The sequence below is a fragment of the Nelusetta ayraudi genome, unplaced genomic scaffold (assembly GCF_046127955.1).
Source record: "Nelusetta ayraudi isolate G7.1 ecotype Tasmania unplaced genomic scaffold, CSIRO-AGI_Nayr_v1 ptg000042l, whole genome shotgun sequence".
In the NCBI taxonomy this organism is placed as follows: domain Eukaryota; kingdom Metazoa; phylum Chordata; class Actinopteri; order Tetraodontiformes; family Monacanthidae; genus Nelusetta; species Nelusetta ayraudi.
Window position 1 is genome coordinate 3910216 of NW_027466092.1, and position 72089 is coordinate 3982304.

Here is a 72089-nt window from a genome sequence, read left to right on the forward strand (position 1 = left end):
GGCAGCTATTAATGTCGCTGATGTTTTAGGGGGATTTTTTTTTTTTTTTCTCAATGTTGCAATTTTGTTTCGTAATTACATATGTGACAGTGGCGGTCCTGTCACTACTGTGGCTCCTTGGCCAAAGGGATATCCTGCTGCGCTGCACCTACACAACAACACTCCATGCGCAGTGGTGTACTGATGTAGCAAGCGCAGAACCTCCTCTGAACAAACCAAGAGTATGACATGGCTCTCATTGGTGTGTGTAGAATTTCATATTGAAAACACTGCATGTCTATAATGTTTTGTTGATTCTAAGCTACAATTTAGGCTACAGTTTTAGCAGGCTGTTATCCTAAACATGCAGCAATATCCATTTGCTGCAAATCACTGTGCACAAGGTGTCTAGAGTGGTTTTGGTATGTAATCGTGAGACAAAGCCACCCGGTGAGCAGAAGACACTCAGAGGGCGCTGTGGTGTCTCTTTCTACTCCAGATGTTGAGACCCCGCAAGTGGTGTGTATTCATTCCAATTACCTCAAGTGTGATAAGCTGAATATCACATATTGCACAAACATTAGAATCATCATATCAAGGTTGTTTCTTATATCTGACATGCTCGCTATACCAGTGTGTGAAGAAAAAAAAAATATTTTCATGTAGATTTGGATTCAGCTACTACCTCAGCCGTCCTGTTTGTTTTTGTCTATCAAACAGCTGCCAGAACTTGAAATACCGGACCTCGGTCTGAAGTAGGACTGTCGGTGACTGATTCTGTCCATCTGTTCAGCATGATCGGTCATATTTTAGCACGAAGTCATGTTTTAATCTGCAGCTGTTTATACGTTCCAGTTTCCTAGCATCTTGGCCTCCTGCTGCTCATCGATTGGCGGCGTCAGGACAACTTGCTCCATTTCATCAGTGCATACTGCCACCCCGTGGCAGTTATTCGTTACTACAGTTTAACAGAATCTGAAACATAAACTAGCCGAATACATTCTGCGCTAAATCTTCATGCACTTAAGTCTACGCACTGTAACCATTGACAAATTTATTTTTAATTTCAGTTTTAAGCATATATATGCTAGATAGCCCTGTATTTTTAAGTTAAGTTTTTTGGTGCATTGGAAATAGAATGTCCTTATGTCCTGTATTAAACATCCTTGCAGCTCTGACAACTTTAGTTTCCTCCTGGTAATTAATAATATTATTTCTACCCCCATGTATCGACATCTGGTCATGTACCTACTTCAAATGGAACTGTACTGTCATTGCTACGTACATTATAAATATAAATTGCAAATCCAGACTAAAAATAATTATGGAAAAAGCAGAATGTCAACTAAATTGAAATGTGATATATTTATCCTGCTAATTATGGTTGGCTGAGTGATGTCTGTTAGCAATTCTGAGAAAAACATCAATTTGTTATTTTTTGTCCTTTTTTATTGCAGGCAACAGTCTCTTTAAAAGCACGTTTAAAACTGCAGTTTAACCCTCCGGTCCAGTGCAACGCAACTGGTTAGGAAATAGACATCTGAGAACTATTACTTTTCTGCATGTGTTCCAAACACCTCATTCATTCTTGATTTAGACATGAGAAGATGTATGATTTCTGAGCTGGATTTGACGCTGCAGCGCAGAAATACCCATTAATTCTGCAATTTCATTGTACACAATGTATTGCGTCTTATACATTGTACACAATGTACAACGGCAATTGAGCTGCTTTTTAGAATATTATGATAAAATATAAATAACAAAAGTAGCAATGCAGCAGCACTTGTTTTTTTTTATTTCCATTGTAGTGTCCTTCCATGTTAACGATACTGCTTTGTTAACTGCAATCAAATCTTTTCACCTTCAGGGAATACGGCTACAAAAAGAAACACTACCTGCCTTCATACATCGTTGCCAGTTTAGGCCATCAGAGTCAATACAAAGGTCAAGTTAAGGGCACTTAAAAACATCACTTCCCATTCCGTCTACTGTCCTCGATATATAACAATGTTCTTGTCCGTCTCATGAATCTTAATCTCATAGAGCAGGTTGGGCGGCAGAACCTTCGCCATGTTGTCCCAGATGTAAACAGCCACGTTTTCAGTCGTGCTAACATCAAGAGGAGAAGACGCAGTCAGATCAAAAGGTGAATGTGCAGACAATCAGTAAAGAGTGTGCAAGGAAAAGCTGACAGGGACCCCTCACCTGACAACATTTGCAAAGTGGGGGACATCCTTATCCAAGTGTTTGTGGTCCAGTGGGGTCATTATGACATCCTGCATGGGAGAATCATTCAACCAAATGATAAATTAAATTGCACTGCAGCAGGCGCAGTTGGAGGATCGCAGTAGGAACACGTTGGTTTATTGATACACGGATGAAAATGTTGTATTGTAATTTTCCATCCACATTAGAAAATGCCACACAACACACAGCACATTGGCGTGCTCCAAAAGGTCATGATTTAGTTCAGTTACGTCATTAACAGCAAAGGTTTGTTGAAAGTAGACGAAATTAAGCAAAAAAGCAATTAAAAACCTTCAAGGCAGTTCAAAGAAAATTCCCTGAATCCACTTGAATCAAAACCCACCACATGACACAAATTAAATACCAGCAGCGTGTACAATAACCTATCATGAACACCGCAAGTTACTTGCAGCCCTGAAAGGACCCTTTCAATAGGAATTCAGAAGGACTTATATCAAAAGAACAACGTTTTCAGTCAAATAACATCACAGCAATTCATTTGTCAGGGAAAGTCACACTGTGCATTCTTTATTCAAGGGAAGAGAAACCTGACTTGACTTATTTCCTCTCAGGCAGGAAGGCCGAAAGATGCCTGTGATGCTAGAAGCACTAAATAACCTTAGCTGCTTAGTCCTGCTGTTACAATATGTGGTGTGATGACGCAAGACCCCCGTCAGTGACCCAGACTAATCTGTTGAGCAATACTGTCACTCATCCAGCAGAGTTAGCTTAATACACACGTTGCGTAACCCGTGACAAGTGCATTGATCTAATGAGCACTACCTGAAAAGTCCAACATGTAGCACTGAAAGGCATCTTTGGTTTTTACGAACTTACTCCAAATGAACATTTGTATTCATGTACTAGAAAAGTACTCATACATAAACAAAGAGCAGGACCGCTTGTAACGGCCTCATTGACAAGGAACACAAAACTACTCTGGTTTCGGGATTTTACTCTGAAATCGCAGTTGGTACAAAAACGAATGAGTGAAAACTGTGATTAACATAAACATTGTTTCCAATGTGCTCTCTTACCATGACATGCTATTAAATCTTAGACACTGGGCCTTCATACAATTGGATTAAGACCTAAGTAGTAATACCAGAGTCTAATAAATGAATATGCAGATATTCATTAACTTAAATGTAACTAATGTGTACCATCACTGGAATGTAATAGAAATGGCCTGCTCATAATGCAGGATAATATTTTTAACATAAATGCGAGACACTTTTCGGTACTTTTGATACATATTACTGCTAGATGTCTCAACTAAATCTTGGCATGTTGTACTGCAGGTGTAATCTTACTTCGATACACCTCTTCAGGTCTGTCAGGTTCATCACCATGCCGGTATGACGGTCAATCTACAAGCAAACACATACTTCAGCAAAGTCAGGAAACGGTGAGTGAGTGTGAACACGTCCATAGATCTCTGCATGCTCCAATCAAAGAGGCTGAAATACTCCAGACAAGAACCACTGAAGAGTTCAATACTGACAATGTTTCAGTCTCATCAGGTTTCACTCTATGCAAACAGAGCATTCAGCCTCCCTCGTCTGATGAGATATATAATACATATGGGCGAGCCTACCTTCCCGCGCACAGTCACCTCCACTGTGAACAGACAGAAGAGTGTGGATGAAGGATTATCAGACCAATAGGTGAGGAGCAACATAGATGCCATGGACACAAGAGCCAAACTGACCTTTGTAGTTGTGTCCGTGGCCATTGGGGTTGTTGCATTTCCCATAAACACTCCGGTTCTCTTCATCGCTCAAGTGAAGGCTGAAAAGAAATTCATTAGAATGCTGGTTCACAGATCGGCCCTCTGGCTTTTTCATATTAAGGGATTGTCTAAATCATACTATATAGTACAATAAGGATGCTTGTAAAAACAGAACAACAAATTATAGTTTTATTCATATTTTGCTATGAAAGAAATTTAAAGTTTGAGGTTTTTATTTTCTAGGGACTGACACCAAGACAGTAAGAGAGCGCCCCCTTGAGGCTGCACTTGGAACCTGGAACCTGGGCTGAGGATCAACTCCAGAGAGCCCCCAGTCCCAAGGTGAGCCCCATACCACCACATAGTTACATTTATATTTAGCTCTTCACTACCTCCTTTTCTTTCACACTCCAACAGCAAATTTTGATTGTTTGTTTATTGAACACACACACTCACGCACACACACACACACACACACACACACACACACACACACACACACACACACACACACACACACACACACACACACACACACACACACACACACAGAAAGAGATTTTGAACAGATTTGAATGCCTCAATCAACAACTTCAGTGTAAAAGACAAGAGAATCAGCTGAAGAAAACATTTCATTTGGATCCATCCATCCATCCATCCATCCATCCTCAATACCTGCTTTTTCCTGAATCATTTAAAGCCGATTAAGTAAACAGAACATTGGAGATCAGTCAGACACCACCACGAACCTAAGGTTTATTGCATTTGTCGATTGTACCCTTAAATTGTTTTTCAGAGGTTTCAAGCTCCTTCAATGGTACAACTTTCGATCAACTTACACGTTGGCATGCTACACGAGGATGTGTTTCCTTTTCAAACCGAGCGAAAAGACACGCGATTTCTCGCGAAGAAGTAAGGGGGACGGGGGGGAATTAAACAAAAAAAGAGTCCGGTCCAAACATTTTACAAACGTCAGATTGTAAACTGCGAAATTAAACTGTTTCAACACCATATGGCTGAATGCCTGGCTGAGCTTTACCCACACGGGCGGAGGGACACAGCCGCCCCGCGTCCATCGCTGGCATTTCAAGTCACAACGCGGAAGTAGTGTCGTCCTACCTGTGGAGTCGGTGGCACGCGCTGAAGCTCTGGACCCGGGTGATGTAGCCGACGCGCTCAGCATCGCTGCCTCTCGCACAGGACTCGGCCATGGCTGCGAACAGGTTGTACGACGACCTGCTAGCAGTAGAAGAGCCCAAGTGTCCGGAAATAGGCATTAGCGCCAGCCCCGCCCCCCGTCCCTAATGCTAGGCGCCCATTGGCTGAGGTCGTGTGGACGCAAGTCACATTTTGGACGTCCTCAGGACCGCCAGTGAAGTGAAGGGAAGGGAGCAAACAGAACAGAAAATGCAGTTTGTTTGACGATGCTTTATATCCCGTTATCCACGCAAAAATTTTATTGCCTAGATTAGAACAACTAATATATTTTTTACTACTAAAATTTCCGATTATGTGGGCTCAGCAGACATGGAATGCCGTTATGAACAGGCTACACTATGTATGGGAGGGGGTCGTTGAATTTTAAAATTGTTAGCCATATCTGCAGCATGTCTGGAGAAAAATGTCTTTATCAGGGTACTCTTTATAAAACCTAAACGACTGAGGCAGACAGTTAAAAGCTGTGCAGGGGTGTGCAAAGATTGAGAATCTAATGCCACCTATGACACTTTTGGTAAAAGCTCCGAGCAGCTTGGGCATTTTTCATCAGGGAATCATATTTTACAAAGTGAAACAACTCTGTGCTCCATTTTTTATCCTGCCATAATTAAAACCACATCAGTCATCTGCAGAATGCGTGCCTCCTCTGACTGCTGCTTTCATCATTGCTGAGTCACATGATGGCACGGCAGCAGTGCAGAGTGGGGGAAGGGAATCCTACCATCAGTTCAGTTAAAATAAATAAATAATACTAATGATAATAATAATAATGATAATCATCATCATCATCATCATCATCATGAAAATGTTATTGTCACTTTCCAGATCAATTATTCTCGTTATCAGCTGCCATGAAGATGAAACAAGAAAACAAGACGCTAACACAATTAACTGTGACTCTTTAATTTCCGCATATACACAAATGAAACTAAGTACAAATCATGGTGCAGTTTTACTTAAGACTTAAGATACGATTACATAAAACATGGAAAGCCTGTATAATTTCACAGACAAAAAAAGCTTTCTTATCATACACATTCAGACAATAAATACATTGTATTCATATGCACATTTCAATCCAGATTAAGTGTTATGTGGATTGTTATAACTGGTCTGACATGGAAAGGTTTATTTTACATAGTAAATAAAATACAGGATGCCTCACAGTGGTATGGTATTGGTACGGAATGACACTCACTGAAAGATTTACTGTACAATTTGTACAAAGTGACGGAGAGTTGTAAGGCTACAGTTCATATTTGTTGCATTCAAACATCATAAATAGAGTAACATGTGCTGTTAAGTACAAATCCTTCAATTTAAAGTTTGATATTAACTGGAAAAAACAACATACTTTTTTTTGGGGGGGGGTACTTGACCTTAACAGTTAGTCTGGTAACAGTCTCAACAGACCTAATACAGCTCTTATGTACATAAATGTGCATACAATATATTCAATATATGCACATATTGACCAAATCAAACTGTAGGGCAGACAGGGCCACAACTTGTCACAGTGTTAACATTTTCTCCTCCATAGGTATGGAGTAAGATAACTGTTACTCCATACATAGGGCACTACATCAAAGTAGAATAGAATAGGCCGACTGCTCAATATGTCCCTGGCAATGGAGTACAATACGGAATAGAATAAGCAGAGGTTTCCGTTAGCACAGCACGAGAAAACCCCAGAGTGAAACTTTGAAAGACAATGTAGACTATAAATCTACACTCTTCTTCTTCCCTTTCTGAAGAAGTCGAGTTACATTAAAATGTAATTCTGCAACAATAAACAGCAGTGTACCTGTAACTGTGATTGCTGAAGTTTGGACACTTGTCCTTTTTAATTGAAAAGGTGTGAAGAGCAAAGCAATGAAGGGTTGCCAGTCAGAATCAAAGGCTACTACCAAGTTGTGTAGCGCTTTGTATCGTGAACATTAAAACAACAACAACACTGGTTTATATATTAGACCCACCATTACTGCCATTAACATGTACATAGCTTCAGATGTTTATTATTCAGCCGGGACACTTTGCATGATTTGTTATGGGAGAAATGTTTTAGTCCACAGCAAAAATGTTTAATATTAGCTTCCTGCTTATACTGATGCTTAATTTCCCTTCCAAATGTTTGGAACCGGGACAAATACAGTGACGAAGCAGCAGAACAAACACCTGCCTGATGATGCTGGCATTAACCTAGAAGAGGTAGCACTGTACATTTAAGCCCACATTTTCTTAAAAGTGGAGCAAAGTAATAGAAGTTAACTGGAGATCAGTTACAGGCTTGCAACATGTTTTATTTTTAGAGAACATTAGCAGGGGATATGTGGATAGTATTCTAACTGTACAAGACTTCAAGCCATAAAACCTTGAACAAGCAAGGCAGTTTAATAAAGGATTTCCAGGTATATGTGGACATATAGTATGTGGATTGATGATCTGTCTTTGCTCTGGGTTTACAGCAGCACACTCTTAGCACAGTAACACATAAATAACAACGTATTTATGTGTTACAATAGCAACAACAATAGCCTGTGAAAATGTAATTCAGGAACTTTGGACAGGTCTACAAGAGCCAAAGTTCTCTTAAAATTTAGAAAGTGGGGACTGATTTAGTGTTCATAGCATACCTGTGCTTTAGCAAACAGCACTTTGGTGGGTCTTTCTCAGTTTTTCTATGCAGCCTTATTCCCACATCATGTAAGATATGCAAAGTACCATCGAGCTCAAAGTGATCAGAACTCACTCTCCTCTAGGATCTCCTCCATGGTCTCCCCGAGGGTTATCTCTCCGTCGCTGCTCGACAGGCTCTTCCTGGTCAAAAAGTCCAGTCCTGTTGCGTCGCGACCCCTCGGCCCTTGACCCTTTGCTTTGGCCACTTTAAGTCCTTCTCCTCCTGCACACACAGCCACCTGAAACAGATGTGGGTGCATTGCAGAGGCGCCGGCCTCGTCGTAGGTGTCGCTTTGCCGAGAGCGCTGCGGATGTTGTCCTCGAGTGTGTTTCCACAGGTGTTTGAGGGGAGCGCCTTGAAAGCAGCTCCTGACCTGCAGGTGGTGGGTGAACAGGAAAAGCTGCCAGCGCTTCTTCAGTTCAGCCTGCACCTGAAGCCCAGTAACAGAAGATGGCACTAGTTAGTGGTCTGATGTTTAACATAAAAAAAAAAGAAAAAGAGCACAAGTTTGCACCTATTTGGGGTTTATTTTGATTCATTTGATTTCATTAAAGTTCTTTCACCAGAGTATGAAGTTACTATGCTTTTTGGAGTTTACTTTTTTCTTGTTACTTAAATCCATGCATATAAACTCCTCTGAGGTGAGAGTAAAGGTGATGATGGCTGAGTATGAGCAGCAACACTTAACGTCCCTGTGATGGTTGACAGCCAACATGGTGACAAATTTACATTTTATCAAAACATTTATGGTCGCTATATGTTGTGACACATTACAAACCAAACACTGTATTTCTTTGCTTAACTCTCTTCTAAACTTTTTATTGTAATTTTAGAGCTTGTAGCCAGTAATTACAAGGCGCACAATGATGGCTGAGAGGTTGCAACTTACCTCGCCATTGGCGAAACAGTACAGCACAGCCACCAGGAGGCCCTAGCATTTGATACAACAGAGTTCATTTGTGTGAAGAGAAAGATGACAACTAACAGCTGCGTGCGTTACCCTCGAGGTGTCACCTGGAATGAGCTGAGGGTGAGGTTGATAAAGTTCCTGGCGTAGCGACTGCTGCCCTGCACGCATTCATCGATCAACACAGTGAAGACGACTTCATGGATCCCCAGCAAAGGAATCAGGACCAGAGTGGCTCTGACCAAGCTGAGGGACACAATCAGAGCAACCAAGCGCTTTAAGAGACAAAACTCTGACTCCATTTCGGCCACACAGAGGAAAACACATGAGATCGTAATATGTAATGTGATACGCTGACATTTCTTATTAACTGTAGTACAGAGGTTACATTTTAAGTTGTTCTTGAAATTTTGGTAATGAACATTTAGACACTGAACTTACTGCGCTGTTCAAAGACATTATTTTGGATGTGGCCCTGAAGGCGGAAGTGTTTTTTGACGTTTATGGCAGTAGATGTAAATACAGGCAGGAAATTCAGAAAGAATAACTTACCAATGTATTTTGGGATTAATATCTTAAAAGGCAATAGATGTCTATGTGCAATACAAGAACAATATTTTAAACAAAAAATATTTATGTGTGTTAAAATATATGCTTGGTTGTTTGGGCATTCAGATGAAACAAAAACAAGTTTGTATGTGCTTTGAAAAACTGTTCAGTACAGCAAATAAACCATACAGAATATTGGTGGATTTATTCATTTTGACAGGGTTCCACCTGCAGCGATGTGAGCCAAAATAGTAAAGGATACCTGTATCTGTAGTCCGTAAATTTCACCTGATCTGCTTTCAATTTGGAAAGAAGCAGCATCAGTATTTTGATAAAAATGAAGAAAATCACCTGAAACACATCAAGACAAAGGTGTCATTTTCAAAGCACACTCAAAACCCACCTGTTCTAGATCTCCTATTGATTGCTTCAATTGGAACTACCTTTCACACAGTCCTATTCATGGTATTTACTTGTACAGTATGTTGAATTAATCTATTGTTGTTTTATTGTTTGCTAAGACTAACTGATTTTATTTTATTTTATTTCTACTATTATCTATTTTTAATCGTTTTTAATTTTTAATTCTCTCGCATTGTTTTATTATTTTACCTGTAAAGCGACTCTGAGCTCCTGTAAGAGCGCTTTATAAATAAAAAATATTATTATTATTATTATTATCATTATTATTATTATTATTATTATTATTATTATTACTTGTCCTTAAAGGGCTTAACATGTGCTTGTCAATAAAATGCATGCAATAAAATTATTATTATTATTATTATTATTATTATTATTATTATTATTATTACTTTTTTTTTCAATGGTTACATCAAATAGCATTTCACAGGGGTTCATCCGAGGACCAATTTTATTTCCAGGTTTCACAAATTATTTATATTGCAATACTATTGACATAAAGTTTCTTTTTATGCACTGATGATTAATTCTGCCACATCATTAACAAGTGCAATAGACGTTTCACATGTTTATCACTACAGTGTCTGAATAAAAAGTTAAGGGTTCAGTTGGGCTTCAGAAGCAAGTCCTGCAATGCAGGAGAAAAAAATTAAGACCAAAGCGTGGGAAATGCGGCGATGCGACCTTTGAGGAAAAGCGTGAACATAAGCATCAGAAACACTCACACAAAGACCTACAAATGAACACGTGCACTTCCCTCCTGCTGTGAAATTAGTTATCTGTCACGTCTCTGTCTACTACGCCTCCACATCACATGCAGTCACAAGACGGGAGACGCTGATGGCGACATGAAGTGTTGCTTGAGGTCTGATACTGGACTGGATAGACCGGATTCACTGAAGTGACATGATTGAACCCTCTAATGTAAATCTAATTTACGTTGCTTGTTGCAGTGCTAGAGTTTTGTTCAAACAAAGGAGCTTACCAGCACCGACAAAGTGATAGGCCCCCGTATTATCCACCAGAACCATCTGTTCACAATGGCCCAGCATCTTGGAATGAGGAGAAGACACGTCCAAGTCACATCAGTGTGGAAGCAGCAGAATTACAGGGTCAAAAGAAGAAAAGCTTACCCTGTATTTTCATATAGCACCTTTACCACAGCCCACGGAGTAACAAACAAAACGGGCGTACCTGAAGAGTAAATATGTCACTGTTAGATAGATCATCAGTTATTGGTCTGGACATTTGCATCATGTCATCATCCATGTGCCACTTTCAATCAGTTTGTTTCTCTTTATCTTGTTTGGACAAAAACTTTGGTTGACACTGGTGTTATCTCTGATGAGGAAATTAAAGGGGGAATAATGGGGTCAAACATAGCGAGGAAGATTGTTTTTAATTCTCCAAATTTTAAATATCTACACATAAATATTATACAGCGGGACCTTAAACAGTTTAACTCTTATGTGTTTTGCTAAATAGGATATAAATCTGCCTAATTTTATATACGTGTGTGTGTGTGTGTGTGTGTGTGTGTGTGTGTGTGTGTGTGTGTGTGTGTGTGTGTACGTTATTTTCCTACTCACTGAGTGAATAAAGATGGTTTGTCACACACACACACACACACACACACACACACACACACACACACACACACACACACACACACACGCACACACACACACACACGCAGACAGCATGACTTCACACTTTACCCCATCCCAGCAGCATGTATTTCTTCAGCAGTCGTCTCTTGGTCAGCACAGCCGTGAAAAGCAGTGTGTGGAGGAAAATGGCCTCCACCAACAACCAGAAATAGTTGCAGGCCACTAAGTATTCCATGCACACTTTGGAGCACTTGCACAAAAACATAAGCTGTGGAGACATATTTCCAAGTGAGGCAAAGTTGCGTTTGAAGTCTTATCGTAAGCCAAACTTGTCACCTGAATGTTGTCGTACCACAGAGCTGGAGTAGGAGTTCCATCCAGGGTCATCCTTGGGCAGGTCAGAATACATTACGTATAATATGATTTCCTTAAAGATGACAGCCGTGGCTCTCAGGATGAACGACACAAAGAGGTTCATGTGGATGTAGTTCCTGGTACAGTGGAGCTTCCTGGTAAACAGATACAGGGGTCAATTTGCGGGAACAATTGATTCTGTCAACTGAACATTCATTACTGGGAATATATGACATGAATAGAGAGCGAGTGAGATACCGTCTTTCCACTACATGGAAGTGCTTGCAGCTTTTGTAATGTCATTTGCGATGACTGAATGCCGCCCTCCTTTAAAATGAGTCTGTGTACATAGTGAGCCAAGATGAAGCTGCAACATCTTTTGGCTCACTGACGGCCAATATAAGTCATTTACAGAGGCCATGTCATGGCAGGTAGAGGATAAAGTGAAGGCCAAGAAGCGCTAGCAGTGTGGACTTGATGTAGTACTATCAGACATCATTTAACTTGTACACAAGATATAAGAGAAGGAAGCAAATGCTTTGATTGACATGATAACACTTTAAATTACACAGTAGGGAATCTTTTTTTTTTGTTTTATACACAGGGGGTTTAGCTTTTACTGTGGGCTTTATGTTGCATTTCTGGCAAGACATTTATTTTCATCATCCATGCTACCTGATAAGCAGGTTAAGTCTCCCATTTTACAGGTCCCATATCTTACACATTTCCACGACCTTTTTTTTTCCATCTAGTGGAGCAGCTTTATATGATCATTAGAATTCCAAAAGTACTCATAATGGTTTCCGGAAAACAGCACAATTAGCCCCTTGTTTGTAGCCTCCTGCCAGAATTGCTTTTAAAAAAAAAAAAAATAATAATTCTGGTGCATTGTGGAACCTGACACTGACAGGAGGACAGAAACGAGGTGCTCTCAAAACTGGAGAGAACAACAAGCTTGGTTCATCGCCACCATCCTTGCAGGAGGTTTCACTGGCATTTGTGACATCACAAAGGGCAGATTTCTGTACTTGCGTGTTTTTGAAATGACTTCCTGAAATGTGGAGCAAGCAGAGGATGTAACTGTTGGACTTTGATTTCTTCTGTTGAATTCATTAACGGACATCGACACATCTGGGTCCTTTGAAAACCTCTGAAAGCCACTGCAATTGCTCATCTCCTGCAGGGTTAAGGTTACTGCCAAAGAAATCTCGCTTTTTATTACTTTTTGTCTACACTTTCACGGAATTGTCAACTAGCTCTCATAAGCAAGAGATTGCTGAATGACTCAAAGTGTAGTATATCACACATGATATAGACAGGGTTTTTTTGTCCTCTAGACCACTAGAAAACCTCCCAACTTCAACAAACTGACCTCAAGACGGCCATCAACAGCGTGGCCATTGTGAGCGAGAACAGGGAGAGGGAGTAGCCAATGACAGAGATGAGTCTCAGGGCATTCTGCCGATGCATTTCATCCTCCTGCACACATACAACAAAACTGAGGGTAACGGTACAGCAACATCTGACTTGTGTGAACAAGAACCAGCCTGGTGGTTGGTTTAGAGAGAGAAGCAGATATAACTAGTGAGTGTGTAACTACTGTTTTTTTCACCACTCTGAAGGAACTGAAATGGTTTGGAATTCGCCTCTCACTCCTCTCACCTCCTCTTTGAAGTAATGGTCCTCCTTACATTCCGTGACATCCCTCCAGGGATCTGAAGAATTATCCATCGTTCGCCATTGTCCATTTTCTAAACATTCTCTGTGTGCTCTTCTGGGGCCATCTACAGGTAATTGAAATATACAAGGAAAAAATACACTGAAAAAGTCTGCTTGAAGTTTGTTTTTGGATTGAAACAGCCACTTAATGAGTTTACACTTCAGACATCCAACCAATTTTACCTTTGAGATACTTTGAGATATTTAACTCTTATTTAACTCTCAATTAAACTAAGTTCAGTTGATTAATTGAAGGTCAGTCTGGGCAGAGCAGTGTAGCGACATGAGTTGTATTCAGTTCCTCTTGATGCAGTTGATGTGCTAATGGTTTCACATTTAAAGCACGACAATGTGGTTAAATATTTTAAATGTGATGTGAAACCTCCAGGTCCTGTGATGGACCTTGTGACTCACTGTGATCGATTGACTTGAAACATTGACTGAGTCGTATACGGTATACTGCAAGGAGGCCAAGAGCAAGATCAAGTCAACGGAAGAATAAGCTCAGAGAAGGAATTGCATAGGTACCTGGGCAAACATTTGAACTACTACTTCATTCAAATATAGACCCATCAGATTTATAACTGCTACTTTAACTAACACACGCTCAATCAGGATGTTCTATTAATGATGCACCGGAGACAATAACTAACTGACTAGCTTAATAAACTGGACAAATGTTTTCCAGGTTTGTTAGAATTGGGTGCTGTGTTTACAGTGTTGCCTCTCACCAAGAGGGTTGTTGGTTCAATTCCCACCTGGGCTCTTTGAGTGTTTAGTTTGCTTGCTCTCACTTCAGGTGCTTCTGCTGCCTCACAGAGCCCAAACACATCCACATTAGGCCTCTACTGGCAACTGTGAATTTGAGTGTGGATGGATGTTTATCTCTGTGTCTGCCTGCAGTGAACTGGCGACTTGTACTGGGTGTAACGGCCCGAGAAAGCTGGGATAATCTCCAGCACCACTGCGGCCCCGAGTGCAGGAGGTGTGATAGAAAAATAGAAAACAGATAGTTCATAAATCTCCTTAGAAGTACTTTCTGCTTCTTCTGGAGTTTTAACGGAAATTTCTGCCGCCGTTGCTTTTAGTCACAACTTGCAGGCAGCTGTCATATCCCAGGCGATTGTGATACAGTGAGTGTTTCTCTTCCGAGGAAGACTGACTTTCAATTGTAATACTAATGACAGGAATGATGATTAGATGCGAAGAAGGACAACGGTTTCGAACACGGCGTTTCAAATTTTACGATTTTGCTGTTTCGTTCGGGGTTTTTTTTCTATGGTTTGGCACGATGACAATAATTATGTTACCCTCATTGATCCAGGGTAGGTAGAATGGGCAGGGCACTGACACATTCCCAGGAGATGAATGTGGCCAACAAAGAAACATATCGAATCTTCCTTTACAGTAGATTCCTGTCGGGAAAAAAGTCCATGTCAGAAATTTTTTTAACGACGGGCGAGGCAATGGACTTCTTAGTAGGCGGCTCACCAGTTTCCGGAAGTTTGCTCAGAGTTTTGTTGCAGTCCTCCAAGTAATTGGTCCGTTTAGCGACCAGCGTTTCCAGAACTGAATCAGTTTCCTATGAATAAAGGAGAACAACAACAAAAAAAAAACAGCTTAAAGTATTATGCACAGTAGGGAAACTGTTTCAGTAGCGTAAATATGGAGCACTGCGGCGAACTGCACCGTTGTGGCAACACATGGCATGTCCCACTCTGAGAGTCACCCATCAGTCCTCTCAATTTGACGCTGTGTCTAAAGCAACCCAATCTTCCTCTGCTCGTCAATACTCTGCTGGCCCGCATCGGTACTGCACTTGTTGTCCCAGCCTCACCTCCAGCCCAGTATTCACCTGCGGGCTCCGGGTCGCCGTGTGTTTTTTCCTCCTTACTCCTCGCTATCTCTATGTTAATTCGCATCGGCGGGAAGCGACGAAGTCAGAACCTGGAGGGGAAAAGGTGCAACAAGAATTTTCTGCCTCAACAAACATTCCTAAACGTGAGTCGTCTGATTGAAACGTTATTACCGAGTTCGTCACGTGGTGGCTTCGGCGCGCGCACGTGTGTTAATATTACAGAGATAGGGAGCATGGCGCGCGCGTGTATAAAGTAAAACATTATTGCATATTTTATTTTATTTTATTTTATTTTTTTTAAAAGAGCTATAATACAAAGGGACATTCTATTCTATTCTTCATCTATTCAATGAATGAACCGACATACTAACCAGTTTCAGCTAGTCTTACCAACCATGCTTAAGCTCGTCGTAGCTCCTTCAACACTTATTAATGCAGTCGGTGAGTAGAGGAAGACCCACCATCAGCACCACTCGAAAACTACAAAGGATATCGACGCGGATTGAGGGTTGCAGTTTTTGCATTTTCCCACTTGGTGGGAGTATTTAGTAAGGACCGCGCGCACGTCCAGCCGGACACACGTCCACCTGCAGGTAATTTGCAGCTGATAGAGACGATCAATCAGCCGGGCCCTCTGCTGCGTTGCAGACACACACACACACACACACACACACACACACTTTAACCTGGATGTCTACTTGGTGAGAACAGTCTGTGGGCGTGTCCCCGTCTGAGCTCCTTCTATTGTACAACTATAATATTAATCAGCACTCCGTCAGGACTCATAATTTACCCTTAATTCACTGTCATCACTTAGACAAATTAGCATTTCATCCGGTTCAAAAAAGAAAAAAGGAAAAAGGAAAAAGGAGGTAACTGCAGCCCGCCGAAGCCCTCGTCCATCACGCAGCGCTTCAGGACGGCACTTTCTCTATCTCTGCCCGACAGACACACTCTTCACGCCCCGGTGGGAACGCATCTGAACTCTGCAACCTCCTTGTGTCCATTCTGGCCTCCATGCGGCACCTGTGCCGCAGAGATTTCTATGGCAGAGAGGACCTTTCGATCCACCGTGGCCCAGCTTGTCAAAACCCCGTCCAGATGGACGTCACCGCTCAGACGAAGACAAGAGCCGCTGCCTCCTCTGTTGTCTCCCACGAGACTAAACCTGTTTGGAGCCCGGCGGTGGGTACTGCTCCCTCGATAGCCCACTGCATTCTAATCCCACTGGCGAATGGGCGCAAAACTGAAAGGCCAATATGGAAGATTTAGCAATGGCCTATTGGAAAGAAAGCATTTTTGCAATGCAAATTATGTTCAGTGAGCTGCGATGTCCTGGTAAAAAATATCCAGGATGAAGCTTATAGTGAGTAAGAACACAAAATAAGTTATTATTATCTATATCATCCAGCTAATAACATATATTGTATATTTATCACTCAAACAGTGTTACACAGCGGGCCTTTAAAAGTCTTTCTCTGTAATATCATCCTCTGAGAACACTTCTCTCCCTCGCTTGATTTGTTTTTAATGCAGGTAATTTAACTATTTTGAAGTCAAGTTATTTCAGAGGCCGTAATGGTGAACAGGAACTCATTTACTCCTCATGGGCTTCTGAGCTACTTGGTATTATTATCATTACTTTACATTTTCTTCACAAACCCGCTGGCTGTGTCTTTGTGTTTTGTGAGAAATACGACGTTCCCTGAAGCAATGAACCAACAGGAGACCTAAGACTTTTTAAGAAATGTGAACTCAGATCTCTTGATTTCGTATTTCATGTGATTTCAAGCTATTGCAGCGGAAGCAAGATCCTAAGTCTTGTCTGTTGATTTACATGCTGCAACTTCTTGTCTCTATTCAAAAACCAGCAGCAGACACATCTTTCTAGGCAGTGCTGGCTTGCTTTCTTTAAAAAAAAAAAAAAAAAACCTTTCTTGCTGATTTACTCGTGTCCGTTCGTGTTTTCTTATGCGACGCTGCCGTCAAGGAACATCACACAGACAGCCGCATGTGGACAACACATGTTTACCTGTGCGTGGACCACAAAGGAGAGCAGGATCAGTGGAGCAGGTCCTGCTGTCATCCAGGTTCGGGTCCTGTGCCAGTTTGGCAGCATGGCTGGCCCCCTGATGCTGTGCCTTTACACCCAAAGCAGATTTTGGCTTCTTGTTTGGCAGCTGCTTTTCAACCCTATTCCACTTGCCAAGGCCCCTAACGCATCCTTGGTTTATCTCCCCCCTGCTACCCCTCCTGGCTCGAGCACGCAGTCGATCCACAAAAAATGATGTGGAAAAAGAGTTGCCCTTGTCCTTCAGTTTAGAAAGTTGTTATCCCATTTTGACTTGGTGCAAAATGTCCCTGGCTTCCTCTCCTTAGTCCTGAAAAGAGTCCAACCCGGTCTGAAATGAAAAGATCTTTAAAGGCCAGAAGTTGACTTTCGAGGAGTTTTCCTGCAGCCGGGTGCCGATCTGCTCCGGAGAACTCCGAGGCTGTGAGAGATCCTCCCCACAGGCTCCACTGAGAGTGCCTGTGGATCCTCACCGGCAGAGCGCTTCTCCCACCCCGTCCTCCAATAACCAATCAAGATAAGGCCTGGGGGAGCCACCAGCTTTAACTGGACTAACTTTGTTGTCCAGGAAAAACGGATCACACACACCAGTGAGCCAATAACAGCTATGGATGTGCCCCGCACAAGCACACACAAACACACACACACACACAAACACACACACACACACACACACACACTGACCCCGCCTTCTCAGAGATTAGCGCAACATCAACCAGGATTGACACTAATGGCGAGCTAAGTGTAAACCTGCAGCACCCAAACCAAACACAGCCGAGGGAAGCAGCGAGGCAGGGCTGCCACCACAGCTGCTGTCTTCAACGGTGGCCACCTGAACACTCGAATATATCAGCGCTCGCAAGGACCCTTGTTGTACACAAGTCACTAAGCCTGCATTAGAAGACTTTCTATAGTTGTTTTTTTCTTTTCTTTTTTTCACTCCTTATTATTAATCACGTTAAGCTGCTCCACTGGAGTCCAGGTGGCAAAACAAAGATATCAAAGTGTGTGTAAAGGGGAGTTTCAACTTTTGATTTGGAAATGGAAGTGCACAATTTTTTCAACACAACCAGATAATATTTTCTTGTCTGATTAAAAATAGTCAATCATTACTCTATTGTATTTCTCTTCACCTCACAAAAAAAAAAAAAATCCACTTCATAAGGTGAAATCTGTCAATAAGCAGGCACCAAAACGTTTACATCAAAATGAGGACTACTGGCGAATATGGTTTGTAGATTATACCTAATTCCAGTGGAAAGTTTTAATTTACGAAAATTGCAATTACCAATTCTTGTACCGATGAAATGCCAGTGTCTTGTGAGTGAACTCCTGAAAGTCACAAGCCCGCATTGTGTGTTATAATGAATCGGCATCGTGCTGGTCTATTAGTTAAAAGTCTAAAGTCTAAAGTGCTCCCACACAGGACCGCATCGGGCTCACTTCATGCTTGTGGGATGTATGCTTCATGCTTTACGGATGCATCATGAATAAACAAATAATGATGATAAAAACAATAAATCATAATAAATAAAAATAACCAGATCCTAATGAAAAAATAAATAGATTTTTGTTTTTTTTAGTTCGAAATGCCCGGTGAGCAAGGGCTTGGTCATCTCTTAGATGTCGAGTTCACATTCAGGACATATAGATCATAGGCGGCAGCGCCCTTGTGTGGGCTGGGGAGATTGAGACGATTAACCTCCCATTGGCACAGCACAGAGGACAGGCCGTATTTTAAATCTTTACTTGTTTATTTTAATTGGTTAAATTATTAGCAACAGTTAATTGACAATCTATTAATTGCCAACATCCCTAGAATGGCAATGTATGGGGAGGGGAGAGGTTAAACAGTTTAAAGGCAGATGAAAGAGCCACACTTGATTCTTGCAGACAGTGAGGGAAACCTTGGTGACGCACGATGGAGCTTCTAAACGTTCCCATTGGAATGAAGTGACAGAATCCATCGCAGGGAAAAATAAAAAAGGAGCATCATTACATTTCAGGATCCTCATTGGGCGCCACCCGTGCTGTCAGCAGTGACTGTGATGCATGAAATAATGGGTGAAATTTAATTTTCCCTCCTCTCTTTTTGCTTGGTGAGTGTGAATGTGCAGCGGTGGCGGGGCAATATAACCACACAGTGTCTTTACCCAGCGCAGGGCAGGAGATGAGGCTCCGAGCGGCGTGGCGAACGCATACATCAAACAGTTTCCATGGCAGTGCAAAGCCATCTGAAAGGGAAGTGGCCTCTGGGTGCAATGTTGTGATTCTAAGTCAGCAGCGGGGGAGGAGGAGGAGGGTGAGGAGGTGATGAGAGAGCTCAAGTGGGCCAAGTGTCCCAAGGTCCCCGAAAAGGTAGCACTCATCAAGGCTTGATGTGACAAACTTGCTGAGGAGGTTTCCACCGTTGTTGCTTTTACCGCTAACAACTTCAGTGCGGAAGGTTCCGTTTTGGTACGCCCCTAAGACTTGTTTACAGCCGCAGCAGGATGTGCTGTTTCCAGCAATTACAGTCTTGATGAATCTCTTTTGCACCCACTTACCACCAAATACGGCACACCGATGCAAAATAAAACTGCATTTTTTTTTGTTTTCCAGAGTGGAATATACCGGGATTTCAGAGAGAAAATGAAGAGAAATATTGCTTGATTCATTACTTTCGTTCTTTTTGCAATCATGTAAAAACCTCTGTGGTCTCCATAAAGGCTCATATTTAGCCCTCCGTTCACAGCCGCAAGCAAAAACGCTTGAATTTAGGTGTAGGCTTCAGCACCCTCGTGAACCTCAGTACAGGAGAAGCAGTGATGGGAAATGAATAGCTGGAGATTTGGATCAGACTTGGTCAGACTGTTACCCCTCACTGTTGTCAGTATTTTTCCGAAGAAAACTAACTTCAATCAAAAAAAAAATTTACATTTAACACAATTGTTTACTAGATAAGCTGTCTTTTTGTTGCTTTTTTTCTCTTGTATAAACTTTCTTTTTCGTCTCTCAAAACAAGTCTTCAATAATTGCTGCAGCAACATGTCAGCTTAGGGCATCATGTTGAATTAAAAAAAAAACAACAACAACACAACTGTGTTGTGTTTTCACAGTCTTTTGCTATGACAAAAAGAGGTAAAGTAGAAATAACAACTTTGTTTGATTTTTAATGTGCAAAAGAGGCTATTTGTATGACAGAAGCTGTGACAACATCTGAGTGTCATGTTTACAAAATTCACTATGAGTTTTGTTTTGGCACTGAAATCATTGTTTCATTTCTGCACTGAAATTGTCCTTGGCTGGAGATTCAAGAGTTACGTTATGGGTTGAAACGTATCTCGCACACTTGGCCTGTGTTACGTAAAAAAGAGGTAGCCTGGAGTTCAAACCAGACACCAACCAGTGTTTGGTTTTCAAGTGTTTAACTGTGGATCAATATGTATATACATGTTGGTCACCAGTTTTGTACACATGAGCCAAGTGACCTAGAAACCACTAGGACCAAAGTTACCTTTTATGTCCACTGACGGTGAGGAAGAGACATCAAGGTTGGTTCTTTTTGTGTGCTAGACTCTTCCAAGGCAGCATGTCTAATGTGCTAATATTCAACTTTTATTCCGTACCAATGAGTGTGACAAAATCTTAATTGCTCTGTTTTCCGCATCACATTTATAGTGAGCGGGCGTGGCAGTTTGGTTTTAATACAAATATTCGTATGAAAGTGTATTGGTAATTTTTAAGCTCTTAAAGTGCTGTCAACACTTAATGTATAGCGGCAAAGACTCACTCTGGGTAAACTAGCAAACCATAAACAATAACCTAGCTTGCTAAAAATTCTAGCCTGCAAGTGTAATAATTTACAGCAAAATAAAAGCATAAGAATTACAATGGCGGACAGTTTCACGCTTGCAGTATTTTGTACTTAATAAATCATTTGACATCGTTTACAAAGCGTTGTTGGTCATGTTACATTTGTTATACCCTTGTTTGCTCTGTGGAGGATCTGCGTAGGACGTAGGTTTGTTGTGGAGCACTTGTTCTGCTGAACTACGACATCTAGTGGTGAGTTATATTATGAGGCCATATTGAAGGAAATTCTTGAGCAGTGAGAGACTACAGTTCATTTGCAAAGTGGCAGGAACAGACAGACCAATCAGAGCGATCAACGCCAACGGCGGTAACCGGTAATGATTTGGTTGAAACAGCTTGTGTTGTCCAACGTATGTTGCAATCATGTCCCAATGGTCTACAGACAATTGGAAAAAAAAACAAGCAATACATGCAAAACTTGGTAGTCATGTGTCCCTTTTCCTTAAAAATGAATACTGGACTCACCACGGGGTCTACTGCATGATGATGGCTGAGTGTGCCACTTGAGAATGTCCTGGGACTCTCATGCTTCAGATAACCAGAGGGGGTTATACTGTATATCATGGGTTGATGCTATTCAAGGCATTCCAAGGGGCACCAACAGATCAAGTGTTTCTCCATCTGCCTTGATTTACAACTCTTTCCTAGAAAAGGTTACGACAGAACCACTGAGCGGGATGGAAGCATGTTCCCCTGAGTATAGATGGCCAATAATTAAGGAGGTTATTCAGTTACATAACATTATAGTGAAAATGAACTATTTCGTTTCCCGCAACGACTCACATTGAGACTGATTCATTAATGAGGTATAAAGAAGTAGACGGCTAATCTCGGCCACCTGACAGGTGCATTGGTTTGGTACATCTATCACAAGAAACTTCTGTAACCACCTGTAATTTTTTTTTTTTTTTTCTTGGTACAAGTAATTTAAAAAATAAATCAATGCAAGCTAAATTGCTCTGGGTTGTGTAAGAAGCAATGATTGTGCAATATCGACCAGGCAAAAGCTACTTTTCTTCATTATTTTGTGTCACATAGGGTAATGTAAAGAATACTCATTCAGTGAAAGTGCATTTTTACTGACTGTCGTCAACTTTATTGGTTTACCAAGTGAGCCATCACCATGCCCAAGCTTGACTGAAAGCAGTCTTTTCATCTTAATTCCAGGGCAAAAATAAATAAATAAATAAATAACTCTCATATGGTATATATTGTAAATAATGTGTGATTCAAAAATGAAAAGGCTCCTTTCTATACAAAATTCAGTCTACCAATTCTTTGGACAGTAATCGTTCTCTCTTACTTGCCAGTGCACTCCCCAGAAATGAGAAAAGCCCATCTTTTGCTTCTTTTCCAGGCTAAACGTAAAAAAAAAATGAACAAAAAACAAAATGATTTGATGTTGTGTCGCAATGGGCGCTGAAACCAACCACCCAACTCACATTGTAACCTCTGAGACCACCTCATGACCAGCTTGTTTGTCCCGAGGGAAAGACCAAGCATCATGTTGCATCAGGAAGCTAACAACAAACATTTGGCAAATGGCACTAAAAAGAGGGCTAGATATATTATTTACCAGATTCTTTTTATTAGTTGATGAAAAGCTGGTCCATTGGATGAAAAACAAAGACCTGGAAATGGGTATAAAATATGACCTTTAAAATGTTGTTATTATCAACCTTTTAGAAATCCACTGGAGGGCACAAATGCACAAAGTCATGCAATGTCTGAAGTCGGTCCACTGTCGTTTTGCTGCAGATAGAGTACATAAAGTCCACTGCAGCGTGCGCGCAAATAGCCCTAAATTCAGTGGCCTGGGAATGAAAGTTAGAGGAGGTCAGGCGTATTGACCTGCCAGTGCACATCTCCTCACAGACGGGGGGGTCTGTGGAGGAGGCGGGGGGGCCTCCTCCAGCGCTGGTTTGCGCCGAGCTTACGGAGGCTCCCCTCTCCCTGGAAGGTAAACACAGCGGTGCGTGTGTTTACGAGCTCGTGCTAATGGGTTACAGAGTGTTTAGCGGACAGGGCAGGTGCTATGCGGAAGGTTGGGGAGGTCGTGTTGCTGCTGCGTGTAAACTGTTTGGGTGTTCCGTGCTGCCTGCAGGCCGGCGCTGCACTGTTTGGGAGTGAGAGTGCTGGTCCATTTTTCAGGTTAGGAGTGCAAATATTTCCTGGTAGATAAGCAACCTGGTGTGAAGATGATATAATGGCGTTGGCATGCTCAGGTTAAACAACAGGGAGTGGAAATGGTGACCTGGAATACAGGAAGGACAGTAAAGTTTTTGGAATTATTTATTAATGATGATTAGGATTGCACCGATACCGATAGCAGTATTGGATATCGGTGCTGATACCGGGGTTGAGTATTCTGCTTGAACTTGTAAAATACGTGCCAATACCACAACACTGATACCAGTTGTGTACGTTTGTAGATGACAATTTGGATAAATTTGTGTTTGTACTGCAGTGAAAATTGTGACATTCACCCACCAATGTTGGTCAATTAACAGAACATCTGTGGAAAAATGAAAAAAAAAAAAATCACAGTAGTTCTAAAATGTTGAATGGTCTTATAGAGCACTCAGTATCAGTAACGATGAGTAATCAAAGTACTCACAGTCTACTAGTTCTGTAAAAAAAAAATATATATATATAGTATTGGTATAGGTATTGGAGCATCCCTGTTATTATTATTATTATTATTATTATTATTATTATTATTATTATTATTATTATTATTGTTATTATTATTATCATAATAAATACTATCAATCACAATCATTCTAAGGTAAGGAGAAATTGATTCTGCAGATACTTTAACTTTTATGACCGATGTCCTGATGCTGCCCAGAGGCTTCCTCTGTTTGTGCATTAACAAATGCACGTAGGGACAGAAAAAGTGTCCTCCACATGTTTACATTCTTAGTGAGGCGCAGGGGAGCAAACGGCAGTCCCTCTGCCGGAAAAACAAACAGGCTGAGGGCCGCAGAGAGAGCGAGAGAGAGGGAGAGAGAGAGATAGACAGAGACAGAGGGAGAGGGAGAGAGAGAGAGAGAGAGAGAGAGCCTGGAACCCAGGGACGTGCAGGAACACTGTGTCCACCCCACCGCCTGGGTCAACATCCCAGACAGCTCCGGGCTGCGCCGCATCGCTCCGTAGCACGGACGACGGCATCGCGACGACGATGAGGCGGAGGCCGAGCTGAGGTGGAAAACAAAGTCTTCACTTTGATTTCAAGTAGCAGCGGATTGAGGAGACTTTTTCATTTCTCAAGGATTTTTCAAAAAAAAAAACCAAAAACAAACAACCCCAAAAAAACGACGCATTAACCAGCAGAAAAAGAACCTTTAGCAACATAATGTGTTATTGAAAGCCTTAATGATGCGTTTCCAATCTGTGATGTGATGTGAATTAACGAGGCTACGTAAAGCGAAGCTACGTTGTCCAGCTGGGCCTCGTGTCCGCTGGAGGAAGCGGAGGGAGAGAAACCCGGAGAGGAGTTCTCTCTTATTGGTCGGCAGGAGCCGGCCGTGAGGAAGGCTGCTCTGTCACCGAGACACAATAATATTAATCTAATGCATGTGGTGCACTGCGGCATTACAAATGCAACAAGGTACACCATACACGGGGGGGGGGGCAGAGTTCACTGGATCAGAATTAATTTCAGCAGGCATGTTTCTGCAAAACATATTGCTGTTTTTTTTTAAAGAAGGAAAAAGACTTACCCCGCCTCAAACATGTACAAACTGCATTGTGAATTACAGGAAGTTGTTGTTTATGCTGTTAACATTAATTTCCCAAGGAAACATTGGACTTTACTGTCTATGAATAAGAGCATTTAGTAATGCAGTGGACACAAAAACACTGTGGTATGTAATAATGTCACAGTTTCACATTATAACGTGAAAGTTTCATGAAATAACGTTTATATACAGTTTCACGTTATAACACGATAATAAGCCCTGTGCTTTTTCTAGCGTGGCAGCAATGCACCTCCGTACATATCCGTTAGGTTCTCCAATTGCATGAAAGAGTTTTAAATGCAGAGTAAGAACTTGGTGGATCTTTGGATCTATCGCCAGCTGGATTTCTTCTTCGTTGGTCGTCCTACGGTGAGCCTGGCACCGCAGCGCTTCGTTGGACTCTCGTCACAGCCAGCGAAGCGAAACAGCGCTGCCCACCGAGGAAAGCCTTCGGTGCCGTCCGTTTGTCCCCCAAACATCCATCTGCTGGCATAACCGATGCTGCCGCAGCATCCACGCTAATCTCTTTAGCTGTGTTCACTCTTTTTAGAGCACACCGTAGCTTCTTCTGCCAGGTCATCTGAGTTTCTCAGAAAAGGTTCGGAGCGGTCGTCGTTCTCGTCGCCCCCCCTCCTGCCGTGCAAGTGGAACCCAACTCTGCCAGAGCTAAACACCGCTTGTAATGTAAGTGAGTTTTCCAATTCGTTTGAGGTGGAAAATAACACAGTGATAAAAGAGTAACGTTGCCGGTCCGTCTCAGAACCTCCAGGTCTGGTTTGTAGCAAGTGTAAGTCAAGACTAGTTAACACATTTTTCTTTGGAGCGATAAATATTTCACTGAAAAAACAGAGACATTTCTGGGAGAACGGTGTATCTTCATGTTTGCGCTCTTCTTCTTCTCTCTCTGTGGTATTTTCTTAGTTTACGGGGAACTCTTCCTTTAAGGGTCAATAATAGTCATAAAAACCAACTATTAGCAAGGAAACATGTTAGCGGGCAAACAAAATGGCACTGTTTATTTGTCACAGACTTTTTACACAAAGCATGAGGAATTATTTGATGAAAAGACCCTTCCAAATTTAGATTTATTTTGTTTTTCTCTTCTGTGCGTATAAAACTACTACTCAGTCATTGGTTGATAGCACTTTATATACGAGCTAATGTTTTTCTAGCTTGTGGCTGCCTTTTCCTAAAACAACTCGCTGTAGGCGCCCTTCAATTGTGGCCGGGTTCCTGTTGCCGGCCAGAACATTGCCTATTGAGGAGGTTAACAAGGCGCTGACATGAGAGTCAACCCGGTAATTCCTTTTCATCAGCCTTCTTTGTCCTCAGGCTTGGATGAGGCGAAATGAGAGAAATCTTTCCTTACTACCTCTGTGGCCAAACAGCGAAGGTGAATTTCTTCCGCGCTTCCTTTGTTTCGCGGCGGTAATTCAACGTCTCAGAGTCGCATTAAATGCCGATCTAGGGCCATAAGGAGACGGAGAGAGACAGATGAGCACTGGTACAGCCAAACAGAGAGGGGTGGTGGGGGGAGGAGGGTGGATTAGGGGAGATCGGGCCGGCTGCCTTAAAATTTATCATCCATTTACATTCTCCCAAACTCACTCTCAAAGTCACAGTCTAAACACAAGGCAAAAGAGTCCTAAATAACCCCACAAAGTTACAGTTCCATTGAAACTTCTTCCTTGCAAAGTACACAGTGTTTCTTTAGAGTTTAGTTTGTTTGTTTTTTTTAATTTTGTGCTTTTTTTTGGTTTTAAGAGGCTAGTCTTAGATTGCGATTTATTAGCATGAGCAAGCAATTGTAATCAAGCTTGTTTATCAGCGTGGGTAGTTTACACTTTGGAGTGGGGACACGGACGCCCCGCTGACATGTTAGCATAGGCAAGATGTCAGCAGTTGCAGCAGGTGAAACGTTTGGTTTGGGGCGACTTTGCAAAAAAAAGACGTTGGAGAGGCCGAGCACGGCGGCGACGCTGCTGATCCTCGAGGCTGTCAGAGAACCAGTCAACTTTTCCAAAACCATCTCCGTGATTGATTGTCCCACCCTGGTGCTCCGGGTATTTCCAGTCCCCCCCTTAAGTATGCCTCCGCCTTCCTTCCTCCCCTGCCGTTAGCGTGCCTCCGCGCTAGCAGAAGGGGGGGGAGGGCTGTTTTGCCCCAACAGGCGAGATAACGATCAAATAATTAATATTTCAAACGTTTATCAGCAGCTCGTGGCAGCTGCGTGTACACACGCACCGCAGATCTGGACATTTTTAGAGGTGTTTTTTTGTGTTGTGTTTTTCCTTTCAGCTACTGATGGAATCACAGCACCGGTGAGGAATTCAAGACATTGTTGACATCAAGTAGCTGCCACTGTGCCAGGTCACAGTCCAGTCAGACAATAATCATCTCTTGAATTAAAAACGCAATAAATGTAGTAAGTATTTCCTGGCTTTGATTTACTGAAGGAAAGTTGTTTTTTTTTTTACTTTCTAAAACACATTCTTTAATTATCCACTGAAATATAGAGATATATACAATTTAGAAATGTGCCATGTCACCTCTTTTTTATTGGGACCTCTGAATCACAGATGAAAAATCTTTCAGTTTTTTTCCCCCCAAATTTCTATCCATCAATTGATTGTCTGCCACGGCTTCTTCTGCACTCTGGGTCGATGTGTGCCAGAGATTAACCCAGCTGTTTTAGGATGAGGGTGGGCTGACACCCTGGACAAATCATCACCTATAGTCAGTCAATTGAACACTGCCAACTAGCCTAAGTCTTTGTACAGTGGGAGGAAGCTGAAGTGCCTGGATTCAACCCACAAAGACATAGGACGGACATGAAAACTCCACATAAAGGCCCCGAGCCCAGGAATTAAACTCACAACCTTTTTCCTATGAGACAAGAGTGCTGACCACTGTATCACAGTGCAGCTACAGTGTTTGTAAAACTGACAGATTTCTAAGAGTAGTATTCAGCGCATTCTTTATCTGTGTTTCTTTTTGACACTAATAAATGACGTGCTTTTACCAAATAGACACTACAGTCTCTACTGTAGTGCAGCCTACTTTAGTTTGCAGCCATTCTTTTTTGTAACAATTGTACTAAAATAAACAGATATTTTTGTGATAGAGGGCCACGCAGCTGCAGCGTTGCTTACGTCTGCACCACCCAAATCTAAACAAAGAAAATATTTAACTGACGTGAGTATTGCCTTTTATGAATCTAATTCAGAATATTATGACAAATTCATAAAGAAGACGGGTATATACGCTGGAAGGTTTACTTTAAGCAAAACATTCAGGCAACATAACTTATCAATCCATCTAATGTTTTTATGGTGCGACACGTAGCCACCCCGTAGTGGGTCAGACACACGACCTCGTGCATTAGCATCCATGCTAATTAGCAGAAACATTCTCAAGCTCCTCTGTCTTTCTATGGCCGATGAACTCCAGAACAGGGATTGAGTTCAGGGTGGCGGGTCTGAGACAGAACAGTGGCTGTGCGTTGGCTTCTAGTCTATTTTAACCATGACACGGACCAGGCGCTTTGTCAAACAGGAGATCAGAGAATAAGCTGCAAGGGCCAAAGGAATGGATGCATCCAAATGTTGGTTGCTTTATTAAGAAAGTGAACTTTTATTTTATTACCTCTGCACTTCATGCAGGGCCTCAACATAAAAACCCTGAAATATTATTTAGACAATGCAAAAAAATAACAAAATAAACATATTGATTGTCGTTGGTTGGGAGGTGCCTCAAGCACGAATTATATTATTTGAATTGTTTGAATCTGCAAAGTTAAACTGAGATGATACCAATCAATTAAAGCGCTGGAAGTAAAGTTTGCTGTGCTGTGAGCCGTGAACAGGACCCTGCACCCTGTTAGACGCTGCACAGACCAAATGGGATTAACACTGGAACTGACGTTGAGTCACACTCATAAATTGTTAAACAGATTATTTATAGGTAGCTTCAAGTGACCACACTTTGAAAAATGCAACTCCACCAATCTCAGTCCCTGCATTGCCTAATCTGCCACTATATATATAGTGGCAGATTATATATATATATATATATATACATATGCCTAATCTGCCACATATGTATATATATAAATATATATATACATATATATATATACATATATATATACATCATACGACCAGTTTGAATACCTGCTGTTCGAATACCTGCTACTGGAGAACCAAGACGATTGACCAAGACGTCACAGCGGAGCGATCCATCCACAAATCTGGTAAATCTCCACTAAAACATTAGTTCTTTGTTCATGTGTTTAAAATGTCTTTAACCGAGATGAAACACCCTCCTAAAAAAAAAAAATGACGTTGGCGTCACTATGTATATATATATATATATATATATATATATATATATATATATATATATATATATATATATATATATATATATGTATATATATATATATATATATATATATATATATATATATATATATATATATATATATATACATATATACATATATATATATATATGTGTATGTATGTATGGCTGGATGAAATTTTGATCAAATACAAACAGACCAGTACATTTTTTCTACTATGAATCTGATACAGACTCGAAATCATTATTATCATTATTTACTTATTTTTTTTCTTTAACTCAGGTGGAGTTGAGTCATTCAGTGGTGTTGTTGTTGTTCAGTTGTTGACACACCATAATATTTTCTCTGGACGTTAGAAAAGAAGTAATGAAGGGTGAACATATTGAATAGGAGGACCAAAACACAGACGGGAACAACCCTGCATTACTCATCGATGACGTGTCGAGCAAGATGGATCTTCAGGAGGATTATTGAGAAGCGCGCAACAGGCGTGTATCTGTGTTGGATCTGTGGTCCCATCAGACAAATATGTCTGACCGTGACGTCAGTGATAAGGCCCAAGGGAAGTGCAGTGGTAAAGCTTGGCCCCTGGGGGAGGAGACTGAGAGGTTTTGTTTCTTGGAAGAAAGAGCGGGCAGGACTTTGAATTGGATAGTCTGTCCCCAAAAGGCCCGACCGAAGAATTGGATCTGGGATGTTTTCTATGTAGGAAGCACTTTTAAGGTTCTTTGGACATGAGGATGGGAGTGGGATCTTTAGTTGCAATGATATGCCAATTGTACTTCATGATGTATGAGCTGACTTGAATGTAAATTTGTTATTTTATTATGTGCATATTTGTTGTGCATGTGCTGAAATTTGGAGGGAGGGAAGAGGTCGCAATTGAGTTGACAACATTTGTAAGTCGGAAAAGCAAGATGCACCGATTTACTTTTGTTAGCCGATGACTGCCGATGACTCACCCGCAGACTGCAGCAAGGAGGTCGTAGGATCCATTGACAACTACGACCAGTTTGAATACCTGCTGTTTGAATACCTGCTACTGGAGAACCAAGACGATTGACCAAGACGTCACAGCGGAGCGTTCCACCCACAAATCTGGTAAATCTCCACTAAAACATTAGTTCTTTGTTCATGTGTTTAAAACGTCTTTAACCGAGACGAAACACCCTCCTAAAAAAAAAAAAAAAAAACGACGTCGGCGTCACTGTGTGCACTTATGTAACTGCATTGTAAACCTGCAACATCACATCTTTTTTTATTTGCGACTATTACGAGGCTCGTCTGGCTTCTGCAGCGCACATTTGCGAGTGTTGCTTGTTCTTCTCGAGTTTCCAAAACGGACTGAAGATGGATTCAACAGACCACGAGGGGAATTCTTGAGAAAGAGAGAGAGAGAAAAAAAAAAATGTTGATACAGATCAACACACACATCCTGCATCCACTCAGAAATCCAGCAACATAAACACTATCAATTCTGCCGCTGTTTCTCGGGCTGAGGTCCAAAGCCCGTTCTGGTGCTCTGTTCACGCTGTTTCTCCCATCCTGCCCAGATTTGGACACAAGTGTCTTCCATTTGGAAACAGGAAGAAACCCCTCTCGCTTTAACCCACCTCCAAACCCCCCCCCGCCCCCCCACGCCCCCTTTTGTCCCAGAGCATGACCCTGACGAAGACATGACTAAGAACGTTTGTATTTGCAGGAATTCCTCCATTTAGACTGGAAGGTGGGTCTGGTTTACAGCTGACTCCACTTTCCTTTTTCCAAGATAAATTACAGAATGAAGACCCAGTCAAGTGCACATTCTCATTACATAATGTCAGCCCCCCCCTTTTTTTTTTCGACTAAGATAAGGTCCCGTTCACGCAGACGATGTGCAGACAGGTCACAGTGTCGGATGTCAGAATCGCATCCTCTCCATTTCCCACTGACACTGCTCCACATCACATGGAACCACCGCTGTAGCGCTGCTGGTCCGGCTGGTGCTCACTGTTGAAAAATTCCCGCTGGAAAGACTTTCCCATGGCATCGGCGGGAGTCCTCTCAGTACCCTGGCAATTGGACCACACTGCCACCTGCTGTAGGCTCATCGCTGACAACAGTTGCTTCCTTTTATTTCAAAATCATCCTGTCACTTGTTTTATGTCTGAGTTAACACTGTAGGACTGAAGACTGGGCATCGAGACCAACACCGATATTGATTGCACTTGTGCGTGGTCTCAGTCTCGTCTCAGCCTTTGGCAGTCTTTGATCTTCGTGTCGGGCAAAACAAAACGGTCTCGAGGGAATTTCAAAACCCGGGGAAGCTGGTCCTCGCGCAGTGTCATTATTATTCCGCCCCTTTATTTCAAATGCAACCAATACGATGCATCTATTAAAAAAACAAACAAAAAAGACATGTTACTATGTATAGGTTTTCCCAATCTTGGCAGCTGTTTTTTCTTGCTGTTCTTTTCTTTCCCCCCTCCCTCCTTGAGCTCCCTCCTTCTTACACACCCCGATGTGATGCTTTGGTTGTACAATTCATGCAAACGAATGCATGTCCAGTCAATATTTATTGTGTGTTTGGTCTCGACTCTTGAAAATGAAAATGTTGAAGATGAAGTCATCTCTGAATGCTTGATTGTGTGAAGAGTATCAATATTTCAGTACTTTTAATACTTTTCAAGTGTCTACAAATATTGTAAATTGAAATCCTTGCTTGATAATCTCTAGCCTAGACTCATCAGTTGAGATGCAATGGAGTAGTTGCAGTAATGCGCTAATGATAGTAAGACTGATACTAAGCATTGTGTATTACCCACATGTAACAGTGAAAGCTGCAATGGAGCAAACATTGTCAACAAGCTAACATTGCTAGCTTGAATGAGCGCACTGGCATCAGCCCCCATTCATTTGCGCTACGAAGAGCTCAGCTCTCTTTGCACAGAAAACAATTTTGTCACTGGCTGATTACCGAGTAGCGAGTGGCTTCCTGGTAGGCGTGCTGGCTGCTCCAAGACGCACACACTCTCAAGCAAATAAACAACAGCATGTATTGCTCATATTTTGAGCTTTTGACAGAAAAAGTGTACGGACAGTTGGAGGACATAATGATAAAAAAAACCAAAAAAACACCACATTTTGTCGACGAAGAGCTTTTCATTGCCTCATTGTCGTCATGAAAAAAGGGCAATTGACTCGATAATGGAGCATCTATAAAACTCCTGTCTGAGTCTATGATTTTTCTAGAGTGCAAGAGATTATAAAATCACAAGAAATACTGGTGCGACCAAAAGAAGTCAGACATCAGTGTTCGGGACAGGCTCCTCTGCCTGCATTCCAACCGGAACATGATCCAAAGGGGGGCAGTGTTGCACCTGTAGTCATCTGCCAAGACAGTACTGTGTTTGTGGGATGAACACAAACTCAAAGAGTGACAGCCACCACCTGCAGCTAGTCAAATATCTTCTCTACGAAACCTTAAAAAAAAAAAAAAAGATGATCATTCCACCCCCCCCACCTCACTTTGACATTTAAATTACCAGCACTTGATTATGTCCACATTAGCCAGACTAATGAGTAATTAAAGAACTGATTCAGAAAGTTATCGAAGGCAAAGTCATGAGTGACACACAAACTGACTGAGTTTACTGACGCTGCAGCGGGAAGCCGTTTCCACCTCACGCTTTTAATTGTCATCATTACAATTAGCATCTTAAGTAGTCCTTAGAATAGACACGCCAACTGACTCGGTGGGAGGGAGCGCAGCTGCTCCTTCAGCAAATGTGCAAACACGGACGCAGGGAACAAGCTAAACTCATTGAGACCCTTCCTACATCAGAATAGTGACTTTAAAATTGTAAAAGGTGAGTTGACAATTGACGCACGATTGGCAGAGAGTGATCAAGGGTGCTCGGGGGGGGAAGGACGGCGCCCGGGGCTGTTAGCATGCTGCTGCGGCATTCTAATTGTTTAATCTGCAGGGATAATGATGGAAGATGGGATGATGGATGAGACTGAGTGGGGGAGCTTGCATGAGAGGTGCAACAAAAGGATTCCGCTGGTGTAGCAGCATGTGAGAGCACAGAGTTAATTGTTTCTGAACCAGCAGCCTGCAAATTAGGCATGGGATGACTCTTATCTACATGTGTTGCGCTGTCGTGGAAGTGATTAAATGGGTTTGTGTGCACAAGGGGGAAAAGAAGTAGATGGCGCATAATGGCTTGTAAACTCAAACGCACGCGTCTGTTGTATCCTGTTTGATGGTGAAACCTTCCACTAACTGCCGTCTGCAAGTAGATCTGTGTACATTTGATCCCTCTGACAAAAGCAAGGGATGCGATTTGGAGGGAAAATAAACCATAGGAGTCAGAAAACATGACAAAGTGGCTGCAACTAATTTGACAAGTATTTGTATGTGCATTCAGCATGCAAAGGACACGCCAATCCTAACCAGGTTAGCAAGGGCGAGTGTTAGCATGTGCCCTTGTGATACCATCAGAGCAAACAAGGTTATGCAGCACACAGAGAGAACAGTGAAATTCAAACAAGCTTAAAGGAACTGTGCATAACATCACATCACCTCTAGAGGTTATAGATCTGTGATGCGTGTCCACCACAACAGACAAGCCACCTACACGTGCTCAGCTTTATGTGGTGTAGCAAACACTCAACCTCTACACAACCCCCACAAGGCATTTCATGACTATTCGGGTTGTGACAAGTGTTTTCAGGAGGGTGTATGGAGGAACAAAATGACATATCCTGAAACAAAAGTGAGACTCGGTACAGACTCCAGTTTGGCTGACGTGGGTAATAAGAATCATCACAATGGGACGAGCCCTTTATATGGGTTAGTTAAGATGGTTTCTATGTTTCCAACTGCTTACATGCATCTCTGTTGTCTCTGAGTAACAAGGAAACTGCTTGATATGTCGTTAAAGGGGAACGATTTGGTACCAAGGGTTGCTTTCCAAACTGTAGAAACCATTTCAGGTAAACCGATCATGCTAAGGTTCTACATGCCTTGCGACCCTAACCATATACCAAGGGGATAGACTGCTGGAAAGCGACTGAGTTTCCATCATTCATAGTGGGATCCACTTGTTTTGAAGGATTCCCTCCCCAGTGAGATGTACGACAACTTGACATTGTTTTCTGTTGGCATGTACTTGTTGCTGCCCCCTGGTGTTCTGAGGAGATGCTAGCCTTTGCGCATAAATTGATGGTATCTTGTGTCGAATACGTTGGGGGCATCGCATGCAAAAGATGAGATTGTGTCCAGTGTACGCCAGCTTATTCTGGTTTACCAGATTGTTTGTTCTCGAGAGGAACTCGCCGGCATCGTGCATGCATTAGAAGATGTGTCTAAATGAAATGTGTTTGCGATTCAGATGAAACAGCGAGATCAACTCCAGCTCACAGCAAAACCACAATGCCCTCACAACTTGCAAAGGTCAAGCACTCTGTATACACACCATGTTTGAGCCAAAAGTTGTGTTGCAGGTCAATAACTGACAAAGTAAAACTTTGGAAACTCAAATTTGAACGTCCATATTTAGTCAGCTCATTCGGAAAAAAACAAAAAAAAACAACTTGATCCATCCATCTCACCACCCCAGAATCCAGTCATGTCCATCTGTTTAAAATTAATTATTTCTGTCATGTGTAATAAATCACACATGATTTTTATCACGCAGGGTTTTAATTCATAGAAATTAACTCAACATGAAAGACATTACAGATGACCCTGCACTAAAATGATTGACCTGAATTGAAAGAGATGAGGCGTAATGAGCCAACATGGGCTGCGGTGACATTATACGTTCTCCAGAGGGACAAATCCTGTCACATATTAATCTGCCGCCACTGAAACCATCCTTGATTACCGGGGACTCCTTTCCTGTCATTCTTTACACAGTCGGGGGAGAGGTTGACAAGTAATCAGAGCGCATTGTGCTGCGGGTCTCTGTCGGGAGATCTCTTACTCTCCAGGAAAATGGGTCACTCACTTTTTTTGCAATCCAGGTTTCATAAAGTGAACCGCAAAAAGATTCTTCATCCGCCCAACTGGCTGAATTTGTCGGACGATGAGTGAAAGCTGCGTGAGTCTATAACAGGGGGGGGAAAAAAGAAAAAATAAATCCTGCCGTAGCTTTGCATTACTTGACATGAGGAAATTATTAATACCATTTTGAGTCTCTGGATAACAAATTATAGAATGTGATGTGAATGATGAATGGTACTCCCGCAGCAAAATCTACTTTTGAAACTCTTTTCAAAGTTGCATCATAAAACGAAGCCCGTTTCGTGAGTCTTGAAGCATAAAGAGAGAAAAGAAATGAATTATAAAACATGAGCTCAGGCGCAACATATGTCGGGTTTCACAGTCAACATTCTGCCCCTGTATTTTAGATGAAAATGATGTGTGTGTGTGTGTGTGTGTGTGTGTGTGTGTGTGTGTGTGTGTGTGTGTGTGTGTGTGTGTACGCATAAAGAAGGCGTTCTGAGGACCATTTTTGCACAAGCACAGCGAAGACATCACTTTGAAGTGGGTACATTTCGAGTTGTCTTTGCTTCTCCTGACATCTTTATCATTAAAGTTTAGCGTGGAAGCTCAGTTTAGAGGCAGGGATTGTTTTGAAGTTCAGATCAAGTGAGGGCTGTGGTTGCGGTTTTTGTTCATACAGAACAAAAGAAAAATGGACATTGAATGAAAATCTGTTCAAATGCTCTGAAAAATAGCACTACTGTTTGTCTTATTCGCCCCATGATGCCGGACACTAAAACTCAACAACATATTGATTTATCGAAACAATTATATATATATATATATATATATATATATATATATATATATATACATATATATACATATATGAAATTATCACTGTTATTTGTTTGACATTTGGCCCAAATGGCCCTTGACCCTGCTCCTTTGTGTGTTGTTGCTTCTGTACATAATTATGTCAGCGAATTGGTTAAATGGTGATGCAAAAATAATGTGCTTTCTCTTTTAATCATAAAAACAGTGTTGCTTTGAAACCCAAAGTGACACAACTAATTACTGTCTTGGACAGTAACTTGCTGATGCTGCAAAAGACAGAGAATACTGATGCTGGCAATTTCTAGGCAGTAATGAGAGATGAATCATTACTTAATCATTAGTAAATGAGCTCGGCCCCTGAGTTTGAAGTGAATAACCACTGTGAGCAGGTGATACAGCCGGACACGACGTCAAGTCTCAGAAAAACAAGCCAGCAGGGAAGTTTTTATTCACCAGACAGACTAAACCAGCATCTCTTTGAATTGAAGGACTAAAGCAGAGCAGAGTGTCCTAACAGCATGCAGGTACAACAAGAGCATTACAGCCAAGCCTCGACCGGCAGCACGTCCAAACAGTTTAATATAAACTTGTGGACTGGTTGTTGAAATTCCTCCTCTGATTGTTTTAGGGATTAAAGAAAAGTGTTGCACACCTTTTAATAATCATTCATTCATTCATTCATTCATCTTCTGTACCCGCTTATTCCTATTCAGGGTCACGGGGGTCTGCTGGAGCCTACCCCAGCTGTCTTAGGGCAAAGGCAGGGTGACACCCTGGACAAGTCGCCAGTTCATCGCAGGGCCCCTTTTAATATTTATACATGAATTATCTTTAGATTGAAACAATGTCTTACAGCCTCTAACACCATATCAATTTGCTATTCTATTGTTACAGAACACATGGAGTATAAACCAGATCTGAAAAAAAAAAAATCATTTTGCTCTTCCATGTTTACAGAAGCCAATGACTCCTATTATATATTTTAATTATGATGATCTATTTAAGCTGACTGCTTTGAACTGATGTATCTCCTGTGGGTTTTTAAATGGTATTTAGTAGCTTGCTTGCTTGCTAGCTTAAGGCTTTCCATCTCACGTTCCATTTTCTTTTCCTTGTTTGCTTTACACACTTGTGTGACGTGTGCTGATCCTTGTTGAGATGGAGGAGCAGGGGGAGATGTAAGAGGTTAACTCTGCTCTTCCAACATAGATTTGTCAGGGGGAAACGTTCAACAGACTCTGATGTAATTAATATGTATTGTTTATAAGGATGCAAGTATGGGCAAAGACTAAAGACCGGCCATGAGCATTAAGTGTTGTCCTGATTAAATGTCCTCACTTGATAAGCGGTCCTTATTTTGGAAAATAACACACACACACACACACACACACACACACACACACACACACACACACACACACAGCCTGTTACTCTTATTGTCGGCACAAAGCGAAATTAGTTGTACTTTTTTTTTTTTTACTTCAGCTCTAAAGCAGTATGGACTAAAACCAGTAATGGGATTTGTAGTTACAACGAAATTACGCCGGAAGTGCATGTGTTGTGTCTCACACCTCTGGTGATGCAGAGCCTTCCAAATCAAATTCACACAATTTCTATTTTTGCTGGATGCTGGAGCTGCAGCACAGCAGTTCAACAAAGAACAGAACACACAAAACATTGGAGTTGGGCAAAGAGACAGAGTAAAGAATCCAACTTATTTCCAAAATGAAAAAAGAAGTGTACATTTAAATTTAGGTAACACTTTAAAAGAAGATCAAAAATACCCAAAACACATTAAAACTAATTACCATTTGACCATTGAATTAGAAATAACATAGGTCCCAGTGGTAAAAGCAAATCATTCATCTCCTACTGCTCTGGAGGGAAACAATGACATGTTTTTGGGCTTGTGTGTCTGTTTTTGGGTTGTGTTACATCATGGCATTGTGTGTGAATATTTTAATCACAATGGATCTTCAATGATATCTGAAGCTGTCCGGTATGCAGTGTAATCCTGAGGTTAGATTCGGCTTTTCATGTCATATTGGAACCTCTCTGTGTTGCAATATACTTGTGTGTACAATTTAGCATAGCAGTGCCAATACCGAGTCTCTTAAATTCAAGTCAATTCAAGTTTACTTCTTCTCTTTGACCATCAGACAAATGCTTCCTGGCCTGCCTGAGAGAGCCGCAAGCGCAGAGGACACAGGTGGCCCTTGTTCTATATCGGTGCTCTTTCATGCGTCTCCTGCAGGTGTGTATTATCCTTCCTGGGAATCTTGTGAGTTTCTGGTTGAGGGATTAGCATAAAAATGAGAGTATGCTTTTGGCTGAGAACTAAACGCGACACCCACACAACGTCAAGGCGCATTAGAGGAGGCGCTCAACGTCTCAGTCGCTGGCCGAGGCCACGGAGGTGTGAAGCTACTAGAGAGCCGGGGCCAACACTTATTTAACCTTGTTGTCTGGCACCAAATTGTGTCTTCTCATTTGTGAGGCGACCTTACACCCACAGTGAATTTTATTTGCCTCATTATGTGTCAACTCATCTCATTTATGTGTGGAAAAGGATAGTACACACACGCACGCACACACACACACACACACACGCACAAACCCGCAGGTATTTCACAGCATTTTACGCTTGAATTGCAGAGACGGTGGGATTTATTTTCGGAATACGGGGCAATTTGGATCCAGGCCAACATCATTTTTTACCGCAAAATCCATATGAAATAAAATGAAAATAAAAAAAGTTGTTGGAGCAGACACCCTGCGTTGACGTGATGACATCACAAAGTGTACCGCACATAAAGCTTTATGAGAGGTTGTGATCAAGCTAGCACCTCCATTATTCTCCTCCAGGCGCCTCTGATGGATGCATCCAGACAAGACCCTTCTTCTTTTTTTTTTTCTTTTGGGATGAGATGAGTAACGTATTGATTTGTGATTATTTCTCCTCCACATCAAGGACACACATTCACCCGGTGACGTATTCTGCTCTGACAGCACTAGTTCTCGTGGACCTTGATAAATCCAGACAAATTTATAACATCTTGTCTTCTTGTCCCTGAGCAATCAGCTGCAGGCCTTTTATCAAACACAGTGTTCTCATTTTTTTTTTTTCTAACATCGGTGGAGATAGTTGATGGCTTTGTGTTGGTGATCCCATCAATCCCCCCCCCCCAGCAAATCCCACAACGGGTGTGGCTTGAAGTCAAACTTCTGTACAGTGAAAATACAAACGAGGTAAATGAAATGAACCCGACAGATCAAAATTCCTTCGCATTTATCTCACACGTCCGTTTGGTAAAATGCCCATTGAAAAATGTTTATAGATGGTAGGTTAGTGTGCAAAACAACTGTCTACCCCCGCTAACTGGACCAATCAGGTTCATCCCACATAGATTCCAGATTAATCCCACGAGCACCACGATGATGCAAAGGGATTGGTTGTGTGTCAGTTACATGGTTAATTTGGTTGCTATGTGATTCTGAGACCTGAGCAGCTGTACATAGTATATTCTATATTACAGTTGATGTGTGGTCACATGTGTTTATTAATGTCCATATGGCTTTTTATAATCGACACATGCCTGCTATAATACAAACACACGTTGTAATGACTTAACTCTCAAAATCTAATGACTGAAATACCTAAAAGTCTTAAAATCCAAATTGTTGTGAGCACAAAAAAAAAAAGTATGCAAATATAACCGAAACAAAATGATTGTGTTTCTACAGTACTCAGTAAATGGAGTTAAAGGAATTATCTTTGAGATTGACATCCAACCATTGTCTTAACAAGGTCTGTGTTCTGGGACAAGCACAAATTGGGTTGAGTGTCCTTTAAGAGTGGTTCCTCCTTTAAAGTGACAGTGGTAGACAAAGTTGCACAAAATCCCTCCGTCAGCACTTTTCATAAGCATCTGTGTCCTCTGAGCATACAGGTCAGGAGACAAAGTGATGTTCCTTTCACAGCGTCCTTCACAGAACATTGTGACATTGCCCAAATTACACCTCTGGCATCTGCAGCTGCCAAGAGAACAGTCGACTGTACATCCAATTTGGTGGGAACATCAGTGACCAAATGCCAAAGCCTTTTTACGTTGAGTAGATTTCCACCAACACCTTCATGTAAAAAAGAGTCCTTGGATCCAAGGTGGGCAGCAAAAACTTAATTAATATTAAACATCTACGAAAAACAACAAAATCCACCAGTCACAATATGAAAGGTGCAGTGCCAAACCAAGATGGAATTTGACAGCTCTGTCAGCCTGTTTCCTACCAACCACCATAAGAACAAGTCATGACAAAAGTCTGCAAACAACATACAATATAGACAGGGCTAAAGTTGCCTATTGTGGTTGTCTTGTCTATGCACTTCTTGCAATGTTGGAGATGGAGGAGCACTGTTATGTACTGCGATGCAGCCAAGTGCATCCGACTGCCAGTTGAGTGTCTTGCCATGTAAAAATGAATGGGAACATACAGTGGACAGTGCCGGTAAGACTTTTAACAACAAAACCTCCAACTGGTCTCCGTAAGGCCGGATGGGGAATCAGAACCCACCTGTTTGTGAATATCTAACCATTTTTTAAACTATCATGATGAAGAGCTTGATGCTACCTAATAACTCAAGACAAACCAGTGTAGATAATCATAATATAGTTTTAAAAATCAGTTGTAAAAATAAGTAAGAAATATTGAAGGACACATCATATGCGGTAGAGTTGGTGGGTGGATGGATGGATGATGATGATGATCATCATGATACTGATAACCTCAAGCATGCCAGAAAACCATGAGTGCACTCTAGAAGGGAGCCATTTTCCACTGGAGAGCCTGGAAGACTTTCATAAATCTACATCACACAACATTAAAATAAATAGCATTTTATTTGGCCTGTCACTCAAAGACTGAAATAACCCTTAAAGACCCATCACTGAGCACTCCCCTGCCCTTGTTTTGAGGTGTAGCTTTGCATCTTCACAGGAAGAGAGGGAAAAACATGATGAAATATTCCCTAGAGAGAGAGAGAACTACTGTGCGACATATCACTCATCATCTCCCTCTTGTCCGTTTCATGTTTTACTGGATGTCTCTGGTTCGAAGCTGCTTCTCCCAGATTAGGCTGAACTAATTAGGGTGAAATAAAATGAAAAGCTGAAATAATTAGTGTAATAATTTTCCATCATTAGCCAAGTGACAGAAACTTAAGGAGCTATTTTAGTGAGTGATTGATTGCTTCGGTGAATTCTGCGTAACTCACCGTGCCACATCGACTCTTGTGACGCCAACGTACGGCACATGCACACAAAATAAGAAAAACTATTCATGTGAAAAAAGGGAGAAATTTTGAATTATTATATAATTATATTATTATATATTATTCAAAATTCAAAATGAACTTCTCACCTTTTTTTAAAAAAATTTCTGCTTCATTTGTCTCGTATAACCTCATCAGTCAATTTCAGAGAATTCCAGGGTGGAATTTCAAATTAAAAGCCTTCTAAAATTTCATGAATTAATCTCATTCCAATATATTTATAATTCATACTGAAAAAAATATGTTGCCACTGAACCATTCTACTGCATGGTAAGAGTATACTACCTTAAATTCAGGGCAGTCTGGACATCAGAATAAAGTCCTTCATAAAATTCACAACGACTGTATTCCCACTGTTTTTAACAGTGCCACTATTATCATTCACAATATAACATTAACAGACGCACACATTGGAAAATTTGGAATTCTTAACCTAACAGTCTCTGGCACACACATGTTCCGTGAACCTGATGGCAAATGCGTCCCAGAGTTTTTCATTTCATGGTTAGCTAGAAAATCCAGCGAGGCAGAAGCATGAAGCCGGTGGAGATAAGAATCCTCTTTGAAAGTAAATTTGATAAAGGCAACACAGAGCTGGCTGTTATCTGCCGACTCTACAGCGACTCGAGTCAGGACATGAAGAATACTGCTGCCCCTGAAAGCTCAGATGATGAAGGAGACGATTGCAAACAGCCATCGTTTGCAGGTCAAAACTCTTTGGTCTAATGGAAACAACAATTTGTGACAGTATCGTGCAGGGATTCATTTATGAAAAGCTTTTGAAAAGACACTCCAGAGGTTTTGGATAAACCTGGCCATAGATAGAAGTGACAGAGAGGGATCTCCTTGTTTTAAACTGGCCAATGTCTGGTACTGTAGGGTACCAGTGAGACAGTGACTCTTTTAGAGAGCCTCATCCGCTAATTATGGATAGATTTTACAATACAAAAAAATCACCCTCAACTTAGAGGCATCTTTTTTGCAGCAAAATGATAACGTAAAATACATTACAATCACAGCAAAAGTCACACTTTAAAAAAGTGAACAGTTGCTGGCTCGCTAAGGACATGTTTATCTAAAGCTGCACAGATCTGAAACTTTGTCTGTCGAGTTTGTCAAATTCCATTTTTGTCATGCAACATTTGCTGCTCATGCATATACTGAGGGTACAGCCAAATTACTTTCATGTCCATTAGTAAGGAGGCAGCACGCACAAATCTTGCGGACAGATCTCTTATTGCACCAATTTATATGGCCATGTCAAAACACATGCTAACGTTTTGGCCTGGTGGCCTTCATCAGAGCATGAACGTGACCTGGATTTTGGTTTCGCACCACAGCACAAGGCAGAGGGAAGGAGCATCCTTTCCAGGAAGAAACTCTCCAGGCATTTCTTTCTGCATAATAAATTAATAATTGGTGAATGCTGCGGTTTTTCCAGTCTAGTTCAATAGTAGAGTCAATATTTGTTGCCTTCAGTCCTTCTGACGTCGGTGTATTTTTCTTTCAAACTGCACCAGGTGCAAAGCTTTCTTCTGCTGTTCCCAGAAGCTGATTGATTTTCACTTTTCTGTTCATGCAGGTATTAAACCACAAAGTTCAAAGACAACTTTCCCAGCTCTTGGTAGGAGGGTGATCTTCAAAAGCGCTGTTCTCGCCTGCTGCCATACCTGGTGCATAGCCAGGTTAACTGCTGGTTGGCTCTGTTAGAGCAGCAGAACAAGCCTCCAAATCATCAAATCAAACAAATCATGTTGTTTGTTCTGATTTCTTAATATCGGAATGCCATATTGTGTTGTTTTTTCTAGCACTATAAAAGGCAAAGAGTCACCGCTTTCAGTGCTGTTAGTTATTTTTTTCTCCTGGGGTATCTCAGCACCTGTAGCAGTTAGCTCAGAAATGTTATTCTAGCTGAAAGGGAAACATTTACTGGACAACATCCATTTATCCATGTTCCAAATGGCTTCGTTTTAAAACAAAGGACTGAGGGGGGAGGAAAAAGCTTGCATGGACTCCACTTTGAAAATTCTACCGAGCCGTGGGTGTGAGGGAAACGTCTTATGCCTCTACAAACACTGAGCTCAGCAAGGCTGCTCATGAAGCAACGCATTTAAATTCCCAACACAAAAGAAGGTTCTCGTATAATCAACGCCGCCGCGCCTTCACATAAACTCTGAGCTGCTGGGGATTTTTCACGCTGCATGTTCTCTTTCAACTCGACTTTCCCAAATACATCCTGTGCCCTCAAAAAGTGCTTTGTCAGTTTCAGAGGCCTTAGACAAAATATCTGTTGACTTCCTGCATTAATAATGAAAGACATTAGCATTGTTAATACTGCTGGTATTTGGAGAAAATAAAAAAGAACAAGAACAAAAACAACTCTTGGTTAATTTTCTTTTCCAGATATTATGAGAGAGGCCAGCCAATGTCAACAGATTCATTGTGTTCCGTCCAGATGCTGCTCTAAAACCTGAGGCAACGTATTGTTCTGTTACTCTCTGATACTGTATGGCCATTCAAAAGCACAGCCAACATGATCATCATATACCAGAAATGCCTGTATTTGTGGACATGTTAAATCGAATGAATGAGCCTGATGTTGCCTCTGAGGCTCTGGTCTTAATGGTGGTTGGGCTTCAATGACCCTGGAAAGATCCAATCACATTCTACTTGACCAAGTCCCTCACACCGGACACACTCTTGTTGAGCACGTTTGGTTGGAACTTCACGCTGGTCACATAAGAAGGAAACCCTTGAAAGCCCTTCAGATGCATTTCCCACATCCGAGACCAGCGTCTCACGACAAGGTGTTGGTAGTCATGGGTGGCAAGCACCCATGACTACCAACACCTTGTCGTAGTAGGTGTTGCTTGACTGTCACCTTTTTAGGACTAAATGAGTTTCCCTTGTGATTTGGATTATTTTGAATTGCTTTTATTTGTTCAACAGTCTAGCGCACATGTTTTCTGTTTAACATTTGACCAGTGAAAATTTTTGATTCTGCAGGTGCATAGTCCAATTAAAGGCATCACCATATCATCAACCCGATATATATTCTTCATCCAACTGATGTGCAAATGAAAAAGGGAATTGCAATGCTGACAATAAAGCCACAGAGAAGCATGTGAATCCTTATTATTCAGAAAATCAATGTTTGGCTGTTCTAGATTCCAATACATCAGTGGAAACACATTATGCAGCATCATTGTGTTTTTATCCCTTTTATCCGTCTTTTAACAATCTGCTCAATCAAGTCACTCCGTGGCAGTGGCACAAATTGAGGGAGCTGGGCTTACAGAGTTTATAGACTTACCAGCGCTTTCAAATTCACTTTCTCCCTCATTCTGATGCTGGCTTTGAACTGCAGTAAACAAGACGTTTACAGCGCTATGCCACGTGTTTGGCTTACCAGGTGTTAATTAATAATTAATCAGCTATTTGTTGTAACAAGCAATTGGACATTGCATATATATATAATGACTGGTGAGAGCAGATCACAGCAGTACCTAAAATAAGGTGATAATTATGATAATTAATAAAAGCCTATTGTGTGGTACTGTATTATTGTATTGTATTGTATTGTACATTGTATTATGTGGTACTGCTGTTCTCACACTAACTACATTTCATCAAGCGTTTCCTTTTTTTTTTTATTGTGTTTGCATTGTGTTTCCATGAGGATGAATTGTGTCTTTTTTTTGTGGTTTCTGCAAATTTTCAAATGACTCAAAACTTTCCTTACGTTTTTCGGTCTTGTTGGAGACAGAAAAACTTTTAGCAATTGTGATCAGTTTAAGAGTTTGAGAATTTAAGAGACTCCTCGTTCAGATGCAATTCAGCGGCTCATCAAGCGCCGAACTCAAAAAGGTGAGGATGAAACGTGGATCGTCTATAATTCAAACACAGATGAAACGCAGCGGTCCTCAGCATTGTGCCTGATCTCCTTTAGAGATGCATGTTGCAACGCCTTTCAAACCCTGCCGGCTGAAGCAGGAACAGTTCATTTGTGTTTAATGAAAATAGCATCAGCAGTCTTGCTTGGGTTCAATTTGAGTTCGCTGATTAAATTGTATAGTTTTTTCTTATGCTCGATTCTTTCATGCAGACACCGTATTAACCCCTCAAATAAGAATCTGAGGGGTTAATACGGTAGACGCAGCTGCTTCATTCAGTTTGAGTGTTTATTTGTGTTTTTGAGATGAAAAGCTTATGGTGGGCTTTGTAAAATTGGAGGAGCCAGATTTTGGGGAATATCAAATATATCTAAAGGACAAATGAGCTTGGGTAGCTGGCCTTGAAAGAAGAAAAAGAGCCCTCAGCTTCTCAGTGAGTGGCAGCATGGAAGCACTGGCTCCACATGCAAACACTGTCAAGTTGTTGCTCTCACCACTGAAGGACAGCTGTGGATTTGTCACAGTGACAAGGCTTCTCCCTGTGCGCACAAGAACTCAAAGCTATCTTCCTCTTCAAGTCTGCTTCCACATGAGACGCAGCATCTCTCCGCTGTCTCTCAATATGCAACCCGACCGGAGGAAGTGCGACAATCCGCCGGCTACCAAAAATGATTGATTGCTCCGTTCGGCTGGATGGAGGAAAAAAAAAACAAAAAACAAATGAGGTGCTGCATGTCACTTCAGTGGGGATCGGCTCCAACAAGAGGCTGCGAGTGACGTGGGACAATAATGTGAGTATTAGGTTGTTCTCAACAACAAGAGAGATTCCTCTTGAGATAAGGCTTCTAGTGAAGTGTGATTCTATTGATTTGCTGTCTAATGTAACAGCATGTGAATGTAAGGGTGGCATTGGGTATACCAAGACTGATACTGATAAGATACAAGTATATTGTGAAGGGCCAGCAGCAAAATTACGAAAATTAAGATGGATTAGTGAAAAAGTGGAAACAAGACATTAAAAAGCAAAAATGTGTGATTAAATGACGTGCGTACCAATGTGTCAAGCAACATCATCCTAAATGATGTACACTGTCAATGCTATTTAGTTCAGAAAGTAGAGATTCCTCAACCATGTGCAGCTTAGTGAGTGTCTTGGTGAGTCCATCAAGAGGCTCCAGGAGTGACAGACTAAGTAAAGCTCTCTCCTATAACAGTGTCTGAAGAAAGCTGGGTAAACTTTAGATGAATTTTAAAAAGTGACTTTTTCAGTACCCCCCTACCCCAACCCCACCACCACCATCACCACCATCCCTTCAGCTGTGACATTTTGATGCTCATTAGGGAGGCCCGAGCGATCAGGAAAGGAATGGTACCACGCTGCAGCAGAGTAGGTCAGGATAGAACACAGCACAGTGCCCAGCTTGCACTGTTATAACATATGACCTTTTGCAGCTATGTAGGATTGTCAGGCGAAGTAGAAGTTCCTTCAAGATAAGTGTGTTTTGACAGTGAAACAGGCGTGACTTGTTCTCTGCAAGGGAAAATGACCCAGGCCTCCTCGTGTTGCCTCTATTCTATGGTTTAGAGGACATAATGACGACTTTTGGACAGATTGTATTTATTTATTTCATGGATTTTTAATGGCTAATTCAACAAAAACAAACCTAAAGCTCTGAATTGTGCCAAGCTGTCTGATCATTTTGCCAGCAAAGTTCACCAAATCATCAAAATCGGTCTTATGTTGAATGATCTATTTACGGTAGTCACTTTGCGTTATATGAGTTATATTGTTTAGTTATTGTTCTGTATGTGAGCCCATGCCTAAAGGCATGGGGGGATGCATACAAATAGAGTGCACAACCACTCCACGTGTCAGAAAAACTAGCTATCAAATGAAGGGAGAGAAAAGGGCTGATGGCTTCCTCAGAAACCTTCAGCCACTTGGATTTCTTGCTTGAGAATGCAAATAATCAATCAAGTGTAAATTTCACTCCTGGTTATTTATGTTTTCCTTGTATAAATGACAAATGCTGCTATTTCACTTTGTTATAACATAATATCTTATTTGTGTGGGTGACTGTGCACACGCTGCAGCAACTGAAAGTCTAGAAAAATGAGGCCGCCGTGGCTTATTGCGGGCTTAACAGCGCTGAATACCAACATGCGGCTGCAGATATGGCTTATCCAACTCATTCTGCACAACAGGTAAGTGGAGTGACAAGGCATAATAAACACATCCACAGCCTGATCAGGACGTCACTGCTGCTGCAGGAAGCAACGGAGCAGGAGGTGAATATATGATGGGGCAGACTTGTCAATTTAAAGGATTTAGCTATTGTATACATACATGGATACATACACACACATACATATGTAAATACATCCATTGCATCCTATTATGACATAGCACCCAGTTGTTGTTTTTTTACTGAAAATATACGCACGGTAATATGAACAGAAACCTAAACCAGGACATCAGAGAGAAGCTCATCCAAACATTGTTTCTCAATTCTATCGTCATAATTCCTTCTGTATGTTGGGTCTGTAAATCAACATGCTGTTAGGCAGGAAGCTCTGCATAATGTCTACTTCTATATAGAGTATGCAAACACATATTAACAGCAAATACACAGACGACAGTAGCAGCTTACAGAAAGAATCGTCAAGGGAAGCAAGCTTCTGTGGTCATTAAAGGAAAGCAAAGCAAAGCAAACTTCCCTTTAAAGTTGGAAGAATGCATATATTTCATGCATATCACGAAACCTAAATTACTAGGCCTACTGTTAAGATCTCTGACTAATATGCTTTTCAAAAATGGTGGTCCCCACGGGGTCCTAGAGGCCCTGAGGAATCCTCTCAACAGACATTGCTGCGGTGATTTGTAAACAGGAAGTACTTATCTCCACTAGCTCCCTCACTGTCTCTCACCACCTGCTGCTTGCAGTGCGAGCAGGGAAGACCATCAGAGACCACATGCAACTGCGCAACACTTGCATCAACTGTGTTTGCGGGGATGCATCCAGTTAAATTTAGTTTATTTTTCCCAGCACAGTCAGTAGCCCACTGCTCTCTCCAGCTGCTCCTCAACTCTGCCAGCTGGTTCTGGAGCACTGTGAAGTGAAGTGGAGCCCCTCGGTGCGCTCTCATGACTGGTTTTATTTAGTGCCCGCTGCCATAGACCAGATATGGACACAGTGTCAATTTTGTTGAAGAAGAAGCAGAAGAAGAAGAAGAAGAAGAAGAAGCGACTGAATATTGTGTGCCGCTAATAGATGGTCAATAGATGGTACTGTAGTGATTAAAGTGTTTATTATTCAAGTGTCTGCAGTTACGAGTTAATAAGTAGGTTGTACATTTGTATTAGGCTTAACTGGTCAGCAACCACACTGCTAAATAATCCCTTGCCCTTTAATTAAATGTCAAAGTTAAAGCCGTTAGCAAATGTCATTATTGAAGGTGGCAGATGATAATAAATCTGTACTTGTTGAATCCCAGGTAGCTCCATTTTGGAAGTTGTGAAGCAACATGATGTATTATTTGATATGTTAAACCTTTTCAAACTTTTAAACTTTTGACAGTTGGTGTTGCGCCACCATCAGGCCTGTTAGTTTGTGTTTTCAGGTGAGAGGATTTGCGCTGGACAGGACCATTTTGCAAAATTCTGTGATTTTTCATGCAAGAGAAGTAGCATTTCCTTAGAAGAAGAATGCACAGGGAAACAAGAGATTGCTGGCATTTTCGGCCATTTATTTTATTTTGGCTAATTCTGTTAGTCATTCAGACAAAATTAGACAAAATTTGTCTAATCCACAAATTATACAAGAAAATTACAGCGAGTTCACTAAAAACATAACCTAATGAAATTAGTGTGGTGGAATAATTATGTAACAAGTTTTGTTGAGTCCAAAATTTGAAAAATATTCGCATTCAAACAAGCTGTCAAAACCGATATTCATATCTGAGCCATACTACGTTGAAATCAATGAGTTATTCTCCATTTAGGTAGTTTGGTTTAGGGTTGATTATAAATATCGCTGAGAAACTGACTGAAAGTTAATGTTGCCACATGACACAAATACTGTTGGACCAGACAAAGAGCAGGTTCATTCATAGCAATTGAGGAAAAACGGTAACTTTAGTTTTGTGCAAATCCAGCCAATGTCCCGCCATAAAACACTTTTTTAGTCTTTTTTTACAGACACGTCAACAGCCTAACCTGCTTTTCCCCAGCCCCTAACCCTAGCCTCACTCATTAGCAACACATGTGTTGTCCTGGCCAGTCGAGTCCTAATCCCCATTACCATGATGGGTGGCTTTCCAAACTGGAAGTGACAGCAAACTAGTCCATAAAGCTTGGGTACACAACGTTCACGCCTGCAATTAATAGGATGTAGGAGCCTGGCGGATCTCTCTTGCAGTCATCCACTGACAACTGAGCCAAATGGTAGAGGAAAAGTCTAATTCCAGAACAGCCTCTTGCGGTATCTGTCAATCTGCTGCGGCTCTTGCAACAAAACACTATTAAATATAACCACAACCATAATTCCATCATACATGTATATATGTATACATATGTATACATATACATATGTATACACATATATATATATATATATATATATTATATATATATATATATATATATATATATATATATATATATATATATATATATATATATATATATATATATATACATGATTTATTTTTATTACCAGATCTCTCCTGGTAGACTTGCCAAGCACTCACAGTCTGTTCTGTGGCTCATTAAATTCCAGTCAGAACCCCAATCCACCTCTAAACATGGCTACATAACCACAGCGCTTCACCTGGACCAATAAATTATATGACAGCAAGTCGCAAATAGAATATGCTGAGTGATCCCCCACTCAGTTGCGGTGCACAGGTATTACCGGTCCTCTCCATGTACTGGTGGATTAATGACGCAGTCAGACCCTTTGCTGTTGTTGAGGAAGCACAAATTAAAAGGGCCAGTCACACAAAGCTCTTCAACTATAACCACAACCATAACTACATAACTATCATGTTTAAGCAATCATAGTGGTTCATTTCAATGACAACAGTTTTCTGATTAGCTGCTTCGATGGTTGCATGTTGCATGCAGGTATTACCCTCAATTTACCTTGGTAATCATATATTGTGGCATAAAAACTGGTGAAGTTTGTCTGCTGTAAAAACACAAAGGCACCAAGTACAAATCCAGCAATCACAAATCAGGATATTAACATCATTAATCCCATATTCAATTAAAACATGTGCGAGGCCCATAACTACGATTTAACTAAGATAGACAGGAGTCATTCCATCGTTAACCGTGACCTTGACTCTGTCTGATAAGATCAGTGGATTTTACCACTAAGTGGATAACCAAGAGAACGATGGAAGCAATTTTCTGCAAACATTCACCAGCGGAGGCTTCGTGTCAGAGTGACACAAACCAAAATCTAGCAAGTTTTGTATTGACACCCACTTTTGTACCATTAAAATTTAAAAGTCTCTTTTTGCCTATCCATCCTGTCGAGCTGTTGAAATTCTTAAGGTGTTTTTAACCATCCATTCTTTATCCAGACTGGGGTTGCGGCCGCAGGTCTTCCGCTCCAAAGCAACGCTCGCCTAGAGGACCCTCAGGGCCTCCCTGGCCAGGTGGGATTTACAGTAAAATCCCTCCAGCGACTTCATCCAGATCAGATGCTCAAACCATCCCTGTCCCATGATTCCATGAGTCTCCAGATCAGGGCGATGGAAGGGTTTGCATACCCATTGTGATCATGAAGGTTGTGTTGTCCAGGGGACAATCCCATGATTAGGGTCTCCCAAAGTGGTCTCAGAGGAAGGGTCAAAATGAGTTTGACTCAGGTTACCGTAAGGAGCCTTGGAGTGTAGCACGTCAGTGAGCACCGGGTTTCCTGTGCCTCAAATAAAATGGTTCTTTTCATGATTTTACAGTGTTTTTGAGGAGTTGTGCTATTTGGCTCAGAACAGACCCGCTGATTATATCTGTCACATATAGATTTTCCATTTCAGGGGAGCGAGAGCAATTCATCTGTGAGTGAGGGCTTATGGCGGTCTGTAAGTGGCTGGCTTTGTACAATCAATCCGCCAGCAGTACGCGAATGATGTGTGGCAGTCCAAACACTTTACATGTGTCACTCATGTAAGACCTATATATATATATATATATATATACATGTATATATATATATATATATATATATATATATATATATATATATATATATATATATATATGTATATATATATATGTATATATATATATATATATATATACATATATATATATATATATATACATATATATGTATACATATATATACATATATATGTATACATATATATACATATATATGTATACATATATATATATATATATATATGTATATATATATATATATATATACATATATATATATGTATATATACATATATATATATATATATATATATATATACATATATATATATATATATTAGACCCGTAAATCCTACCATGTAAACCAGGAAGTGAAGTCCTCTTCCTGTTATGCTATCTTCATGTATCGTCCTCTTGTCTTGGCAGAAGGGGGTTTTATTCGTCTGCCACCCCTTTCTGGTGATTTATACACTCATTAAAACAGCACCTCCACCCACCAACAGACAATCGTTTTATGAGTCACTCAGGCCCGCCATTAAAAAAAAGAAAGGAGAGTCACGATGCATGAAAGATTCTTGCATCTTGACTCCAAAACTTAGCAAGAAATGACTCATCTATACGATTTCAGTTCCAAAACATTTATTAGATTGATTTATCTTTAGCTCTTTAAAATGCAATTTCCATGGCACAGCATTCAGCCATATTTAGCATGAAAATTACATAGTACTTAAGGTCGTTTTGCCTTTTGTTTTGTCCAGTAATTCTAAAGTATCACATTTGTTTAAACGTGTTAAGACCATGCTTATTGCATTAAAGCATGAAAGCCTTACATGGTTAAGCAAATGCTCAGCTTGTTTGTTTGAAGGAATAAAGCTGCAGTCTGTGTTAAAGTCAGGCACATAAAATGCGGTTTGTTTTAAATGAGTGTAAAAAATGCATCACCAAAGATCAAACTATGAGTGTGGCAGAAATAACCAGGGCACACACGATAACTAAAATGATCTATAACCAATTTGAGCTCTCGTGCAACAAAGAACAGCAATAATGTTCCTCTTTTGAACTCTTTTTGAAGTTTTAGCGGATTCAAACTTTGTGGCCGTTCAACGATTTGTTATTTTGCTTTAAATAGTCTCTGAATTGTCTGCAGCTCCACTGTTTCAAATGGGCAATTTCTATAATTGTGATATACAGAATGCAATGCAATCTTTGTGATAAAGGTGTCTGTCTCTCTTGGCGTGCTTTGTGAAGCTGAGCTGACAGAACACACAGGAGTTTTGATCGTAGCTGCGGATCTGGCTGGATTCTAGCCTCGGGTTAATCTGTCCCCTGTGAGTTGCCTCAAATGTATGTGAACTCGCTAATGAACAGCCAGGCCTCTACTTTAATTGGCTGAATGTCTTCTAATCTGATAACAAGCTGCTGCTTTTCTTATGGGCGTTTCCATCGAAGGACTTTGTGAGGGAGCAGCACAGCAACGCTTTGCGTCCTGTTTCAATGTACAAATGCACTGTTTCAAGGAGTTTTTTGCAAAACGATTACTGAAAATGGGTTCGCGAGAGAGAGAGAGAGAGAGAGAGCCAGCTGTCCGTCTCTACAGGACCATTGATCCAGAGCCAAAACAGCATTAGCATTCCACCCCGACACTGAAGTATTACCCAACGTCTCAGCCACAGCCAATTGGTTTATCCTTGCTTTCTCCCATTTCCTCTTGCTGTGGATGCGTACAACCGTCCGTCTCATGCATAGAAAGCTCCTGATGATCCCAGTGAAACCACTGGAACGTTGTGGCAGGATTGGTTATCCAGCAAGAGGGAAAACAGGCGCAATGGCTTGGGATACGACAATGATCATTCAGTTGTAGCCCATTCTCGAAATGTACTCCTTCTTGGCATTATTATTGTCCCTTCAGATGAATTGATTTTGACTGGAAAATTAACTTTTTTTTTTTCTTTCTTATTTCCATTTAAAGTGATGGTCTAATAGAAAATGCCCTCTGGAATAAGTCAAATTTATCCAACAGTCGTAACAAGTGTGAGATAAAAAGTTTTTCCTTACAGGGAAAATCAATGTAAATATCCAATTGTGCTCTTCAACTCCAACTAAGTACTTAAAACTAGGAAACCATCACCTCAACTCTGCATTGACCTGAGCTCTCCTGCAACACTGGTACAATAAACATCGTCAATAAATCTATCTGGCCAAAAATGTCACCCTCTAATTTTTCCAACCATATCCACTGCACGGAATCCCAACCTGAACTAATTGTGCGTCAACCCACCGCCACAGCTGAGGGCAACAACACGTCCATGTCTTCAAACCCAGAGTGCCATCCCTATGTGCTGTCCAGAGTGACTCGGGGCTGACATGATTTTCATTTGTGTAGGCGTCACCGTCCCGCTCTCACCCCCTCTCGTTGCAGAAATTTCGACTTTTCAGCGTAGAAAAAAAAAAGGGGCACGAAGAGTGTGTGTTGGATTTGTGCATCTCCGCATGGCGAGCGCAAGAAAAGCCCAGAAAATAGGAGCATGAAAGCAATCTGCTGCCGGGGGCATGGACTCATTATACGGGGCCTTGGCTGCGGAGTAGCCCGGGAAGACATGCCAGGTTAGACCCCCGTTGTGACAGACAGTGCTCTTTAGCTATTAATCAACAGGCTGAGAAATTGAAAGGACAGCGAGTCGCTAATGGAACAATTTGTCTCACTGTGAGGGATTGGATTTCACTGTGCCGAGGCTCCGAGCGTCAGCTCATCCACCGCCGCATCGCTGCCTTTCAAATTCTCTGCTTTCCCTCCGCGCCTCCCTCTCAAAGAATATATAAATTTGGGGTGATGCAGTCACTTTAGCCCTATGTTGTGATTTTTTTTTTTTGTCCCCGGCGTTCACATTCCATTCTGTTTTTGTACAAAGTTGCGTAAGATTTTCTTTTCTTTCTTTTTTTTTGTTTTCTTACCAAGTAAGAAAATGTAACATTTACAAGAATTTTGCACCAAGCTCTCATTATTTGTGATGAAATAAGTGATTGTCTTTTCTGTTTTAGAGTTTCGTTTTTTTTTTTTTTTTTTTTTTTTAAAAAGGAAAATCTAAGGGTCACTGTTGTTAAAGTGCATACTGATGGGAAAATTGCTTTTAAAACCATGAGGAAAGGACATAAGGGGAAATGCTCTGCATGTTTTGAAAGGATTTTATTTATTCATTCATTTACACATCAACATTCCTGCCCTCTGCACTCACAAGAACGTGCTAAAACATTTGATCAGAAGAGCCCCAGTTATTATTACAAGCAATTACTTATTCAGTGTGAAGTTAGATTTTCAGGACAGTCATCGTTGGCAGCTCTTATTGGGTGGTTGCGATGGGTCAAAGTGTGACTACATCAATATTCAGTATTCAAAAACTATTTATGCAGCGACCTCCTTCCAGACTCGTCTACGCCTAAACTGAAAGTGTTCACAACCGCTATCATGATGGCAGTTTAACAACATTTAGCAGAATTTTACCCCCACGTCTTTTTTTTTAATCGCTTCATGCAGATTCAGGTTGATCACGACATGTTTTTTAACAACCGCGACGCTCACGTTGAGGACTGGTTGTTAGATCGAGATTCCATTGATCGTCTCATGAGGTGAAGCAGGAGAAGTGGCTCAAGACAAAATGTCTTGGGTGAGGTATACACTTCAAGTTCCAATGTATTCACCTTTTTTGTTTGCTTGTGTTTCGGACAGCTTAACTCTAAATAAGCTACAAATTGCCCCCTCCATCTCACCCCCCCGACATGTGCACATGTGAGATGTGATTCGGCTACCAAAAAAATAATCTAGACAATTTAGCCCGCAAGACTAACATCAGACTGGAGGCCCTGATCAGCTGTGCTGCAGCTAGTTTTTACTGACTACTTGCAGTCACTAACACAATCCTCAGCTGTAATTGTATGAAGCATTTTGAGTGGTGCACAGAGTTGCTATCCAGAGGAATCGTCTTAGCTTGGCCTGTTTGTTTGGATTTGTACGGAAAATCAACCGAGCCTGATGACGCTTTAGGAGTCTTACTGTAAAATCAAGCCATGGGATGAATTACAGGTGTTATGGAATTTTGAAAAACAGAACGGCAAAGGAGAAAGGAGATCAGTCTGCTTAGACCACAGACATATTGGCAGATATTCAAATTATATGCAATTCATTTCCACCTACAGTGTGAAGAAGGCCTGATTCAGTTGTTTTCTCTGCCTCCCCGGTCGTCATGTCCCAGACTGGTATCACCGAAGAGGAAAAAGTCAGACTCAGATCCATCCACGGAAACAGCAGGTCTGCAATGTCACAATAGGATCTCAATGTCAGTTTTTATTAAACTGACCTGACATTTCAAATTAATTACAATCATTTTCTTCTTCCTTTCTTTATTGGCAGTCCTCCAACTGTCTGCCTGAGGCAGCGACCTGACACCATATGTCTATAGGCAGAACTCAAGCTAAGAAATGTCAAAAAAACAACAAAACAACAACTGTTGAGCCCTGAGAGTAAAGTCAGTACAAACTGCCATTCAAATTAATACTTCCAGAATGGAATATAAAAGTATTTTTAGTGTAAAATTCATTTTCAAATTGACAGTTAGTTTGAGTTGTAGAAGTGCCAAGACAGATGAGGCCATCAGCTCAAATTTCAAGAACCACTATAAAGTTGAGCGGGAAAATCAATTAGAAATTGCCCTTTATAGCTTCTTTATAGTTTTGACTTTTAGTGCTCCTGTCCAACATAGTTATACCAGAAACCTCGGGACCAATAACAAGTTTCACGCACTTTAACACACTAGACATAAAAACTAATTAAATATTTGGCCATCAGATTTGGGCCGACCAGCCAAATTGTTACTCATCGTGGCACCAATGGGAATAACTCTTGCGGAGGCCAGTTGGCAGTTGGTCGTAAAGAAAACATTGTTGACTGTAAAAAAAATTTTTGGGTTTCCTATTGTTCTACTTTTATATATATATATATACATATATATATATATATATATATTTTAAAAAAAAATCTAATAAGCTGTTGCTGTGCAAATTTGTACAGCGACGTTCTATATTAGAATAGATGTTCTATATTAGAGATGACGCTATTGCATAAACTAGTGCTTTGGCTAGCTAAAGCATACAGAACTAGCATTAACTAGCTTACACTGAGACGTTTTACGTTACTGTGCCGGTTGAAACAACTCAAAATTGGTGGTTTGTAAAAGGGGGCGGGAAGTGGGCCATCTCTGCTGTCGTGGGAATCCACCAACCAAAGTGATCCCAGTCATCTGTCTCTGATGATCATCAATCTTTTACCACTGAGTGTCACGCTAATCAGACAGTGGCGTTAGCACGGCTGTGATGTGTTACGCTGGCGTGCTAATACCAAGCAGGCGGGAGGCCAGGGCATCGCTGCCCTCCATTCCACTGCATCTCTAACGTCTGCTGCCACGCTGCTGACAAATGAGATTACACTCTGACTTACCGCCTCTTTGTCAGCCCCTTTGGCTGACAAAACACAAATATTTTTTCTCAGCTGCCAGCGGACATTAACTGATGATGCACAATGAGAGCAAGAGCCAAGTTTGCATTTCTCTTGACCTACAGCCCCTCTCCCCTCCACCCTCCGTCTCCCTCAAGGCTCATTACAAATGACAGATTATTGATGCGGTTGTTCCTAAAGAGCAGGTCAGCGGCGCTATCGCCCATCAAAGCGCTGACAGAAACCTGATGAGGGGTTCAGCGGTGACGGCAGTCTGACTTCTCCCGGGAAAACCTAAAGACTGGACACTGGGGTCAGGGAGGTAAACTGGAATATCTGAGATTGTTATTTGGACAAGTCTCTCCTCATATTCTAGGATTCATAGCAAACACTTGATTAATCCCCTGTCATCTGGTCATCAGATACACTTCAACACCGAAGGTGAGGTGTTTTAGGCTGATACGTGTCTGGACTGTATGGAATAAGTTGTTCCATTCTAAACAACAACTTAAAACCAAAGGATTCATGTTTCTAGTGAAAATTGGTAATTAACAAACATTTATTGAAAAAAACAAAAAAACATTTAGAGCATAGTCAAAATTAGGAAGGCTCTTTGCTCACAATATTATCTGACTAACAATAGTGTGGGTCAAACTGCGAAGTGCGAAGGTGAAGCAAAAATAGCACCCAGACAAAAAACGCTGCTGTCTGAATCTCCACATTTGTTGGAAAAAAGTTGTTGGACGCCTTTTGCATTTGTGTCGTACTGTGTCCGTACTGTGTTGTACTAAGAATCAGACTCAAGTCTCCTGGCTCAGTTTCTTTCAGTGCGGTCACCAACATTAATCAACATGCCCCCTTCGCAGCACATCCAGGGTACAAGGGTATATTGTGACAATAATTGGGATTGAGTATAATTTTAATTAAAAAAAAAAATGAAAACGATTTTTTTTTCCCCCCACTACTGTAAGAGAGACTGTTGTGAGTGATGGTAAACACAACAGGCAGGTGCTGTATGGAACTGTTTTTTTTTTGCAGGCTCATTCATTTAATCTCTACATACAACCTAATGGTCTCTGATCGATCAGAGCTTCAGTGGTGGACTTGGAGGTCTTGTGTTTATCGACCACCGGAGGAGGTTTACATAACTCCTTAAGACAGCGCTCTTCAAACAGCCACAGAGATTACAGCAACACACTGGGTTCCATCCAGAACGTTGATCCGCCTCCCAGTCAGCCGGACCAGATCGGTGGTCAGGGGTTGAGGAGGGCGCTAAAGGGTTCGGCGACCTTGCTCTGCCTGCACGACGCTCGCTAACTCTCCGTCTCGCTGGCCTTCCGTCGCTGAGTAAATCACGCCATTAAGATCCCAGCGTGTTTCCGAGTGGAACAGAGTTGATGGGCTGCAGGCTGCCGCACTTCCTCCATGACAGCCGCTGATCGATGGCGGATGACGCCACGCTCTCATGAAACCAGGCGAGGGGATTAAAAATACCCCTGCTACCCCCCCCACCACCACCACCGCCAACCAGAATATGACACGTTCACTGGTTGCTCACCCACCCACCACCAGTACCACCACCAGTACCACCACCAGTACCACCACCAGTACCACCAGTCCCTTTGCTTCTCCCCACTGCCTTGGTCTCTGATTTCATTACTTAATTTACTCTCATCTTAAAACTGAGGCAAGCGGCTCATTCAAAATGCTGAGGCAACTTTTGTTTAACAAGTGGGGGGTTAAAAAAAATATTCTCCTAATTGCAGACGGCTATGAATGTATCACACTGCAGGGAGAAAAAAAAAGTACGACACCATTTTTTCAGATCTACACTGTTATTTTCCTATTTTTTTTGTGGTCTTACCAAATGCATTCTACAATCATAACGGATCCACAGGATGAACAGACAGTAACACACAGCACAGAATTATGCTACTTAGCTTGCCTGTCTGCCACCTTGTTGCATGCCTGTCTATTTGTTTGATTCTTCTTCTCTCCTCCACCAACATCATGCATCTTTTTTGGTCTCTGACGCTTCTGTCATGATGAACATACAGCGACCAATCAGCGAGCTCCCCTCCTATGGCCGGCCGAGCGGGTGTGATAACAGTGCCGCTGTAGGCGTGTTCTCACGAGAAGCTGCCATGCCAGACAATCAAAATGATGCAGTCCAATGCCCGGCCTGCAGGGGGCACTGTGCTGGGGGTAGAAATGCAAATCTCTTGATTGCAAGTCAGTGAATTGTGGACATGAGTGCGACCACCATTTTAGTCATAAGTATTCATATAAGTGGTAGTTATATACTGTGCGCCAAGCTCCACAGAAAAAAGGGGGAGGAGGAGTGAGACGACGCTGGAGGGGAAGAAAACAGTCACTCTGCGGTTTAAGAGAGCCTTAAGAGAAAATGAGAAGCTCTCCCTTAAGTCTGTGTGGGTGGATGAAAAAAAAATAAAATAGAAAGATGAGATGAAACTGATAGCGGGTGGGTAGGGGGAGTGGGGGGGGGGGGTGTCTGACTTGAATAAGGAAGATGGTCACAGATGCTCAGATAAATTATTCACTTCATTCTTCAAGACCGTCCTGCCAGCTGCTTTTCATTGAGGCTGTCAGGTGCCCACTAAGGCTGGCACCGGAGGAGCCGAGTCCTGCCAAGAGCTGCTGAAGAGACAGACGCGAGAGGAGAGGCCAAGAAAAATCGAAAAACTTTTTAAAGTGCGATTTGGGTTGCAGGAAAAACGTACGGACCAATCAGCAGAGCGCCAAAACAGCCAGTGGTATTGAAGTAAGGAAATGAAATCAGGTAACTTCCCGGGAGCCAGAGATGGAATCCCCAGCACTGACAACACCACGACCCTCTGGATGTGCAAAATATGGCTGCATTGCTCGCGTTGATTTTCAAGGGAACCCTTGCAATCGCACTTTAAAATGACGTTCACCATACAACACTATAGGATAATGACATACAGGAATGTATACAATAACATAAAAAAAAAAGTCCCTCAGCATCTCTCTAAGCTTTGGTATATAATTGCCAGCGAGTGTCTCAAAATTCTTTTCGAATAAGAAACACACAATCACTGCAAATTTAAAAAGAATTGGTTTTTGAAAAAGAAAAACACACTTTTTTTCCAGCCTCTTGCCATTCAATGTTAATGAACACTGGCCCTTTGTAATTAATCAATGAATACACACCAGCATTTATATAATGTGTTTAGCCAATGCGTTGTTTAACGTGTGAGTGCTGAGGTTCCTTCCGATGCCTGTAGCTTGAAATGGAAACGGATAGCGACTGAAAGAGACTGAATGGCCCTTTTATGGCCAGATTCAATAAATTCATTTTGGTGCTCTGCTTCCAGCTATTTAAGTTTCGTTTGGTCGAGCAGCTAAACACTGCTTGCATAACAAATGCTTCTCTCAGTCGGGCTGAAGATGCTGTTCTGTCTCTCTTCCCCCCTCCCTTGCCTGCTCCATCCATAGCACCGCCTTGTGTCGGCTCACTCTCTTCTGACTGGCCAGCCGTTCGCTGCTAGCGCTAGCTAGCGGGGAAGATGGCTATTTGTTCTCATGCAGCGACGTCTCACCTACGTACAATGAAAATTAGGTCGACCTGTGACGTGGAAAGTTTTTCTTTTTTTCAGATTTTCTTAATAGAGCCCGTTACAGCGTTGACGGTGCTGCCAGCAGAGTTTGTCAGTAACGATGTACTGGAGCCCAAATGGCTGCTCATGGTTCTACAGTGAGCCGCAAGTGACTCTGTGAGGTGCTCATTCTGTGCCAGTCTGCTGTTGTTACATCTCGCCGGGGCTCAGACAGCGTGCTCCTGTCAAAGGGCACCTTCTCAACTTGACCGTCAGGTTTTATGGGACTATTTTACCGCGCACCATAAAAAGGAACATGCAAATTTTCACTGAGGTTGTTAAAGTGTTTACTGTGCGCGAGCATTAGATGCATATCCCACCGTTTCCCCCGTCGCCTGGTTTGGTCTTTGGCCGTGAGGATGCCGGCTGAGGGAAACCACACACACACACACACACACACATACACACCTACACACTCCAGTGCTCATCAAGCAGCATCTTGGAGCGTGCTTCATGGGGACGAGTGATGTTTTCGTGTGGGGGTTCATCACACGCTGTCGGGCAGCCCGGCTGCCTCGTTGTTTTTGATGTTGTCACACACTTAATCTCGTGTGTACACAGCGGAATCAGGGAAGCCTGCCCTACATTCAAGTAATACCCGTCTCCCAGCCGCGTTCTCTGTCTCTTTTCTGAGCTTAAAAAAAAAAAAATTGTTTACCATGGGATTAAGATATGAGCCTACAGGTTCTAAATTACCCGGAGAAAAATATGTACTCAGTCCAAGGTTGCTTTCATGCTACACCTTGTGAAAGCTTTTGAAGAATGTCATCAAGAATTATTTAAGGCGAAGGCGAGACAGTGAAAAAGAAACCTGACTCATCTACTGGTGAATGTAGGCCAACTTGCTTCGCCGCCCTTTGGTTTATGTTGCGCATCTCCACAATGCCCTGCATTTTTTTTCAAGTCCTCTTCAAACATTTATCTTACTTGAAACGGACCAAGAGCGGCGCTTTGAGGCGATAGAGAGTTCGCTCCATTGATCCACATCAGAGGTCGACTGCACTTTCACTCCTCCTCAAACCAATCTGACAACCCAGAGTTATTAAACGGGGCTGCTGTGAATGCACCCTGAATGTCAGGCAGTTCCTGGGCAGCACTTGTTGCTTCACAGACAATGCATAAAAATGGACAACTCTTGTATGCTGAAGCATGAAATGTCGTGATCATCTCTTGTGATTGACGAGCTGCAGCTCAAACTGTTCTGGATTTGTTCTCTCCCAGTATGCATGTTCATCTTTATTATTTGATTCCTTTTTGTTTTGTGTTTGATGTAACTTGACATACCTGAATGGACTGATTCACATCCCCTTAAAAAAAAAACCTATTTCTGATGCACGTTTGGAGAATAGCCAAGAGACACCTTTAGGAAAGCTGATGCACATTGACAATTTTTTTTTTTTGATTAATTGATATTTTGCTTGGCATGTTCCAAATGGGCCAATCAGAGTTCTTGCACTTTATTTCTTACTTACATTTTCTATCATAGACATTGCAAAATTTGTCATCATTGTGATGTTAAAAAATGACATGGCTGCTTTACTGACAAAATAGCTTTACTCCTACTCCTAATAATGTATTTTGGTTTTGTTGCTTGGTAAGGACATGTTTGTGAATATCAGATAAGAACAAAATGTTCAGCCACTGCAATTAATCCTGCCATAAAATATTTTATGGCCCATTAAAACCCACATTTTACTTTAACTGCACCAACTCTGACAACACAGCTGTCACTATCTTCTGAGTGAGGCCGTTACACTGCAGTGGAGGCATGTCATGCCAAGTAGAATGGAATCCCAACAGAATAGAGAATTTAAAAAGGAAAAAAAAAAAGGTTGACATTTTTTTTAATTTAAATGTGTAATCAATGATGTGACTTTTGCAAAACAATAACAACATAGAGACTGATGTTACACTAATAACATACAACTGTTATGGCACTAAGACCTCACACTTAACTAATGAGTCCAAAACAAACTAAACCTGCAGGAGTGACCTGATTAGGATTCATGAAATGTTCATATAGGTGGCATCTTTCAACAAACATCTTTCAAATACCTGTTTTCATTCACGGGTTGACCTGCCCCATCACGAGACTTAATGACACAAAGACGCGTAAAACAGCAAAGAAACAAAACTCCTGTGAGTCACAGGAGAAACGGAAAAATAATGAGAGCGTTTGGCAGCGTGGGGAGTGGAATTAAAGAGCCTTGGAAACAGGAGATCTGGGAGGAAATCACTACTGAAGTCAATAACGTTCTGCTAGTGATCCATCTATTGATCTCCAGCCACTTTCTGTTAACAAGCAACGTTCAATCGCTCATTAACAGAAATGTATAATCAGCCAATTGCGTGGCAGCAACTCGATGCATTCAGGGAGGTGGACATGAATTAGACAACTCGCTGAATTTCAACATGAGCGTCAGAATGGAAGGGGGAAGAAACCGTGACTTTGAAGGCGGTTATACCTGGTTGTTGGTGCCAGACGGGCTGCAGGTGTTTCGCAAACTGCTGATCCATTGGGATTTTCACACTGGCACAGCCATCTCCAGGGTTTACAGAGAGTGGTCTCAAAAAGAGCAAACAGCCAGTGAGCAGCAGTTGTGTGGAGGAAAATGTTGATGTCAGGGGTCAGAGATCACAATTGGCAGACTGGGTGGAGACCACACAAAGGAAACAATAACTCTAACTGGTTACGGCCAATCTCTGAACACACAACACCTCCAGCCTGAAACTGTGTATGTATGCGATCATCGCCACCTTTAGGTAGCCTACTCTGGTGCTATTTTCTAATCTTAATAATAACCCAAAGTTTACCATAAAGGGAGAGAAAACTGTGGCGACGTACAGGTGTTTGTAGGACTCAGCAGTCCAAAAACAGCAGTGTTAAAACCGCATTTCAGCCAGAATATTCACACAATAGCAACGCACGCAAGAGGAGAGGAGCAAGACAACGACACAGCGAGCGCTCTTCTGCCACCGCTCAGTCTTATTCCCAAGGCTCTGTAGCGTGCAAGCCTTCACCAGCCGCCCTCTCTCCGCCAGTGCACAGCTGCTTCTGCAAACACAGGGGGTGTTTGCGTGATGTGTCACGCTGCTCTCCAACAACACGTCAGGCTACTGGTAGTGTTGCCAACTTTCATTCAAAAAAAATAAAGGAGGCCTCCCGCAGTGCCCGGGGCCATGACCAGCACCGGCCAGTGGCTCGCCAGTTTAGTGGTGGATCATAACTTAAAATAAGGGTTTCAAAAAAAGTACACGGTTCACGTAGTTTGAACTGCTTTGGTACCAATAGACATTCGAAATAAGCTGAATGTCTAAATTGCATTGTATACAAAAGAATGAAATACATAAAGCTGAAAAAGAACAAGCAAGCCAGTACGCAGTTGCTGTGATAGGTTGTGCAGCTACATGGATTGCGGTTTGAATGTAAACTCTGTGGAAACAAACGTGAATTTGCGTCCAAAATAAATTTACGTTCAAGACAAATCAGAAAGAAGTCCTAAGCACCGTCCCGTATCCATTCAAAACGGGCTGCACCATTTCATTGTCAAATATTGGACAATTCTTTCTCTTGAGTAAAAGGATACATCAAGATTTTCTTCTTACAAAAGGTTTTTTTTTTCGATGGGTGATTTTTTTTTTTTTTCGTTTGTTTGTTTAATCTCATTTTGGGGGACAGCTTATCGTTTTGTAGAGTCACTTTTATTTCCTTTATTAAAGGCAGTGTTCCTGCAGACTCAGAGACCCCTCATATCGGCCTCTCTGTGCAGCTCCAGTCATAACCGGCCAATGTGATAAGACTGACTACCGGTAGTTGTGAGCGAATATTGAAGCCGGACAAATCGCAGAGAAACTGTGCTGTTGGTGACGAAGACTTAGCCGCACTGTGAGAGCGAGTGCATCTTCTCCAACTGACGGCGTAGGTCAAAGTATTGATCTGGGATTTAGATCAATTACTTTGAAACACCAAAAATCTTCAGATAAGCAGAGCAGGAGTTCCTGCTGAGCCTCGCGGCTCATCAGTGAACCCACAACAGGTGCTGCGACGGACAAACACCTCCAACGTTTCCGGCAGTTCCTACTACGCTACGACCCTTCGTGACTCGTTACGGTCGTTCGCGGCTATTTCATTTATGATTTGTTCTCTTCGAAGCCTGTGGACTGATGCGAGGGAGCCGACGCTGCTCTGACCCAGCGTAGTCTGTTAGCATAGCGGTTAGTTTACAGGCTGCTAATTGCTGCAAAAGTCATATGTGTGGTGTTTCAGTCCAGACTGGTGCCGAGTGCCGTAGCTGCCGGGCGCTGACGAGGCTCCATAAACACCCGAGGAAGAGGGGGAACCGAGTCCTTAACGAGCTGGCACAGCCAATTAGAGAGACGCTCTATGTGTGTGGGAAACTACATCTGAGACACCGTGTGTGTATGTGTGTGTGTGTGTGTGTTTGTGTGTCAGATATTCAGGCTTTCCTGACAGCAAACAGCATCCTAATGTGAGCTAATTCCCGTCAGCGGGCGCTGATCTGCAGTCTTGAAGTGGCCACCGCCAGCAGCTCATGCGTGTAGGAGTTATTTGAATGGATCTTCAAGGCCATCTCAGCTTAATTGATCATAATGTGGGACCTCTCGTCAGAGGGGGGACAGATGCTCGAGCCTGATAGCGTGCCAACGCCAAGCTGGGACAGGATTGTCCCCATAGAAAAAGCTCAGAGACTACGAGTTTTTTTGGGTCACATCATGCAAATTAGATTTAAGTCCGTTTTTGTTTTTTTTATTCATCTGAAAGTGAAAAGTCGTGAAATAGAAGATGTGGCGGCATTCTAACTTTTCTCAACTCTGATATAGTTGTAGTTGTCAAAGTGATAGTTTTTCAATCAAGTGAATCCCAACTGATGGTCCAGGTTAGAGACCCCAGTCACACATTGCATATGGGGGCTTGTATACACTACAGTGGTTTACGTTCATTGTGCTGTTACTGTGAAACCTGAGAGCCAAACTGTGCCATGGAGGAAGGGAGTCGCTATAGCAACAAACGTCTGATAATACCAAGGAAACATGCAGGCTGACACTGGTTCAGAGGGGCAGGGTGCACAGTACATTATTCACACGCACAGATTTAAAAGGAGTGTCACACACGATGACCTCATTCTTTTCGTTTCCACTGTATAGCCGAGGTCTCACCCGCCCACACACAGCAAATAGTGCATCAGTCACTCAGGTTTGTTTCTTTTTCTCACTCCATGATGGGGATGGGGCAGGATTAAGAAAGTCTTACATTTCCAGACACAACATAAATACAGTACATGGTGTATTTTTTTTCTCGATGCATTTTCTTGTGCCAGTGGATGTTGGCACAAGAAACATATTGAGTTTAGCAATCAAAATATTTGGGCTTATTACCTAAAATATGTGCTCAGGTTGTGCCAACTTGTTGCCACTCAGTGTCTTTCGCTACAAACTATATAAATGAAATATAACTCAAGGGAATGTTTGAGTATTTACTTTCTTAAATTCGTCCTCCTTTATCAGGGAGGAATGTTGTGACAGCAACTGAGGAATGATTCTATTTAATCATCTGCGTTCGAAAAAAAAAAAACTCCATGAAACACTCTCCTCCGCCCTCTGCTGAGTGAAAGCTGTGGAGCGGCGGACCACGCGACTAAAAACAGACCTGCGCAGGAAGTGGATCACAAGATTTAATGCCGCAATTCATTTTTAACAGCATTCATTAAAATGGTAGATAGGCTTCCCTGGAGGTCAGGAAAGGAGCAGCAAGAGGAGGATGAGACCAATTTTCTTCCATTACCTGAGATTAGGATTCCTGGGACAGTTGACTGGGCTCCATTTCAGGGCCAAGGGCAGACACAATACTGACGGGCAGCCGAGCCGACCGGCACGGAGGAAGAGCTTAGAGGAGAGGGCCGGTGATGGAGCAAGCCAGTGATTGGACATCGTCCTGAGGGCCAAAGGTCCAGGGGCTTCTATAGAGGCATCATGGTAAAAGTGGGAGCCACAGAACAAAGAGATCCCCTCTTGGTTCATTTTGGATTAAGAAGTGAAAAGCAGTTTGGAAATAAAGTTGTCGTTTTTTTGTTATACTGTTTTTCTCCCCCCCCCCCCTTCTTTGAGTCTCCCAGCAGAGCGTGCAGCCTTTAAAAGCAAATTTAATTAAATGTTTGGAGGAACTGTTTGTTTTCCATCACCAGAGGCTCTCCTGAGTGAGTGTGAGTTTCCTGGGTCAAGGAGCGCTACAGCAGTGCTCTTGCTGTTATTTTGGCTGTTGGATACAATAAAATGTTAACTAAAAAGATTCAAAAATAAATGAAGTCGAGCCCCCAGGTGGGAGCCGTCAACTGTTTCAGACAGGGTCCAACAGAATATCCAGTGGAGCATTTACAGCAGCTGGCTTTTGAATTTTGGAAAAGAGTTGACGATTAACTTCACTTCTGAACTATTTGGAATATAATGTTTCAATATTTTCTCTTCTTTAATTTTTTTTAGTTTATTTTAAAGTTATAAGTGTGTCACAGTTTTTCCGACTGATTTGAATTTGATTTTTAAATGTGTCGGTCCCAAAGGGAGGGCAGACAACACAGGCACTTTCAAGCACGCACTGTATTATTCACACAGCTGGGCGAACACGGTTGTCGCCGCAGGGCACGAGAGCGAACTGCACCTGATGTGCTTTGAATGTTATTGAGCTGGCGCTCAGATCACAAATTAGCAGGCAGCTTGCAGCCAAGTCAGACAGCAACACAGTTTGGGGATATTAAAGTTTTTAGAGAGGAGACCCGATTCATTTTTTTTTTTTTTTTTTTCATCCCCCTGCTCGTCATTATGCACAGTGGAACTGAGCTTGTGGCTGGAACACGGCCTACTTTTTGAAAAACTCAAGGTTTTGATCATTTCTGAAGTATAACCAGGGTTTTTAGGAGGTTGCAAAAAAAAAAAAATACTGTTTGTGTGTCAAAGTACATAAAGTGAGAACACAGGAATGACTCATCCAATAATGAATTAATTTTATTATTTATTTTTTTTTACACTCATTAGGAATGCATTTAGAACTCAAGCTTCTATTCTTATTCCTGCTCAATATGCATGTGGGTGTTGAAAAAAATGTTAAAACATCAGTGTTTTAAAAATAATTATAATTTAAAATAATAATAATTGACAAGCTGACAGGTTAAAGATAGATAGGTAGATAGAGAGATAGATAGATAGATAGATAGATAGATAGATAGATAGATAGATAGATAGATAGATAGAGACTTTATTGATCCCTTTGGGATGACTCCCTCAGGGAAATTAACACTTCCAGCAGCAGTAGTACACACCAATGGAAAAAGAAATTTAAATGCAGCTTGGAGAAGAATGACGTTGAGAACACAATCTGCCGCCTCAGTCCTCAGTGCTGTGGAGAGTAGATGTACATTTATCCAGGAAAATGAAGAAAAAATAAATCAAGATGCAAGTTGCAGTCTTTTGGGAGGAGCTTTAAGACGTAAGAGATATCTTAGTAAAGTACAAAGTCATATTCCACTCAGGCTCTGCCTCTTTCTTCTCTACTCTCCACTGTATTCAGAGATGCACAAACCACTTGCTGGCTTGACTTGAAACATCTTGCTGCTAAATTTGATCTTCTGTGTTATTTTTGAATCCATCATTGCGGATCATTAACCGTATGAGGCTCATGCAAATTCAGCGGACTGTATATGTATATGTGTGTACTGTATATGATCCCACTCAAAACACAAGGTTGTTATGTATTCGTCCATTATCTATCAGAACTGCTCCCCAGGCAGAGTCACGTAGGGGGTCGGGGGGGGGAGCAGACCCTGATCCATCTGACTTTGTGGAAAACAATTCCCAGGCAATTTACAATTCAACTCCCTGGCTTGTCTGTGCACTGTGTGAGAGAGTCTGGACACACGCACACACACACACACACACACACACACACACACACACACACACACACACACACACAAACTAAACAGGCGTTCACATTTTTTACACACAAAATCTAAAATACTTCTGATAGTGTGCTTCTATAAAGAAATGTATCTAATGCAATGACAGAAGCATAATATTAATTTATGTGATTTACAACCTAGACATTACTTTTGGCCAATGCATATTTATGACTAATGGGAACCAGAGGAACCTGTGTGTATTTACAAAAGAAATACAGCCCACTGTTAGAACTTACTGATTCATTTGCATCAAGCAACTACATTTTAATGAAAGGCATAACCTAATTCCATCTTAATGTTCGACATATGCGAAGATCAGAGAGCTTATATGGCCACTGATGAGTTATGATGCTATTGTCACATGGCTATTGTCATAAGAGCGGAAGAACAAGAAAACACCACACAGCCCCTCAAGGTTGGTATTTCTTTGCCTTTGAAGCTCAAAGAGAATCTTTTACTTACATCTGCCCCAAATCTGAGGTCGTCAGATGTGGGTGGGTGGACTCTGATGATTTCCCACTTTAGTTTAGCCCAGTTGGATATACAAGTGCAAACGTAGTATCCAGAGTCTCCAGTTTAATTTGGGGGGAAGAAACTGCATTTATCAAAAACAGTTTGAGAATTGTTTTTGGTGGTCAGTATTAAATATTTCACCACTGTTCATTTTCATATCCAACACTACTGTTTCATGATAATAATAAAAAAAAAAACAATGTGTCCTATATGGAATCTTTTTCTGTATGCATCTGTCATGTTCATCTTGAGGACTCGATTATTGATTACCGCTCAGAATAGCTTCCAGCAACAACTAAATCACAAATTACAGGTTCAACGTACAGAAAGACCAAAAAAAGAAAAAAAAACAAGCGTGTTAGTTCAGAGTTTTAGCGCAGGATCTTTAAGAGCCCGCGTCTTCGCTTCAAGATCGGGTATTTGTATCATTTCTTTTTTAACTGACACTTCTATTTGGAAAACCCAAACTTCAGATCAGAATCGGCATACTTTATTCATCCTCAGGGGGAAATTCCCTTCGAGCACTAATTGCTGATATAACACTCGCGACGCTCAGGACCTGCTGCCGCTTAAATCTACTCAGAAAACCCAAAGAGCATCGAGCAGCAGAGAGCATTTGTCAGAACAATCGTCGGACGTTTGTTAGAAAAAAACAAAAACAAAAAACCCAAAGCAGCCCCAGGTGTTTTCTCGGCACTCCGCATCCAGCTCATTTCTGTCAGCAGCAGGCAATGAGGCATTATCTCAGACACACACAAACACTTAGGCTTGCCACTGAAGCCTGTAAACAGAACAGAAGAACAAAAGGAATAATCAAAGCAAGTCCTGAAAATGAACACCGCATTCTACTATTTTTTTTTTTTGCTGCTCTCAAAAATGTAAAACATTACAGTGGTGTTTTGTTTTTGTTTTTTTTATATAAATATATATTGTACAAGTTGGCCCTGCAGGAAGGGAAAGTCATTGTGGTTGTTTACGCGGTTCCCCGTTTTTAATTAAAGCGAGCCAGACGCAGTGGAGGGTGGCGAATGTGCAGGATTCAGTGGAACGGATACGTGATGAATGAGCTGTCATCTCCAATTGTTGCCCAAGCTCAGTCTCCTTGACACTCAGCACTTTCCCCAACAGGCCTCAGCTGTGTTGCCGCGTCACAAGGTCAAGGTCAGAGGTCGTGCCGGCATGTGTATGAAGGCACATGTTTATTTATTTTACTGTGTGGACGTTGAGAGTAGCGCAGTTCTCGATTCAGTAAGAAAAAAATATCTAATGCAGCCTGGATGTAATAACAGTGTCATTCGAATCCAATTTCAAGGGTTGCAGTGACTACAACAAGGTCAAGGCCAAAGTTTTTCCGGAGACTGAGGTGCAAAGTTTTTGGGACAGGACGCACAGCAAAGAGCCGCAGAGGGGTAAAGTGTGGCAGCGACGTGACAGGTGACATTGACGTGCCGGTGGTCAGGTTCTCTGCAGGGAGCAGTCGCGCTCCTGCCACAGAGGACATCAAGCAGCGGCCAGCGGTGACGGCTGCGGCCAGAACTGTGCCAGAGTCAGACAGTCGATGGAAACCTTTTCAAACGGGCTGTCAAAGAAAACCGCCCAGATGTCCTAATATCGCCATGATCACAGGCTGTCTTTTACAGTCCTAAGACAGGCGCTCTTACACAATGGGACCCAGTTACCTTTGCAGCCAGTAAATGGCAGCAAACAGAAGATGGAACATTTGTCCATCTCACAAAGCCCTGGTGGGGCGTGTCTAAAATATGCCCTGCCAGCCACGCAACACAGCAGCACTGCACAGGTGCAAGATGGGGGGTGTTTGTATGAATTTATCGGGCACTGGGTGAAACGTCTAGAAACTTGAAACATAACTGGTAGCGTGTTAATAGGGGATATTAGATGATCATTTTGCATGAGTGACTTTCAAAAGTCGTTATCTGTTTGGATTAAATCTGAATCAAAGATGTTAGCATGTGCCACTCCTCACCATCTAAGATTTAGCTTTTTCAGGGGGACAACAACAACAACAACCTAATGACATGGAAATACATTTTAGCCATTTTTATGACCCCGTTCATATGGAGATGACTTTTTTTTTTTTTAAATGTCTGTTTTGATAGCGGATGGGGCAAGATGGCTCTTTCAATAGTAAAGGTTGCCACCGTTGCAACGTTCGAGGAGAACGATTGTGTGTTAGAGGAACTCACGGGGAACTTCTCATCGGTCAAGCTGTGTCCATGATACATTGTGAAAATCACTTCAGCAAATCACTATGGAACCTCCTCATGCTACCAGTTATATGTGCTGTCATATATGTTTGAGGGCCTTGTGTGTTGGTGGTGGTTTAATTTAAAATCTGCGCTGCCACATGGCTGGACTTCCCAGAGAAAACAGCAGCAGTGATTGTTCTGAGATGAAGACACCTTGCTTATATCTCCCACGAGTGTCATTGTTCAAAAGCAAACAAAATTCAAAACAAAAAACAAATCTTCCACAGGTAAACCGTCTGCGTGAATAAAATATCTTTCTAACAGCATTTGTAGACGATCCTAAATGTTGCTGTTCTCTGATACAAAGAGTTGAGGTTTCTTGCAGTGTGGTGCAGCCTCTGTACTTCATCTGATAGCACCTGGATCAGAGAACTACATTATTTCTCCTTTGCTTTGCCATTTCTCTTGCTGCCATGTTTGTGCAGAGACCTTTTTTTCTAGTTTTGCTAGGTCAGTTGGAGTCTCAGGGTGCAAACTGAAGGGAAAAAAAAAATCATATTATCATCACTGTGTGCTTTGTGACTCAGACGCTAAGATGGAGCGGATATAGGCGGTGAATGATGAGCAATATTTGTCGCAGAGGGCAGCCACAGTTCAGTCTCCCAGAACCAGGCCCGTATGTTTCACGACGTTCAGTTCCGCCTTTCTGTGCCATTTTCTCCCTGTCTGGGACATGATGCATGGCTAAGGGAAGAATCCATTATGT

At 41.7% G+C, this 72089-nt stretch overlaps 2 protein-coding genes across 3 annotated transcripts; both read right to left on the bottom strand.

The window, feature by feature from the left end:
• Positions 1 to 1791: 1791 nt before the first annotated feature.
• pts (6-pyruvoyltetrahydropterin synthase) lies at positions 1792 to 5253 on the bottom strand. Of its 2 annotated transcripts, XM_076033735.1 has the most exons (6): positions 5081 to 5253; positions 3941 to 4020; positions 3827 to 3849; positions 3543 to 3599; positions 2188 to 2258; positions 1792 to 2091 (listed from the first exon to the last, which is right to left on the bottom strand). In XM_076033735.1, exons 1-6 carry the CDS (start codon positions 5236 to 5238, stop codon positions 1968 to 1970), a joined length of 513 nt encoding a protein of 170 aa, XP_075889850.1. In that variant the 5' UTR covers positions 5239 to 5253; the 3' UTR covers positions 1792 to 1967. The 2 variants fall into 2 exon arrangements, with proteins under 2 accessions (XP_075889850.1, XP_075889851.1); XM_076033736.1 differs by lacking the exon at positions 3543 to 3599.
• A 2239-nt stretch (positions 5254 to 7492) lies between these two features.
• glp2r (glucagon-like peptide 2 receptor) lies at positions 7493 to 17836 on the bottom strand. The gene is made up of 13 exons (XM_076033737.1): positions 17309 to 17836; positions 14910 to 15000; positions 14729 to 14833; positions 13362 to 13483; positions 13072 to 13178; positions 11698 to 11854; positions 11454 to 11613; positions 10869 to 10929; positions 10721 to 10787; positions 9575 to 9663; positions 8871 to 9009; positions 8746 to 8787; positions 7493 to 8286 (listed from the first exon to the last, which is right to left on the bottom strand). Exons 1-13 carry the CDS (start codon positions 17393 to 17395, stop codon positions 7918 to 7920), a joined length of 1596 nt encoding a protein of 531 aa, XP_075889852.1. The 5' UTR covers positions 17396 to 17836; the 3' UTR covers positions 7493 to 7917.
• Between the last annotated feature and the right edge of the window lie 54253 nt (positions 17837 to 72089).

Coding starts and splice junctions, on each gene's coding strand:
- pts (XM_076033735.1), bottom strand. CDS start 5,238: ATGCCTATTTCCGGACACTTGGGCTCTTCTACTGCTAGCAGGTCGTCG. Junction 2,259..3,542: donor ACCTGAAGAGGTGTATCGAA/GTAAGATTACAC, acceptor TCTCCCATGCAG/GATGTCATAATGACCCCACT. Junction 2,092..2,187: donor CACTTTGCAAATGTTGTCAG/GTGAGGGGTCCC, acceptor TCTTGATGTTAG/CACGACTGAAAACGTGGCTG.
- glp2r (XM_076033737.1), bottom strand. CDS start 17,395: ATGCTGCCAAACTGGCACAGGACCCGAACCTGGATGACAGCAGGACCT. Junction 13,179..13,361: donor ACCATTACTTCAAAGAGGAG/GTGAGAGGAGTG, acceptor GTATGTGTGCAG/GAGGATGAAATGCATCGGCA. Junction 8,287..8,745: donor ACTGTTTCGCCAATGGCGAG/GTAAGTTGCAAC, acceptor ACTGGGCTTCAG/GTGCAGGCTGAACTGAAGAA.